The sequence below is a fragment of the Mauremys mutica genome, chromosome 2 (genome assembly GCF_020497125.1).
Source record: "Mauremys mutica isolate MM-2020 ecotype Southern chromosome 2, ASM2049712v1, whole genome shotgun sequence".
Classification (NCBI taxonomy): domain Eukaryota; kingdom Metazoa; phylum Chordata; order Testudines; family Geoemydidae; genus Mauremys; species Mauremys mutica.
Genome location: NC_059073.1, coordinates 101015008 through 101087096, shown reverse-complemented (window position 1 = coordinate 101087096; position 72089 = coordinate 101015008). Strand labels below are relative to the sequence as shown.

Genomic DNA, 72089 nt, shown 5'->3' with positions numbered 1-72089 from the left:
ATTTCTTAACTAAAAAAAGTCAAGAAAAAAAAAGATCAGAAATGTAGAAATAAAATATTTTGATGGTTTCAAAATGTAAATGCTGTTTTTTTCCAGTTTGACATCACTTTTTTTTTAAAATGTAAGCAAATTAATTAGACTGTAAAAAGTCACAAAAAAGAAAAAAAAACATTTAAAATTATCTAAATGAAATATTTTGATTGACCCAAACATTAAAAAAAATGTTTTTTGGCTTGTGAATATTTTCAAGATTTCAACTTTTTGTCCTAAATTTGAGATAGGGGGAAAATTAGAATTCTCCAATATTTGCAGGACAGGAAATATGTTTCCCTCCCAGCTCTACTTAGCAGAAGGTAAGAACCAAGCAGCATGCACTCCCCCAGAATTGCTGTTGGAGCCTAACAGAAATGCAAGCGAGTGTGAAGCCATGTCCCTGACACAGCAGGATTGCTGCAGGTGCAACATCAAATGCCACCACATCCTGTTATCATTATTGGCAGTCGTGGGACTGATTTTTGTCCTTTTCTATGAGCACTGTGGCAGTACAAAAGAGTGTAAATGAGGCAAAGCACTCCTCTGCCTAAGGAATATCCATTTTGTAAAGGGATTTCCCCCACCAGTGTAGGTCTGATGAATCAGACCCAGAAGTAGCTTCCTGTATTGGAACATGCCAGAGGACAGTTCTCAACTATTCTGCCATTCTGGGCTGTGGACTAAGGATTTATATGACCTGTCCCTTTAAAGTATTGGAAACTAAGCATGAAAAGTAGGTCTACATTTCACCTACAGCAGGGGTTGAGGGAATCTCAATATTCTAAATATCTAAATCTAAAGTCAATCAGTTAAGCTTGGGACTCTCAAGGAAACACTCTGCTGACCCACCACAAAATCCTTAGAATGGCCTAGTGCATAGTGGTGTGATTACTATAAAAAGGAGTTAGTTATATTGGAAAGACAAGTGGGTGAAAAATAGTTTTTCAGATCCACCTCAAAGTACCAGTGCTGGCTAGCTATACTATGGATCTTGGGATCTGATTGCCTTTTGATGTATTCCAGTTCATCTCATCTCTCAGATAATGCATCCTTCAATCAAGTGGGATTTATTTTTTTTACAGAGGTTCAATGAACTACAGTACCTTTTGTTAAATACACATGTGCTCTGCATTACATTTCTTATTTTATCTGTACTCCATTCTTTTATCTCACATTTTATTCATCAGCCACCATACATTGTTGTTATAATTACACCTCTACCCCAATATAACATGAATTCGGATATAACACGGTAAAGCTGCACACTCGGGTGAATAAAAGCAAGTTCGATATAACGCGGTTTCACCTATAATGCGGTAAGATTTTTTGGCTCCTGAGGACAGCGTTATATCGAGGTAGAGATATATTTATATTTTGTATTGCAGTAATGCTTAGGAGCCCAAATCATGGACCAGGACCCCATTGTATTAGGTGCTATACAAACAAGTATAGAATGTGATGAGTTCTTAATGGCATATTCCAGCTTAACTGGTCTTTTCTGACTTTTTGCCACGCTAAGAGTATCTAAAAACAAACACATAAACAATATTCCCCTCCTGATTATAATGCTCACTTCACTCACATTTTCCAGTTTGAATTTATTTAGCATGTAATTTGATCTGAATTTAAATTGAACTACATTTCTCCAGGACACACATTTATTGATTTCAGTTTGGTGTGAGACGGTACTATGTGTCTCAATTCAGAGAGATAACGCAAAACTTCCATTATTAATATTCATGGAGTAGAATTATGCAGTGAAATAGTAAACTAATTGCCAATTTCCACCTTCTTTAGCCAGTTATGAAAATGTTTCTAATACACTTTAAACCTGGGAAAATTACTGAAAGATTTTGCTTCTTTAGTTACTGAAATGTATTGACAGCTTATTTAATTATTAGGCAGGGCAACAGCCAAAGACCATCATGGAGAGAAGAAATCAAAATTCCAGGCTGCGGTATCCCTGTGGCTGTCTCAGGTGAAATGTTATCAAATAAAATATACATTATTGTCAAACAGGTAGCAAACTCCCTCAGTCTGTTAATTTAATTGGGAGGAGAAGGGAAACCTGACCTGTACTTTTCAACAACCTCCAGTCTCTGTGCATGTTCTTAATATTTTGTCAGATTTTGCTAATTGATACACTGTAACAGGCTGGAAGGTTTGCCTGAAATATCCTCCTGGCAGCTGGTGGAGAATGTGACATGGGTATTGGCAGTGGCGTTTTAGAAGAATAGAATCATTCAGAGTCTGGGTTGAACAATCCTGAGGTAGGAAGTCTAAGGGAAGCCAAATCCGGGGCAAAGATTGGAGCTGAACATTGTTACGTTATTGTTGATATCTTTGTCGATAGAGCAAAGCTGTAAAGTTGTTGATACAGCAAAGCTCCAGGAAGTGGGTAATTTTTTGATGCCACATAGTGTGTGGACTTGGAGTTAAAGCAGCTTAGGAAAGGTACTTACTCACATACAGTATTTAGGTATCGCAGGAGAGCAACAATAAGGATAATGGCCTGGGTGTAATCTCTTATCTGTAGAATAGTTCTCTCTCTCTCAAGGGGGGCAATGTTCCTGTGTTTTAATCTTCAACTGGAATTTCTACATGAGCAATTGTACATGTACAAATAGCAACCAGGATAACCCACATTTATAAGTCTCTGTATTTGGCCAAGCTGAATTTTGGCATTCAATACTTATTAAGAAATTTATAAAAGAATACACTAACACTATATAGTAATCAAATGTGTTTGATTCCATTATTTACTGCTACTATAAGTAACTCCTACTTCACATTTTCTGAATTATTCAGTATACATCAAAATCCAAACTTCATCTCCATGAGATATTACAGCACCAGCAACTGATCCTGGTAATTATTTTTTAAACTCATGGGTTATTTTTTACATAGAGAACAGTTTTTGGAAGATGAAAATACATATCACGTATATGTAATAACAAATGATATACTGAAATATTTGGGCCCAAGCAGTTGGCCAATATTTAGGTTAGAAGGAGAAAATGATGACGTGAGTCAAGTATTTCTTTGGGTAGTATTGTTTATTTACAAATATATATATATATATATATGCACAAAGTCCTGTTTCTTCAAACATAGTATGTATAAAACAGAAGGCAGTTTCCTTGCTCAAAATCTCCAAACCTGCCTTTTGATCCAACTCTCTGCTCAAAAGAAGCTCTCTCTTGGTTTCCTCCCAGGGCCACAATATCAATGCTCCTCTGGCTTTCTTCTGCCTTTTCTGGCTGCTTTCTGCTTCTGACACACAGAGACATTCATGGCTGCAATCAAATGGATGTCCCAGCTCCTATATTTGCAATTAAATCTTTGGGGAGCCCCTTTTATTCTCCCTGTTTTCTCTTGCTCAGGCCTTCCATGTGGGCAGTGTTTTGGATGGTGGCTTCTATTGTTTTAGCTATTTTACTCCAAAAAGGGGCTTAATTGTGTCTTCCGTTTACCCAAAACGAAGGGTGTCTGAAGATGGGCAAAAAACAGTTATCGTCCTGCAAGAAATTTTGAGGTTTGAGGGGATAAAATTATTCCAGTTTGAGATGAAAAGTAAAAACATTGACATTTTTCATGGAGTGGAAACACCCGAAAGTTCCATTTTGGCAGGAGCTGAAATGGAACTTTTTGGCTTGCCGTCTGACTGTGTGGAAGGGTCTTGTCACAGGGTACGTCTACACTACAAGACTATTTCGAATCTACTTAATTCGAATTTGTGGAATCGACCTTATGAAGTCGAATTTGTGTATCCACACTAAATACACTAATTCGACTGTCTGAGTCCACAGTAACAGGGCCAGCGTCGACTTTGGAAGCGGTGCACTGTGGGAAGCTATCCCACAGTTCCCGCAGTCCCCGCTGCCCATTGGAATGCTGGGTAGAGCCCCCAATGCCTGCTGGGGGAAAAAATGTGTCGAGGGTGGTTTTGGGTAACTATCATCATTCAACCGTCACTCCCGCCCTCTCTCCTTGAAAGCGCCGGCGGGAAATTTCCTAACATGTCTTTGTGGCTTTGTTCACTTAGTTTTAATTTCCTATCAGAAAAGTTTTCAAATAAGCTTAAGGACCTGATCTATTAAATCATCACAGCTTTGAGCTTTGTTTTCAGTTAATGTCTTCCTAGTTTTCAGTTTGCTGTTCTAGCAGACTTTGTTGGAAAGGGCCAACAAGGATGAGATTTGATTCAGTTGTATTGGTTCTGGACTGATAATAGCTCATGGAACAAGAAGAAATTATGAGTGAACAGAAGCAGTGGAGTGTATTAGGGAGGTAAACTCTCCATTAAAGATCTAAATTCACATATATTTCATACTCTGTAGGTCTTTCTGCTATACACAAGATTTATACGATAGGGCAGGAAAGGGTCCCAGCTTCTCAATGGAATTTGGCACTCACTTTTAGCCCTGACAGGTTCTTAGACAGTTGGTTTTAAAATTGTGACATTCTAGATGTAGAAAAGATATTTTACGCACACTATAAGAATATATGATTCCTCATGAGAGTTGCACAGTTAAATTTATGGTAACCAATGCACACATCTATATAACTCATCCCAAACTTGTTTAATTAAAATCTTTATCTCATTTCACCTCCATATTCTCTATATGTAAGTGTGTATATGTAATTAGCTTAACTGTTCATTTTCTTCTTTTTAAGTGCTAAGGATTTGTAAGTGATGTGATAGTAAGTGCAATGTCACCTAACAACTTGTACTGTTTTTAAAGCAATTCTTTTTCTATTTTTATATATAAAATAAGTGTGGATTAAATACAGTTTCTTACAAATGCTAAAAATGAACATTTTGAATCAACATTTTAACATGAAAACAGGCATGATCAGGAGTTAGATGCTCAACTTTCACTGACTTTCAGTGTGAGCTGGGTTAACTAACTGCCTTTGAAAATCCTCTCTGTCATATCTCTATAGTAATATAAAATATAACACACCTAAAAACTGCTAAAAGAACATTGAGTTACAAAGTCAAGCATTGAAAAGTTAGAAAAAATAAACAGGATTAAGCTGCTTGTGCAGTCTTAACTTTGCCCTGTAGCGCATACACATTATGATACAGTCTTTAATTACATGATCACATGCTATTTTTTTCCCCACAGGATCCTGACCTCACTCAAGTGTTCTATAATAGTCATAGACCCTTTTGCCCCTCTGCCACCCATCCCTGACCCCTTCTTCTCCTGTCCCTGTCCTTTTTCTTCCCATCCCAGTCCTGCTTCCTCATCCCAGTCCAATTTTCTTCATTTTACCAGTCTCCGTCTCCCACCCTTTGAGCTCCTCATACCAGAATCAGTTTCTCTCCCTGTGCTCCCCACCCCAGCCTCCTCATCCCAGTCTCCTGAGATATTATTTATCTATAATATTAGATAAATTATTTTGATGGGACAACACCAACTTAAAAATCTAGTATGTATTAAACAAAGTCGTTTGAAGTACTATGCCTGGCCTGGAATCCCCTTGCCAATTTTTTGTGTTTTTACAAAGATTCATCCTAGCTTTTTAAATGCTTTTGTTTTTTTCTGTTTCTGTGTGAAAGACCCATAGAAACAGAGGAAACTGAGTATGGCTATGTCTACATGACAGCATGTGTAGAGTACAGGCACTCAAGGCCGACGAGAGGGTGGGGGAAGCCAGTACAAAATACCTGGGTCCGGCGATCCAGAAGGGGGCCTGGGGTCCGGATTCATCAGCCCTGTTTAGCCGGTCTGCCCTTGCTGGGGGGCCTGAAAAATGTTTTTTCACGGGGGCCCGAACCCGCTCTCGGCGGCCCTGAAAGCACTGCATGTGTACCTACATGGCACAGTGAAAGAGAGGGTGTATAGACACTTGTCAATGTTATGTGCAGCACAGGGGAAAGGCTGTGGCAGTGGGAGGCAATGGGAAAAGGCAGAGAGCTGCCAGAGCTTTTCCCTGCTGCCGGAGACTTTCTCCTCTTCCTTCCCGCTGTCGGAGACTTTCTCCTCTGCCTCCACACTGCCAGAGTCTTTCACTGCAGTGGGGAAAGACTGTGGCAGCAGGGAGTCAGCAAGACACTACTCTGATAAAAATAACAGTGTAGATGTGGGAGGCACTGCTTGGGCATGTAGAGAGCCATGTAAGGTATGTATGCTGGGGGTTCAAATGCATAGGCTACTTACTTAAACTGTGACTCACCATCTATGCTGTTATTTAATCCCATGCTAGCTGAGAGTGCAGTCTCTATATGCTACACCCCGCCATCAGTGTAGACGTAGTTTATGTGGGTAGGAAAAACTGAAACAGACTATACAAAGTGCTGTCAAGTGCATACATTTAAAAAGAAAAGATATATTTTTCCTCTCATCTCTTTGGTCTTCTTCGAACAATATCAGATAAAAAAATCATACAGAAAGTGTGATTTTTAAATTGATAGTATCCTTTTAAGTGGCATCACTACTGGTACTCTTATATTTATGGTTGTGGCAATCTCTTTTCTTTATTCTTTTCTTTATGCAGCAGCTTCCTGACTGCCTGCTGTGAGTCTGCAAGTAGTTTGTCCTGATAAATGTTACATCTACAATATTTCTGCAGAAGAAGTATATTTTATGATTTTTTTTCCATGTCATTAGAGTTCAGTATAAAAATTTGCCAAACCAGATCTGACCATTAGTCATCATACCCAGGATCCTGCCTGCAGGAGTGACAGACGCTAGGGGCTTCAGAAGAAGGTAACCTCCCTGCTGCCTATGGTGTATTGAAGCAAAGGTGCAATCCTATATGTGGGGAAGGGGGAAAATCCCTTTCCAGTGCATTTATGAATCATTTCACACCCTGGAGTCTGAAATGGCTTTATAGTTTCTATAACTACAAACATTATTATTAATGATAAAATTATTCAATCCCTTTAAAAAAGAAACCAAAACCAGCTACAATATGTGCAGTGGGGATGAGGGTCATTAATGACTAGAAGTCTTCATTTAATCAAGTTAACAAAATTCTCCAGCTGCTGAGTATCAAGCGGAGGGGGGAAAATTCTCAATCAATCTATGTGCCTATATACAAATTACTTTGCTGCATTCCATTAAATTAGAGCCTTGGTATTTCTTCAGCACATTAACCTATACCTGTAGCTGTACTTAGTATGTAAGTGAACTCAGTAGTTCTCACCATTTGCCCTTTTGCATGACATTTATTGGTCTAATTTTCTTACTCAGCTATAATGATCAAAAAATTTATGTTGCTCCGAAACAGCATTTGGCTTGTTCTGAGAACACCAAGCTTTTCACATATTGGAGTGCATGACAGTTGCTGGGTATGATTAATGCATGAATGGAAGGGATATGTGTGTGTGTATGCAATAATATGGATTCTGTCAATATTGCTGCATTTTCTAATGAGCAGTGCATAATATTAAGCACTGCTGGATTCAGTTCTGCTTGTCACTGATGAATACCAATCTGCTCTCTCTCTACTTAGATGATGATGAAAATGTATTGTATGTGGTCAGCCTTAGCACTTAGCGGGTGTCCATCGCCTGTAATGAGTAGCCATCATTTCACTTCTATATAACCAGATTTATTTGCTATGCTCACAAGCCCTCAGAAATAGATTGGCCCTCTTTATTAATGTATACTGCCCTATATGACTAAACCTTAAGCTTATATACCAATATTGTCTTGTCTACTTTTCTCCATTTAGTCAAGGTTGTGGGGTTGTCTTGCAGTCATTGCATCTTTGAAAAGAAATATGGTATTCAATCATCATACTTGATTATTCATTGCTGCTTTAAAAAGGGAACTGTGACCCCGCCCCCCAACTTAATGTTGATCCATTCTCCATGCACAGTAATTATTCAGTGAGGTGGTTATCTTGGGGGCCTTGCTTCAATGAAGAGCTATTTTAATTTGGAAGGAATAACCTTCCCCTAAATAATATGTGGGAAGGGATTAGGAGGAGTCAAATATATTCCCATCATGCCAGACCAACCAGGATAAATAGTAGCAATGCTGTCTCTAGTTGAATGCTAGCAAGAACTGCCCTAGTAATAGTATAAGTAAATGCTTATTAATCATGGTAAAAGAATTAATCATTAATGGTTTCAGTCATACTAAGTTACTGGTTTTAAAATATATTTACATTTCTTTGAAAAATATAGAGCTGTCTGAATTTCATAATGTAAAAGAAATATCAGATGTTCTTATGTCCTTTTTCTAAGATTCTGATCTTTCTATGTCAAGTTGAATCAATAGAAAATTGGCTTTAATAATGTTAATTCAGTTAGCAACTCAAAATTTGTTTGCAGATTAGTGGTTATTGCTCTTTTGATAACTTTTATATGTGACAAAGAATTACATACAGTTTGTACGTTTCCTCCAAGATTCCTTGTAGTTCTCACTATAGTAAAGGCTTCAGAATAGCTTAATATAACCTGTTGCTTTCCCATACTTATAATTTTATAAAATCTTATGGGTGAACATTTTTCACAAGGGCTGGTAAAAAATTTTAACATTTGAAATTTTGATGGAAAATTTTCATTGAAATTTTTAATTTCTGTGAAAAAGGGGTACAAAGTATGTTATGAAACTATTTGCAAAAATCTTGCCTCATCTTCCAGCCAGCTATATACATGGTTGAAAAAATTCAAAATTATGAAATTTAAATTGGAAATTTGAAAACAACGGGGGTCAACATTTTTTCCAAAACAATTATTGATTTTAGAGCTATTGTTTGAGCCACTTCTATTTGCCATGTTTCAGCTCTGCAAGATGGTGATTTTTATACTTTTATTTCATGAAAGTTTCAGCAAAATTACCCATCATCTTTGATTTATATAGGAATAGGAAAACACTACACTTTTCTTTATAATACAGATTGAAAATCTGTTTGTAAAATGGACCTTTGTTCTGTGGGAAGTTTTACCTTTTCCAAATTAGAGTAAATTCAGAATCAGAATGGAAAGTTGAAATATGAAAAACTTTCACTGAATGAAAATTGTGAAAGGTTTTGAATCAGGAATGTTGAAAAAAATGTTCAACATTGTTGACTGAAACAAAATGAACATTTTGAATCAACATTTTAACATGAAATGCTGTTTCATTTCAGGTTTTTTTCTGAAAAATCCAAATGAAATCACATTTTATGTAGAAAATAAATTAAAATTTTTCATTTCATTTTAAAGTGTCAGTTTGAAACAAACAAGAAGAACAGGTTTCTCAGGCAGGCCTAGGGACAGCTGTTAATGCAAATTGCACAGGACAGACTGAAATCTGGAATTTTCAGAAGTGCTCACTATTGGCCTAAGTCTGCTCTGATTGAAGTGCTTTTGAATTCTTGTGCCCTGCCCCAAAAAGTTTAATTGAAACACACACAGAAAATCCCTCAAAATCATTGCAAAAATCCTACCTTATTACTGAAGACAAGAGAAAATCACAGGGGGAAAAATCAAGGGAAAAATTCTTTATATTTTTTCTTACTTTGTAAATAATCTGAACATTCTAAGATTTCTTTCTGTGCTTCTAATTGTGCCCCACTAGAGCAGAAATAGCTGCAACAAAGCAAAGGCCACAACTTGATACGTAATGCCTTGATGAGTGGTACAAAAGTTTACAGTGGCATGATGTTTCTCACCCTTAATGGGAGTGCAGTGGTGAAACCCTGTGCAATTATCTAAAGTTTAACACAGAGACTAGCCTGCTCTTAAATATCTGCATGATATAGGCCTTTAGGGCCCTAGTTTTGCAAGGGATATGTTCACCCAGAGCAGCTTTCTGGAATGGGTGCACTACTGTATACAACTGCTTCTTCACATTGTAGTCAATTTTTCCCCAAGGCCGCATGATTATGAAATTTCTCTGAATACTCCAGGTGTCCTTGCAAATCGTCACACAAACTGTAACTCATTTCTTCTGTGAATAGCTGCATCCACCGTTGCATTGGGAAATGAATGCACAAATATTATGCTAAGTCCTTAGGCCAGCGCAAAACTTATTGCTTTTCATATGGATAGGAAAACGGCAAGTGAGCCCAACAATTTAAGTGTCTTTCAGTGTCGTTAGTGCAAGGGAATAGAAGAGTGCCTGTTAAAAAATTCTGGTCTGAAATAGATTGCTGAGACAGTACTGTACACAGTGGTGGTGTTATGCTAATCTTCAGTTTACTGTTTTCTGACAGTTGCAAAATTAATTCTGATATACCGTAAGTTAATAAATAATGTATGTGCTGTTAATAGATCCAAAATCTGAAGTTCCTGTTGTAGAACTCTATTGTGCCAAATCATCAGAGAAGTGCTATATTAAAAAAAATGATGCTAAGTTAAAGTGCTTTGTGGTGTTTACTCAACGCGTCCTTGGGCAAGACATTTCAGGAGTTTGGGTCTTGGTGAAGCCCATAGTTTCATAATTTCCATTTTAATTCCACTTTTTCAATTTTCCATAACTTTTTCAAGCAACTTGCTTTTGAACTGAAATTTTTCTGCTTTACAGATTGCAGAGACACTACCTGAATGTCACGATATACTAAATCACAGTCCTCCTTAAACAGAAGGCATTTAGGAATCAATTTGGAAAGGTTCTTAAGCATGTGACTAGCTTTACTTTGGAACAATGGGATGACTCCTGTAATTAAAGTGTGGCATGTGTTTAAGTACCTTGCTGAACCCTGGTAAAGAAAACAGCTATAGCTACAGATGAAAACAGTCCTCTCTACAGCTTGAGTTCCAGCTCTGTCTTTTATTTATTATGGATCACACTATGTCCATACCCATGCAGCACATTTAGTCTCTGATGGTGTGTCTACACTAGAACTTGAATATGTACATTCCAGCTCAAGGAAATATACCCACGCTATCTCTCATCAAGCTAGTACACTAAAAGTAGAAGTGTAGCCATGGTGGTGCAAGCATAGAACAGGTTAGCTGCCCCAAGTATATACCTATGGTTTTGGTTGGGATTGTACTCAGGGCAGCTGACCTCTCTCACCACTGGCACCACTGTGGCTATGCTTCTATTTTTAGCACACTAGCTCCATCATGTTACCTGGTGTCTCCTTGAGCTGAAATTTACAACTTCTAGCTCCAGTGTGTTGACATACCCTGAGTAATATAATTGCAAATAAATGTATCATTACACTGAATAGCTGCAGGCAGGGAGTTAACGTCTTGGAAAAACTCCCTTTCCCAACATTGTTTTGCAGGTATTTTGTGGAGTGGAGTCAGATGCAAAAAGTTAGGAGGTGGGGAGGAAATAATATTAAGAAGTATGTCCTCTCCACCCAGAAGAACTGGACACCTTAAGCAGCAATACATGAGGAACTGGATGAAGAAGGATGAAGTTGGAATTTTCAAAGGAGACTAAAGGACATAGGCACCCAACTGGCATTTAATTTCAATGGGATATTGGCACCTAACTCCTAAAATCCCAGCCTAAAGTCAAATTACTAATATACAATTCATACAATGGCTGGAGGACTAAAATACCATCCTGTTTTAATCTCAATATTTCCTAGATATAGAGAAAAATACTTAGATCCAGCATGTACATGAAAAGGTAACAAATGTGACTTAATGATATGCACCAAGTGACTGTTTTTTAGCTCAAGTTTGCTGCATAAATCATGGATCTTGGCTTCTTTCCTCTAGCCAATCTCCAGTTCACTTTGTTATTCCTCCTGTACTCCCAAGAGACTTTATTTTCAAAATAGATTTTATCCGTGATGCCATGTGAAATGTGCTTAAGAAATCTAAACAAAATAATGTCAACTGCATCCCTTTGTCACTCCGCTCTATTATCCTCAAAAAAGTCAAATAGATTTGTTAAAGCAGAACTGCCATTCCTGAATCCTTGCTGAGCTCATTTAATGAAATTTGCTCCCACAGAATAACTTCCCTAGCATAGAAGTAAAACTACATTATGGTCCACTTAGTTTTATCTCATCCAGCTATCCATCTCCATTTTATAAACAAAGAGAATGTTATGTGCTCTCTAGTCATGCTCTCTAAATTAAACTATTAGCAACAGTCAATCAAATGTCATTTTATTTCTTTTTTGAACAATAGGGAAAAAAGTTTGTTCACTAGTTCTGGGGATAGGATTTCTTTCCACTTTAGAGCACCCTGTTCATTAATTATCTGTCAAGTGTCAAATCCTTGCTCTCTGATCTTTTGGTAAAAATAACCATCTGGAAGGAAAATGCAAAATAGAACACAATCCTCTAGTTCTTACTCAAATTCCCAGTGAAGTCAATGGCAGTTGTGCTTCAGCAAGGATTTCAGGATGCTATTAAAAATATATACAGGTCAGAAAAAAACACATTTATAAAGACCACAGCTAAACTCTGGCAAACTGCTTGATATGTTTCCATTCACCTCAATATATTGTCCTTTTTAGGGTCCCAAACAAGGTTGAAGCTCAGATATGCCAAACAGGATGATTGACCAATGAGTTACCTCCTCCTCTGCTCATACTGGTAGGAAGTCTGGCAGTACTGTATATAGATTACTTTGCACCTAATGCCTCTGCAGAGGAGGAAGGTAGGATTGGCTTGTAAGTCATAGGGTCCATAGGCATGTTGGGCTCAAAAGAGTGGGTTATTTGCTTTGTTTACATTTTAATTCTGGTCCAGCTAATCAGCAGTTATGGGAAAGGGGCTATTTAAAAGTTATTGAGATTTTCATGTGATTTTTTTTAAATGTTCTATTTTCTGCAGAAAAGGACCTGAGGATTACAGTGGATGAGAAACTGGATATGAGTCAACAGTGTGCCCTTGTTGCCAAGAAGGCTAACGGCATATTGGGCTGCATTAGTAGGAGCATTGCCAGCAGATGGAGGGAAGTGATTATTCCCCTTTATCTGGCACTGGTGATGCCACATCTGGAGTATTGCATCCAGTTTTGGGCCCCGCACTACAGAAAAGATGTGGACAAATTGGAGAGAGTCCAGTGGAGGGCAACGAAAATGATTAAGGGGGCTGTGGGCATATGACTTATGAGGAAAGGCTGAGGGAACTGGGCTTGTTTAGTCTGCAGAAGAGAAGAGTGAGGGGGGATTTGATAGCAGCCCTCAACTACCTGAAGCGGGGGTTCCAAAGAGGATGGAGCTAGGCTATTCTCAGTGGTGGCAGATGACAGAACAAGGAGTAATGGTCTCAGGTTGCAGTGGGGGAGGTCTAAATTGGATATTAGGGAACACTATTTCACTAGGAGGGTGGCAAAGCACTGGAATGGGTTACCTAGGGAAGTGATGGAATCTTCATCCTTAGAGGTTTTTAAGGCCTGGCTTGACAAAGCCCTGGCTGGGATGATTTAGTTGGCATTGGTCCTGCTTTGAGCAGGGGCTTGGACTAGATGACCTCCTGAGGTCCCTTCCAACCCTAATCTTCTATGATTCTTCTATGAGTCTATTGTTTTAAACAGATACCAATATGGACTGGAGCTGTTTGACAAATGTCAAAACTCAACATTTCAATGATGTTTTTCATTGTAATTTTGAATTTTAATGAAAATGAAGGGTCATAATGTTCACAAACATTTTGTGCTGTTTTTTCGGAGTAGCTCTAGCATAAATCTATGCATGTGTTTAGGTTTTGAAATGAAATATTAGTTATTTGTACAGCTCCATAGGTGTGTATGACACTTATTATTGATGCTGGTCTCAGAAGGGAGGCTGAGCTGTGGAAATTGAGCTAATCTTCATTTTTTATTTCTTCATACACTGAGCTTTGTTCTTCTGAGATTAGAAACACCATCCATGAAAAAAGTTTATTATTATTAATTCATGGGTGAGATCCTCAGCTGATGTAAATCAACCTAGCTCAATTTAATGTGAGTGGAGTTATGCTGATTACACCAGCTCAGATTGTATCCCAATAATAATAAATATACTACATGTACATGGCTCTCTTCTCATTTATACCGTTTAACGCCATTATTTTCAATGGCCTTATTCCTAATTTACACCAGTGTAGTGAGTGCAGAATCAGATCCCAATCATCTCGTTTTACTCCTAGATTTGTGGCCTGTTCAGAACAGGCTCAGGGCGCATTGGTGAGGCACTGCGCTGCTTGTAATGCACGTTGTTCCTCGTGTAAACAGAGGATTTATCTTTTCAACCCCTAGGGCTGTTATCCTGGCACTTTTTACAAGCATGAAACTTGCTTACAAATTTAGGTTCATAGACTGCCCTCCATTCACAGGGGAATTCCTGTTGATGTCCATGAAAGCTGAAAGCACAGAGTGGGAACAGAATGTAGCTCATATAAAAGAAAAGTGCAGGGAAGAGGGAAGGAACAATTCTCAATCTGGCACATGAAAGGCATATTTTCTTTCACTTTATCTACCAGGACTGAAACTGAGAGTTGTGTTTTCCCTGGAACAGGTAATGAGATCACTAACACCGAAAGCAGTGCAGAGAGAGCCACAACACAGCTTAGTGAAAATAACATACCTTTGTAAGAAACAAAACAACTCAGTCCTTTGGATTTGATCCTGAATTCTCGTGCACCAGAAACTCCCATTAACTTCAATGGGAGTTTTGGATGCCAAGAAATATGGGACCAGGTTCCGATAGCACTAGTACAGTAGATCTGCAAAAGGGCCTATGGATCTTTTAACTCCAATTCAGCTCTATTTTAAGGACGTTAAGTGGTACCTAAAAGTATGTGCAGAACTACTTCCACCACAAAGTGAATATCTGTTAAAGAAATAAACTAATTAAAAACAAAAATATTGAGAGTTTACAATAAGTCAGCATGATTTTTCATATTGCTCATCTTTGTACTTTTGGGTGTTGAGAGTCCTAAGTATGCTAGTGTTACTCATCCTCTAGCATAGAATCCTGTGGCACCTTATAGACTAACAGATGTTTTGCAGCATGAGCTTTCGTGGGTGAATACGAAAGCTCATCCGACGAAGTGGGTATTCACCCACGAAAGCTCATGCTGCAAAACGTCTGTTAATCTATAAGGTGCCACAGGATTCTTTGCTGCTTTTACAGATCCAGACTAAAACAGCTACCCCTCTGATACTTGACATCCTCTAGCATGTAGTTGTTGATGAGGAGAACAACAATAAAATAAAAAATACAGTTCACTGTAATGAAGTTATTCGGCAAAGGATCTACTGTTAAAGGGCCATTTTCTTTTATCTGCAGCTCTAACTCGTTTTAACTACAGAACTCTGCTGCTTAAAGAAATACACTTAAGTAGTAAATACTTTGTAATAATTCCCTGCGGTGGATTCTCTGTGGGGGGAATGAATTGTGCTTCATGGTTCATCCATATAACTTCCAAAAAAGGAAAAGTGTCTGATAGCTGGGTGTCTGGACTTGATGACCTAAGAGGTTCCTTCCAGTCCTATGTAAAAATGTCTATATGAAGAGAATATACTCAGGGTCAAATGCTACCGCAGTGCACAGACTAGGTAGCTGGACTGTGTGTAAGGGCCCAGCACCGAGATAACTTGGATTCTTCCCTCATCAGGCAGTCTGTTGAAGTCTCAGGATTCCTCCACATGGATAATGATAATGATTATAAGATCCATGTGGTTGGTGGATCCAGCTACCAGCACCCGTGGCCCACATAGAGAAGTGGCTTGTCTGTTGGGGTGAGGGTACATAGGAACTGGGGTCTGAAGCTCACAGGAGTCCTTGACATCTGCAGCAGTTCTGGGAATTCTGAAGCAGAACTACAACAGGTCTAATGCATCCATATGAGTTTAACTGAAGTGTGTAAAGGTTACATATATATGCATCAGCTGAAGCATTATGGTGCTTAATAAGTGAAGATACTTGTTAAACCTGGAGTTGTGTGGGTGTGTGATCCTTTGGGGGAAATGTTTTATGACTTTAAAGAAGCTCAGTACTAAACCTGCAATGCTACCTTCTCTCTCCATTACAGTGGGAAATACTTTTCAGATTCTAAATGCTCCTCCTCTCCCCACCCCACTTTTTTGTTTTAAATGTCATGCTCTATTGCCAGGAAAACAAGAGATCCAGTGCCCACAGACTCACTCTTCTGATCCACTGACAGAAGTAAGCTCACAACTCCTATTTCCACTGCTGACCACATTTATGTTACCATCTCTCATGATGGTGGTACTGAAACAAAGTAGTAAACAAAGTAATGCCAGTCAGTAGTAGAGCTAGTTGAATTTTTTTCAATTAAACTTTTTTTCCTGTTGAAAAATACCATTTCATTGAAAATGCTTTGTGGAAATGTATCTGTTTCAGTGAAGAGCCAATAGGCTGGTAGTTAGGGTAGTCACCTGTTATGTGGAAGAACCAGGTTCAAGTGCCTATTCTGAATCAGTGACTTAACCATTGGATATAAAGTTAGTGTCTCTCTCTCTCTGGACCAACCTGTATATTAAGATTCCAGAATTGTTACACTGACGCCTATTTGTGTGAAGCAATGGAAGCTACTACACTCTTGGTTGAGGGCTCTTTTTGTTCAGAATATCACCAGGCTGAATCATCAATGGATTTCATGTTCTGTTACCATACTGTGATGGGTTTGGTCACAGACACCCCCTTGGGACTGTCACCTAATGTGCTGAAACTACCTCTGAGCCCATTTTCCCTGCCAGCTTGGGAGTCCAGAACCCTATCTTGTTGAGCCAGACACACTACTACACCGCAACACAACGCCCCCAAAGCTTCAGACTTAACTGAAAATGGCTTAGCAAATGCTCCTGTCTCTAGCACCCAGCTCCCAATGGGATCCAAACACCAGATAAATCTGTTTTACTCTGTATAACACTTATATAGGGTAAACTCATAAATTGTCTGCCCTCTATAACACTGATAGAGAGATATGCAGAGCTGTTTGCTCCCTCAGCTATTACTTACTTACTCTGGGTTAGTTCATAAGCACAAGCGATTTTATTAGGTATAAAAAGTAGGATCTAAGTGGTTCCAAGTAATAACAGAAAGAACAAAGTAAGTTACTGAGCAAAATAAAACAAAACACGTAAGTCTAAGCCTAATAAAGTAGGAACTGAATACAGGGAAATCTCACCCTCAGAGGTGTCCCAATAAGCTTCTTTCACAGGCTAGACTTCTTCCTAGTCTGGGCCCAATCCTTTTCAGACCAACGGTGTGGCTTATGGCCTGGTTGCAGCAATCACTCACACCCCCATAGTCACAATCCTTTGTTCCAGTTTCTTTCAGGCATCTCTTTAGGGTGGAGAGGCCATCTCTTGAGCCAGCTGAGGACACAATGAAGAGGCTTCAAGGGCTTTTTATATTCTCTCTCTTGTGGGCAGAAACCCCTTTGTTCTTTCGTGCAAAGTCACAGCAACAAGATGGAGTTTGTAGCACCTGGGCAAATCACATGTCCATGAATGATTCAGCTTTTTGCAGGCCAACGCCATTGTTTACATGTTAGTTTGAACATTCCCAGGAAAGCTCAGATGTGGATTGGCGTCTCCCAAAGTCCATTGTCAGTTAAGTGTTTCTTGATTGGGCACTTACTGAGAATAGTCCTTTCTCAAGAAGCTGACCAAATGTTTCATTGAGGCTACTTAGAATCAAACACTTTGAGATACAAGTACATAGCCAATATTCATAACTTTAAATACAAAAATGATACACACATACAGACAGCATAATCATCACCAGCAAATTACAACTTTCTATAGACACCTTACTTGACTTGACCTCCTTTGTACAAGATTTGATGCAACTGTAGGACCTTGGTTGCAACAATGATCTAAACAGTCACAGTTCATGTCAATAATGTCACACGTAAAGTCCTTAGTCATTTTGGCTTCACAAATTATACCCATATGACAGCAAGGCATATATCTATGTCATGCCAAGAATCTGACCAAAACCATTGTGATATCAGAGTGTGACAGGGTGTACCAGATACTCCAGAAGGTCCTGAGGTCCTACCATGCCCTGCCCCAGAAAAAAAAAGCAGTAGAGTGGGGTCCTCCAACCAGCCTAGAGAGTCTATAGGGACAACCAATCAGAGCCAACAGGCTCATATAAAAGGAGTTGCAGGACCTGGCCAGCTCAGTTGCTGTCTGGAGCCAGAGGACACTGTTCCTGGCTGGCTGAGGAAGCTGCATTAGTAGGAGCATTGCCAGCAGATTGAGGAAAGTGATTATTCCCCTCTATTTGGCACTGGTGAGACCACATCTGGAGTATTGCGTTCAGTTTTGGGCCCCCTACTACAGAAAGGATGTGGACAAATTGGAGAGAGTCCAGCGGAGGGCAATGAAAATTATGAGGGGGCTGTGGGGCACGTGACTTACGAGGAGAGGCTGAGGGAACTGGGCTTGTTTAGTCTGCAGAAAAGAAGAGGGGGGATTTGATAGCTGCTTTCAACTACCTGAAGCGGGGGTTCCAAAGAGGATGCCAGAGACTGTTATAATCTCTCCAAATAAAGGGGCCTGTGAGAAAGAACCATGAGAGGACAGGGCAGAGACTGTTACAGACTCTCTAGGCAAGGAGGCCTGGGAGAGACCCTGCTTAAACAGGGGACAGTCTGAGGACCCCAGAAGCTGATGGGACAGAGTGGGAAGCAGTCCAGGGAATGCAACAATAGATGCTAGTGAAGGAAGTATCGGGTGGATGCTAGTCATAGGGTTCCTGGGTTGAGACCCAGAGTAATGTGTGGGCCTGGCCCCCCTCCCCCGACTACAGGCAGAGTGGCTAAGGGCCGAGGAGGCAACAGATTTTGTTTGGAGCCTGAGAAGGGGGCAAGTGCTTAAACAGGCCCAGAGATGGGCCTGAGGACCTCAAGGCAGGGCCAACTGTTCGTTGGACTGTGTTACCCAAGAAGGACTCTGTTACCCAAGACTGAGTGTGACTCTGCTGGAGGTCTGAAAACCCATCTGAAAAGAGAATCTGCTGGCAGAGAGCACCGTGGAAGCATAGAAGGCAGGCATGCACCCAGCAGGAGGCACTCGAAAGAGGCGGTGGCTACACCCTTACACAGAGCTAATCAATCACTACCCTTGCTCTATAGCTAATTTGTATGCAACAATTATATTGGTTGTATGAGAGAGATTGGACAGATGGTGCATTATTTGGTCGAACCACAACACCCATGTGTCCAAGTTCCAGAATAATCAACAGAAATCTCCCAGCACAACATTGTCAGACACAAATCAACACAATCAGCCACACAACAATGCAGCCAGCATGTGCCATAACCCCAAACACACCCAGCCCCTCATTACAGCATGTGTCCTTCATTCACCATCCATACAAGTCTCCTCAACTCTTCCAGCACAACACACACAAATTAACACAGCAACACAACCAGCACACACGATAACCCCAAATATCACTCTGAAGCAGGGGTTGGCAACCTTTGGCACGCAGCTCGCCAGGGTAAACACCCTGGCAGGCCAGTTTGTTTACCTGCCATGTCTGCAGGTTCAGCCGATCGTGGCTCCCACTGGCTGCAGCCAATGGGGGCTGCGGGAAGCAGCGGCCAGCACATCCATCATCCCGCGCCGCTTCCTGCAGCCCCCATTGGCCTGGGACGGCAAACCGCGGCCAGTGGGAGCTGCGATTGGCCGAACCTGGGGACGCAGCAGATAAACAAACTGGCCCAGCTCGCCAGGATGCTTACCCTGGCGAGCCGCATGCCAAAGATTGCCGACCCCTGCTCTGAAGCATAGAATGTCTGTTGGATCTATGTAAAGTGATGGAAACAGCTACAAGCATGGCTGAGAGTTTAGAATATCACCAAGTTTTGTTTAGAATATCACCAAGTCCTATCATTACTAGGATCTGTCGTCTGTTCCTGTCCAGTTTTTAAGTTCTCAGCTATTTTGACTTTCTGAATTACACCCATGCAACAGCATGGGCTTTCAGCTGCTAGTTAATATTTAATTATTTATACACAGTAGATTAGCTCCACCAGGAGGGCTTGAGAGAGAGTCCAATGGATTGAAGAGCTGAATGCTTGATTCCAATGGTTACTGTTCCTGTCAGCAATGAATTTGGTTCAGTGTCCTAAATGCAGAAAGATAACGATTAATAAAGAAAAAAATGTGTGTTGACCTCTGCTTGCCATAGTCAGTCTTTATATAGGCCAACAACCCACTGAATTTTATAGGAGTTTTGTGGGACTAAGGAATGGGTGTTTTGCCTTATGATAGGCTCAGTCCTTTAGTTTCCTTCTTCTAAAAGGACATTCCATACACCATAATGGAGTTATGGCCTGTAAAACATTCGAAACTTCACAAAGTTCACTTCCGTAAGAATATTTCAAATCTCCTATGAAAGTTTCCAGCAGGAACATTTAATATCAGTGAGAATTTTATTCTCTGTACGCTCATGAATCACTATTCTTTTAATATAACATAGCAAATAGGAGCCAGTGAATGAATAGCGAGTCAGTTCATTAACACTAAAGCTTTAAGCCTTGCTCTTTTTCTAGACATGAGCATGATCCAGAAAACTTCAGAACTCTTCTGTTCACCCTTTCCTTTTTTCTTTCACACATATCTCTTCAAACTTGGCTTACAGAAAGGATTGAAACAGAAGCAGAAGTACCTGCTTATAGCTGCTCTGATGTTATTTTTTGGCTGAATCTCCAGCAGCCTGTACTGGAAAGAATATTCTCCCTGTGTAAGATCTGAAAGCAAATATTGCAAGCTGAGGAAGTTTGGATATTTCAGTTAAACATCACAATTTTTGCCTTTTTTTTCTGCACAGAACTTTGCCAATCATGAATAAGAACATAAATATTACTAAGGGACTATGACATTTTGTTCAATGGGACAGATTATTGGCCTCATGGCTGCTGCCCTGTTGCAGGGCCGCCCAGAGGGGGGGGGCAAAGGGTGCAATTTGCCCCGGGCCCCGGGCTCCGCAGGGGCCCCCAAGAGAACAGCGGAGGCTCCCGCCTCCGCCCCTCTCCTGGAGCCTCAGTGCATCAAGCGCCGTGTCTCCGGCGGGGCCCCTGAGCCCCGCCCCGCTCAGAGCCGCGTGGTCAGGGGGCGGGGCTGGGAGCTCCGGGCGGAGCTCAGCTCCCTCCGCTCGGCGTGGAGCTCCCAGCCCCGCCCCCTCACCACGCTGCTCTGAGCGGGACGGAGCTCAGGGGCCCCGCCGGCCACACACTGCGGCTGTTCCGGCGAGGCGCTGAGACTCCGGGTGAGGAGGGAGCCGGGGGTAAGAGGCTGGGGCCAGGGCGGGGGGGAAGCGGGACCCGCCGCTGAAGCGCAGCCCAGTCTTCGGTGGCGGGGGCCCCTTCCGTTCCGGGACCCGCCGCCGAAGTGCCCCGAAGACCCGCGGTGGGGACCACCCCCACAGCCGAATTACCGCCGAAGACCGGGCTGTACTTCAGCGGCGGGTCCCGCTTCGGCGGTAATTCAGCGGCGGGGGGCTCCCACCGCGGGTCTTCGGGGCACTTCGGCAGCGGGTCCCGGAACAGAAGGGCCCCCCGCCGCCGAAGACCCCGGGCCCCCGGAATCCTCTGGGCGGCCCTGCCCTGTTGTGCCACTCTGGTGATGTAAAAGGTCCATAAATCTGGCTTAATCATCCTCCTAAAGATTTCCTCAACACAGAGGGGAATTCCAAGGTGGCATGGAGTCTGAACAGAGGTTTTTCTGTGGACTTCTCTGACCACTGGGACACCTCCAGGACCAAGGAGCCACTCATATGACCTAAAGTCATCTTTGCCAAGGGAAGCTCATCCAGGTTCCAGCCCAAAATCTTTACTACGATTTTATCATGCCAAATCTTACTTATAAATAATAGGAACATAGTTTATTTCAAATTGGATCTATCTGACAAAACCAAGCAGAATAATAAAGAAGCATGACTGAACACAGCAAGAAAAAATGACCCAGTGGTTTTTAAAGTATTCAGTATTTCCCATCGTATTAAATGGCCTTTTTAATATTAAAAATGTATAAAGATTGAGACTTATTGTGCCCTGGGTGATTCTTCACAAATAGACTACAATACTGAAGTCCAAGTGGTGCACAAAATATTTCTGTTCATGTATAAAACCTCTTTCTGGCTCCTCACACCCCAGGAGGCAGAGGGAAATGAAGGGGCAGCCAGGCACAACAGACCATGCCAACAGTACCAGGGTTAAAGCCCCTATTACTGCTATCAGCTATGGTCACTCTGGCTGGTGCAACAATCTTCATAGTCTATGGGCATTTGATAATGACGATGATTGATGATATATAGGCAATAGCCATACTGTAGAAATATAGATTTTTCCCAGTAGTTTGTGATCACATCAACAGTTGTTAAGATGCTTTGAAAGGAGGCTGTGGGCAAAATTCTGCTTTGACCTTATGGAGTTGTGCAAGACAAGGGAGGGGAATGATGCTGGCTATCTGTCCCACCAGAGAGTGCTTGCAGGGTATAAGGCTCATGAGCTTCCATATTAGCTCATGTTTTTGAGTGCAATGTGGGTGACAGCGAACTGGATGATTAGACGTAGCTCAGAGCCAGTAGGGACCTCATCCAGCAAAGCACTTAAGCAGAAGTAAAATTTTAAGCAAGTCATCCCTATTTAACTGCACATGGGCTAGTGTTTAGTTTTAAGCTTATAATCAAGGCCAATGGGACTTTAAATATTTAATGTTAAGCATGTGCTTAAGTTCTTTGCTGAACTGGGGCCTAGATCATGTTCTTTGCATCCATTATGTTAGGGCTGGGCATTCTTCCCAGTGTGCTCTAACATACAGAAGAAGCTTTACCCTACTGCTTCTGTGGGGGCAAACAGGCTCCCTCTTACAGTCTATCTCCCAACACTTACCACCCCCACCCCGGCCAGCACATTGGCAGCACAGATAACAGGATCTAGTTCTAAATTAATTTCATAAGGTTGCTGATTAAAGGATACATAGGCCACTGATTTAGTGGGTGTTGATCCTGCCTTGAGCAGGGGGTTGGACTAGATGACCTCCTGAGGTTTCTTCCAACCCTAATATTCTATGATTCTATGTAAGTCAAAAATGACCTTGTTTCAGCCTCAAAGTAATTTTGAATGCAGTTGTGTGTACCTTTGATCACTTTTCAAAAAAAGCAGCATAACTTGCTTTGCTATTGTTTAACGTCACTTTTCACAGTGAGAAAAAAAAATTAAGAACTACAGCTCTGGGATATTTTAAATGACATTTAAGGGTATCCACGGTAACTCATTAGGATGTGAATGAATCTTTAAAATGAGGAGAAGATGGAACCTGTCAGAATGGGACAGCTGGAGGTGAAATGTAGCTGGCAATGACTGTCTTTTGCATAAAGATGAGTACATAATGGGAAAAAGTTTCCACAAATATTTGTTCCTATTTCAAAATGAATTTTGATTTGGCTATATTTATGATGATTCCATATTTACATTCCCATGAACATCTGATTCCTGGAGGATATTTTTAGTCCCAAATGTTTGTTGGAACTGAATTTTAAATTTTTCTTTGATTTTGAAATTTGAAGTTCATGCTGTTGAGCATTCAACCAGGAATAACCATGTTGTGTGTTTAATAGCCATCAGCTTGGATTGTGAGTGCTCACAATACACAGTTCATGAATGTTCTGTAGAACTATTTGTTGAAAAATGTAGGCATAATTTTGAATAACCAATGTATCAGGTTGTTTTTGTTGGTTTCCAGTCAGTTTCCAGACAATTTTTTTCAATAAAAGAGAAGCAAAAAATATAATTTGTTATTTATTGCAAATTGTTTGTTGAGCTCTTGTTTTGGCCTTGCACAGCTCTGCAAGTCCGATTTAAAGGAGGAAACTGGAAACGTGGGAATCCCAACATCCTGCACAGCAATGCTGAAGTGATAGTCATCAAAGAGATGGCCCGGAGGTAAGATCTCAAAAGCAGGTAAGAAACAGATAAGCGGGAAGGTAACAGATAAACAGATTACATAAAACACACTGTTCTTGGGATATATTTTTATTGTTATTACATAAGTAACTGGTCCAATAAAAGATCATACCTTACCCTCATTGCCTCTCTAATATCCTGGGACAACACCACTGCATGCTCTCATAATACTCAACTATTGAATCTTCATTGGAGAAAGTCTGTGTTTTGGCATCAATGCTGAGGAAGCTGATTGTCTCTGTGCTGAGACATTGGGCTATCAAGAGTTCTTTACAGCACTAATGCCACAGTACCCATGAGCTGAGGCAGCAGTGCTGAGGCAGCTCTTCAAGTGCTGATACCTCTTGGAGGGATCCCAGTGCTTTTTCAAACCCCAGGTCCACCTGCACATGCTCTCAACTTTCCTCTTCCCTCTCTCTAAACACTTTCTGTTTTGCATTACCTTGTTGCAGAGTTATATATATATATATAAAAGAGAGAGAGAGAAGGTATAAAAGGGGATCAGTAGCTTAAATGTATCCACCTTTGACTCGATCTACATTTAAACAGAGGCATAAAAGGAATCAAAGAATTCTACCGTCTTGGAAAGTGACAATCAAAAAGAAGAATGCTGGCTTCTTGACGGTCATTACAAAACCCCTCTACAGAATGCCTTCTCACAGATGGCTTGGACACCTCTGAGATATGTCTATGACACAAAATAAGTCTCCACAGACTAGCACTGAAATCTTTGCCATCACAGTCACTGAGCATAACAAAGCAATAATGACACCAGTTCAATAGTGTTGTGACTGCAAAGTCATGAAAGAAGTGCTGCTGCATGCTTTCAGTTCTATTTGACGGGGGAAGGATAGCTCAGTGGTTTGAGCATTTGCTTGTTAAACCCCGTGTTGTGAGCTCAATCCTTAAGGGAGCCATTTAGGGATCTGGGGCAAAAATTTGTCTGGGGATTAGTCCTGCTTTGAGCAGGGGGTTGGATTAGATGATCTCCTGAGGTCCCTTCCAACCCTGATATACTATCCTTCAGAGTAAGGTCCCAATCCAGCAAAGCATTAGGCACTTGCTTCATTTTAAGCACATGGGTGGTTCCACTGAACTCAGTGAGACTACTCACATGCTTAAAGTTCACTGCATGAGTGCAAAATGTCAGGGCCTTACATCTCATTTTGTTTCAGTATATCTCTTCCTAAAATATAGCAATTGTCCAATTTAAATATGGTTGACATGCAAAATACTGTCTGTTTTATCTAAACCGAACACAGTATACCAGCTGCAGTCTAACTAGTTTCAAATACAGAGGTAAAACAATCTCTCTACTCCCACTCAAGATTCCCTTGTTTATGCACCCCAGGATCACATTACATCTTTTAATTCTTATACATAAAAGGATCCAAAGGTTATGCAGTAAAAAGTAGAAAACCAGATTTTAAAATCCTGAAAAAGTGATAAAGAAAAAAATGTCCAAAGACACTTTTCATTTTTGCATGTACTTCATACTTGCTTGAAGTGAATAGGAAGTTTATAAAAAAAAAAAAGAGAGAGAAAAAATCCCAAATATCCAACCATTCAGGACAGAAATGTGACTTCCTATTCTATCTCCAATTGCTTTTCCTGTCAGCAAGCCACTCTCTGTAGATCATGCAGATCAGAATATGATCATATATGCTTTCTGGGCTCCTGGGCATGGGTCCAAATACACCCGTGGGCTCTTCAGGGTTTCCTGTGCTTGACCTTCCTTAGGTGATACTCATATGCCCCATTGGGCTTCCTGAGTTTGACTTCCCTTTGACGGGCCTCATATTCCCCATCTGCTCTTCCAGGCTCCTTGGGTTTGAGTCCTTGACTGGTGGGTGGGGAAAAGTGGTAGTATTTCCCATGTGCACTCACTCACAGTGTGAAAACAGAGTTGTTGCTCACAGTAGATTGTGCAGATTTCATAATATAATCCTCTCCTTTCTTAAGGCTTTGATGAGCAGTGATCTGGCATCTGTTCCACATGTTTATATTTCTATAGGTCATTTTCAGAGATGTCAGATTCTTGCACACTAGTTAATACTAAATGTCAACATTGTTTTCACTGGGTATCTAACTTAGCACCCATTGAGATGAATAGGGCAGGGCACAGTTCTCAGAGCTACTGTTTAAGGTCTGCAGATAGATGTCACTGCATTAGTTATTAGGTTTGTGGGTTTGAGGCTATCGTGGCAAGCCAGAGGGTTTTTTTTCTTTTGTTTGTTTTTTTTAATTAATGAAAGCTTAGATTCTGGAGAATAAGAAGGCAGTATGAAAAGGGTCTGTGCTGGTCCACAACAGCTGAATCTGAGCCCTCAGTGCTTTCCAAAGGGAAAAGATTGGGGGCGGGGCCTGTGGATGGAGCAGCGCACAGAGATGCTTGGCAGCCTCTCCACATAGGAGCTGGATGGGGGACATGCCGCTGCTTCTGGGAGCTGCTTGAAGTAAGCACTGCCCGGAGCCTGCATCCCTGTCCCCCTCCCGGTCCCCAACCCCTTCCCGGGCCCCAACCCTGGGCCCCAGCCTAGACCCCCTCCTGCCCTCTGAAACCCTCAGTCCCAACCCGGATCCCCCTCCTGTACCCCAAACTCCTCATCCCCAGCCCACCCCAGAGTCTGCACCCCCAGCCAAAGTTTTCATACCCCTGCACTCCACCTCTGCCCCGAGCCCCCTCCTGAATCCCAAATCCCTCATCCACAGCCCCACATCAGAGCCCTTACCCTCTCCTGCACTCCAGCCCCCTGAGTCATCTCAGTGAAAATGAGTGAGTGAGGGTGGGGAAAGCAAGCAATAGAGGGAGGGGGGGTTGAGTGAGTGGGGGGGCAGGGCCTCAGAGGAGGGGCATGGCAGGGGGTGGGGCATGCGTGTTTGGTTTTGTAGAAAGCTGGCAACCCTATGACCAGACCAGTGTCAGTACAGGTGATGTCAGAGAACTGGACCAGGAAGCTGCACACTGGAGCAGAACCTGGTGTTGCAAACATCACTTGACTGTTGCAGACAGGTGGAGGACAGCCAGCCCTGATATGCCTTGTCTGACTACTGAGTCTAATTGGAACTTGTGATATTTTGGGGTTCAATCCAGACCAGTAAAGGTTGTGTCAGTGCCTGCCCTGCAGCTCTGGGTGACCTAAATGCTATGATGTGGTGACTCAAAGTCCTGACACCAACAGCCAGTAAATAAGCATGCAGGTCAAACTGTGACTTCCACCACCCAATTACTTTTTACAAAGTGACCCCAAAACTCCCCCAGTCCTGAATTTTCCCCAAACCATCTCTCTGTAGTGTCCAGCCCTCTCACTGAACACTTAATGAAGTTATTGCCTGTTGCTCCTTTAAGGAGACAATATCCTGCAACTCATTTGACAAACACTCTTATTTCAATCACAGCACTATACTGGTAGTAAAAGTAAAATAAGCGTATTTAACAAAATAGCATAGGTTTATGTGATACCAAGTATAAGGAATAAAGATTGACAAGGTTACAAGCAAACAAAAGTAAAAAATACATTTCTAAGAATAAAACTTAATTTTAGCAAATTACCATCTTTGCCTAAACAGATTTGTAACCAAAACTTAATTCCCAGAGAGTTCAATCTCCTGGGTTGAACGAAACAATCCTCTTTGATTTCAAGAGCTCTGATCCCTTTAATACCCCAAATGATGGTTTCCAAAATGGCTTTCTGTTTCTGCTTATATCACCAAAGTTTACTGGCTCTGTTACAAGAGGGAGGAAGGCTTCCTGCTGTTCTTCCCTTCTAGTTGACTTCCCTTCCCTCTGCTGATTTGCATGTACATAGGGCTTCCATGTTTTGATTCTATAATGCATAAGTTACATTGGAGATGGGGAGGTAGCTATCTTTCCTCCTGTCTGGGAGAAAACCTGTTTTTCCCTGTGGTCACAGATTTTAAAGCATAATATCTGTGAGTATCCATAATTACTGATACAGTATTAATGCATACATTTCATAATGCTATCAATCGCCCATGTGTCACAGGCTTGATACACTTTTATAATGCAGTAATATTGTATACAATCAGTTGATTCAATTGCTTATCATTTGAGGTTCAGATCCCCTATCTTTACAGCCCAGTAAACCTTTGAAATGTATTCTTCTGAAGTCTCTCTCCAGATAGAGGTGCTCTCTCCAGCTATGGTGTAGATGGCATGCTGTCTTCTCCTCTGCTTGTTAACTTGAGAGCTTTAGTTACCTTATATGTAAATAGATCTTTATTGTCTCTACCTGACAGCCAGACTGGTCAGACAAGCAAATACACATTTCTTTGTTGAAGGCAGACTGTTTATGTATTGCTTGCCAAACACATTTTAATAACATCATTCTAGTGCATATTTATAACTCTTTGTAAACTCCATACATACATCACACAAGAATATTAATGCTCAGTGAATTATTAGTTTTCCAATGACATATTACATACCACCTTTTGGGTATATATCATGATAACAGTTTGTTAGGTGTAGTGAGTGTATGAGGCCTGACAAGAATTGCTGATGCAGACCAGTGAACCACCAATAGGCCTGTGTCACAGACCTGTCTCAGGTGTCCTGGGGTCTCAGATGGGTAGGACTGTTGTGGGACTAAGAGTGCTGGACCTTAATAAACTGTACAGTTAATATATTGGAACTGAAGCATTGGACACACTGATTGGGTTTACCTCACTTTGTTGTATGTATTTATATACATGGTAATTGCATTTCCTTTCTTTCATTTTTCCCCCCAAGTAAAAAGTATTTGTGGTTCCACATTCCCAAAGAGTCTGAGTGCTTGAGAGTGGGGAAGAGTCACCTGCAAATGTGGCCAGAGAAGTCGTAATTTAATTCTCCAGCGCCAGAAATAGGAATGTGGCTCTGAGGGCCATAATTTCTTTTATTTAGGAAAAGGACTCCAAAACAGATTGAACCAAGCTCTTTTTGCTGTAATTGATGGCTGGCAGATGGGTTACAGTTATGTACAATGGGACAAAGGTTTTCAGAAATGACTAGTGCTTTTCTATGCCTCAGTTTTTGGGTACCCAACCTGAGACAACTGAAAGGAGCATGATTTCTGGAAAGTACTGAATAGCTGACTCTGAAAAACATGCCCCTTTAAAGTTTTTTCAGGTTAAGCACCCAAAAACCAAAGCAACAAACCTTATACATATTAGTATTGAATATACCTGAGAACAGTGAACCTTCTACTCCATTCATTTACAATTCAGGTCAGAGTTACAAGTTTCTGAAATGCTGAACATAAAACTGACAAACTGAAGTGTTAAGAATGTGACCTGGCACCTGTGACCTCTATTTATATTTCTATAGGTCATTTTCAGAGAGGTCAGATTCTTACAGGCTAACAAAGGTTCCACAGTTTTAAAAAAATAAATAAATAAGTACAACACTGTCTTCAGGCAGGGCGCGGGATAAAAAAAGATGTGGAGTTTCACTCTAAAGTTCTTATTTTCTTTCTAACATAAATTCTTTGGCACAGCTGCTGGATAGTGGTGCTGTTGTAGACACACTGTAAGGGATGGTAACATTAGCAGGCTCAGTATCGGATTTGACTGAATGAGCTGGAGAAGGCTGGCAATAAGAATGACGGCTGTGTCATCTTTCTACTGTATTTCAAGATCCAATTTTAAGATTCTGTCTTAAAAAATAAATAGCCCCCCAACACATACAGGTTTTAGTTAAAAAATAATATAATATCACATAGCAAAATCCCATTGCTAACAAGCTAAGCAAACTAACAAAATTATAACAAAACCCAACCCACTCATTCATCATGGCTCTGATCTCAAAATACAACCTACCATTTATATAATTAGGGCCCTACCAACTATACAGCCATGAAAAACGCATCATGGACTGTGAAATCTGGTCTCCCGGTGTGAAATCTGGTCTTCTGTGTGCTTTTACCCTATACTATATAGATTTCATAGGGGAGGCCGAGGTTTCTCAAATTGGGGGTCCTGACCCAAAATTATTGGGGGGGGGGTTGTGGTATTGCCACCCTAGTTATTTCTGCACTGCCTTCAGAGCTGGATGGTCGGAGAGTGGCGGCTATTGACCGAGGGCCCAGCACTGCAGGCAGCAGCACAGTGGCAGTGGCGCTGGAACATTTTAATAGTGAGGGTGCTGAAAGCCAGCCCCTTTACTTCGGTCCATGCCTCCCCCCGTGAACTGAGGGTGGGAGCGGGGCTGTGTCCAGGAGGGGGGGACCCAGATAGGGGTAAGGGGGCTGAGGCCACAGCTGGGGGTGGGCGTGGGGCCAGGAGCAGAGCCCCAGGCAAGGGCTGGCAGCAGGGACCACATGTGCGGGGCCAGAAGCAGAGCCCCAGCCATAGGACTGGGCGCGAGGCCCTGGGAGTGGCCCCTGGGAGCAGCGGGATGGGTGCAGGGCCCTGGGAACAGAGGCCTGAGAGTGGGACGGTGGGGCCTGGGGCCAGCAGATGGATTGGCAGCCAGGACCCGAGCCCCAGGTGAGGGGTTGGAGAGTGGATTGCAGGCAGAGGCCCGGGAGCAGGGCATAGGCGTGGGAAGCATCTCCAGGATTTATGTGCTGAGCCAGCGGCTGGGGATCGGCCTGGAGCCGGCCCCTGGGACCCAAGCTGGGGATTGGAGCCCTGGGTGCAGGGCCAGCAGCCCCACATAAAACCTGGGGTGCTGCAGCACTCCCTGCATCCCTATTTCCCGCACCTATGATCATGCCATCCTTACTTCTGCTCTGGCTGTCCGGAGAGTGGTGGCTGCTGTCTGAGGGCCCAGCTCTGCACGCAGTAGCACAGAAGTAAAGGTGGCAATATCATACCATGCCAGCCTTACTTCTGCACTGCTGCTGGTGGCGGAAGCTCTGCCTTCAGAGCTGGGCTCCTGGCCAGCCGCCACCGCTCTCCAGCTACCTAGGTCTGAAGGCAGCACTGCCACCAGTAGCGTGCAGAAGTAAGGGTAGCAGTACTGCAACCCCTCTGCAATACCTTGCACCACCGCCCCCCCACCACACACACACAACTCCTTTTTGGTCAGGACCCCTACAATTACAAAAGTATGAAATGTTAGCGTTAAATAGCTGAAATCATGAAATTATGATTTTTAAAATCCTATGACCGTGAAATTGACCAAAATGGACCATGAATTTGGTAGGGCCCTATATATAATGCATCTTCAAAGGATTTTACAAACATTGGCCCTGATCCTGGAGGGGGGGGAACCCCTTACAACTTGCTTAGCTTTACGCATGTGAATAGTCACACTGGGGTAACTCACTGATGATATAATTATATATGTCAGTAAATTACTCCAATCGAGACTGAATTCAATGGGACAATGCACATGCCTAAGCTTTTGCAGGATCAGGACCTTTAACTGAAGTATTTAGTTATGTTATCAGAGAGTTATATTTCAGTTGTGAGGTTATATCTGTGAAAAAAAAATGTTTTTGAAGTGAGATAAAGTATTGGAAGTTGGTGATAATTGAAAGTGTGGAGGTATAACTTATATTTAAGATGTGAACATGGACAATATTGGGCATTGGGTATAAATTATAGGAAGCAGTACTTATGTTGTTATGGCAGGCATCACCAGGTGGCACTGTTACACATAGTCTTCCAGTCTTTTTCTTAGGCTTGGTCTACACTACGATTTTAAGTCAATTTATCAGCGTTACCTCGATTTAAGCCTGGACCCGTCCACAGGACGAAGCCCTTTTTTTCTGACTCAAAGGGCTCTTTAAATCGATTTCTTTACTCCACCTCCAATGAGGGGATTAGTGCTGAAATCGGGTTTGCTGGGTCAAATTTGGGGTAGTGTGGACAGAATTTGACGGTATTGGCCTCCGGGAGCTATCCCGGAGTGCTCCATTGTGACCGCTCTGAACAGCACTCTCAACTCTGATGCACTGGCCAGGTAGACAGGAAAAGGCCTGCGAACTTTTGAATTTCATTTCCTGTTTGGCCAGCATGGCGAGCTGATCAGCACAGGTGACCATGCAGAGCTCATGCAGAGCTCATCAGCATGATGTGCACATTGCTGCGGCACATTGCATGGCCCATACTTTGTGAGAAGTATATGCCCATGTCTATGTCCTCATCAATCTCGTCACTGTGCTGCCATCACCTCCTCGCCTGGTTTTGCTTTAGCAGCTTCTGGTTCTGCCCTGAAAAAAGTGCGAAACAATTGTCTGCTATTGCTCTGATGGAGGGAGGGGTGACTGACGACATGACTTACAGGGAATTAAAATCAGCAAAAGGGGTGGCTTTGCATCAAGGAGAAACACAAACAACTGTCAGACAGAATGCCCCCCTCAAGGATTGAACTCAAAACCCTGAGGTTAGCAGGCCGTTGATTTCACAAAACAAATCAGGTCAATTTCTTGTTTTGATCAACTCCATCTATCTTTTACATCTTAGGCTGGCAGCAGACAGTGCAGTATGACTGCTAGCCATCGTCATCTCCTGGGTGCTTGGCAGAAAACGGGAATGACCTGGCTGAGTCACTCCTATGTCTGCCCAGGCGCCCCTGACCGACCTCACTGAGGTCGGCTAAAAGAGCACCCAGGAGTATGACAACGATGGCTACCAATCGTAATGCACCATCTGCTGCCAAAAGGCAATGAGCTGCTGCTGTGTAGCAATGCAGTCCCACGTCTGTCAGCACCCAGGAGATGTACGGTGATGGTGAGCTGAGCGGGCTCCATGCTTGCCATGGTAAGGCGTCTGCTCAGGTAACCGAGGAAAAAAGGTGTGAAACCATTGTCTGTCGTTGCTTTCACGGAGGGAGGGAGAGAGAGGGGGGCCTGACGACAGGTACCCAGAACCACCCGTGACATTGTTTTTGCCCCATCAGGTATTGGGATCTCAACCCAGAATTCCAATGGGTGGCGGAGACTGCGGGAACTGTGGGATAGCTACCCACATCTACCCACAGTTCAACGCTCCATAAGTCGACGCTAGCCTCGGTACTGTGGACGCAGTCCACCGATTTAAAGCACTTAGAGCATTTTGTGTGGGGACACGCACAATTGACTGTATAAAAACAATTTCTAAAAAACCGACTTCTATACATTTGACCTAATTTTGTAGAGTAGACATACCTTTAGTGTGCAAGCAAATATTCAGTCATTATAAAACATACTGTCTTGCTGTGAGTTTTTGTTTATATGCGTTTCTGTTTAGAGGCAGTTCTGTGAAAAGGAAACAGTAGCAGGAGATTTTGCTTTCTGCATTGGTCGCAGATTAGAGTCAGTTCTTGAGACAGAGTAGCTGTTTGGGATTGCTTTTGGGTATTGGGCAGAGATTCCTAAAATAAGGAATTTCCTCTGTTCCAGGATTGGGGTTTATGTATAAATAGAAGAATTTGGAATATACCAGGAGTCTGTGTCACTGATTTCTCTTCCAATGGAAAGCTGATCTGCAAGGCCTTGGACAGCTGTTCCTCGGCCGAGGGATGATGCTGGTATGTGAATCGGATATTTGTGTTTGAAGGCGCAACAGTACCTTACATTTTAAAAATGCTTTTCAAATTTAAATTTAACTAACTAATTTTCATAAACACTCCTGTAAAGATAAGGAAATACTATCCTATTTTGGCAGATGAGGAAACTGAGGCCAAATGGTTGATATTTGCCCAAGGCTTCATAAGAAGTCAATATTAGACCCAGGATTAGAACACAAGAATTCTTTATTCCCAATCTTTGCTCCCAGTTCCATGTTGCAATCAAAGAGTATACAATATCTGATTCAATGGTAGGCAAGACCTACCTTGTCTACCCAGGATCCACCACAGAAAAGAATTCAAGACTATCATTAAACTCCAGACAGGCCTTTTGGCTAATGAACTTAGCTATATTAATGACTTGGCTGAGCTAGCTCTCATAACAACCCTAAAACCAAAATAAGCTCACTGTAACTGATCATGTTTTCAGTCAGAAAAAAGAAAACAAAAACCTCCACACAACTACACTAAAAAGTATTTATCCTGTATTTTCTTTTTCTCTAATTAGGGTGCATCTTTTGAGGGAAAATGTGCATGACTGTTTGTTTAATGTACTATTTTAAATAAAATCAAAACCCTACTTTCTTTTCCTGTTAAAATCTGGAATTCCTTAAAATATAAATAATACATCACAGGAAAATTATGAATGAGGACATACACACATTTTCTCAAGCTTTCCTCTGGGTTACCATGATACACATCAAGCTGTTGCAGTATAATGTGTCACTGTAATAGTTTTAGTATATTAAATCCCCTCACAGCTGATCCTCAGCACTAACGCCTATGCTGTAGCAGAATATGGTGGTATCTCTTTGAAGTAATAAATAGTACATTATAGTTGCAATTTGTTTAAGATATAAGTTACAGTAAGTGAGGGAGTAGCATAATAGTTAACTTCTGTAATAAGAATTCATTCAATATCACAATAAAACATATTTCATAGCTATGCTATCATTAGAGTGTTTCACATTTGTGGAATTTGAATGAGGAAATGTACAAGAACAACTGAAAACACATTTTATAGCATTTGAACAAAAGAATTATCATAGGGAGGTTAACTAAAGGTAGGCTTGACAGAATTTTGATTTTTGTATATAATTTTGACATATAATATCTATGTTTATTTTTAAGTATTTTTTTATTTTAAATCAATTTAAGCTTCATAGTTGCATAAGATTATGGGTGTTAAAACATAAAAATATAAAAGCTTAACTTTTCACAGCTGCAGGAAATTATGGGAGGCATCACATATGAGAGTAGACATTGAGATTCAAAAAGTTAGAGCTTTATAACCATCAAACCATAAATTGTTGACACTGCATATCAAAATATAGAGTTAGTATTCTTAAATCAAACTCTAAGAAGTTCTCAAGCAGCATTTTTTTTATATTGCCTATTTGTAAATTTCTATTATCATCCAACATTTTTAATCAGTTTGTGTGTGTACAGAGAAGCTGACCTTTGCTAACATTTATCAATAAAAATTTAATCCTCCCAAGCTTAACTAAAGGCAACTGTATGTTATCCTGTTGAGTGACCTCTGTAACAGTTTCACTACCCTGCAATGAGCTCATGTGTGTGTGTGTGTGTTTGTGGAGGGGCGGGGGAGGAGTTGCAAGGACAGTGACATGACACTGATCCCCAATTTAGGAAGTAATCAATATAGACAGTAAGGTCCTTGAGACAGAGACTGTCTTTTGGTTGTGTGTTTGTACAGTGTACAAGGAAGTCCTAGTCTATGACTGAGGTCCGAGGCACTAACACTATATACATACTAGCTGCCCACCAGAAGTAGGCCAACATGTGGTGGGTAGGGGTGATTTAGGAGGGCATCCCTGGAAGAATTTCAGTGGCATGAACCTTCCCACACTTTCCTACAACATTGGATAATTCCTTAAGGACACAATCTGGCCTTTGCTATGGGTTTCTGATATTTGCTAATGCTGTATATTTTCAGCTTCCTAGTTTCATTGCCCCTACCCACAAGAGAGACTATCCATTAGTATACAAAATAATTGTATACTAAATCTGAAATTAAAAGTCCCTTTGTGATAACAATCTATATGTTTGGAATTCCTGGCACATTGCTTAGCTGTGATTTTTAAGGCAGAATTAATTTCTGGATGCAAACCATCACAAGACACCCATAAAAACTCCCTACATGTGGTTAAATCAAAATATTGTAGCTGAATACTTATTTTCCATTCATTTCTGATAGGAGAATTTTGCCATTGATATATAACTGTACATTTTGCCCTACTGGGGAGCATTAGACAGTCATCAGTTACTAATTAGTGATTTATGTAAAGTTTTCTGATATTTTATTTTCCTATGCTGAAAGCTGAGTAGTGGGAACTTAGGAAAATGTCAAGCTGTAACTAAAAATACTTTGGAAAAAAATTGTATTTTTAAATGTTGCTTTAACAAGAGGGTTCATCTTCAAAGCTTTCCTTCGCTCTGCCTAGTTTCAGCCATAACCACTAGCAGCAGCACTGAGATGTGCAAATATTTTGCAGCCAGTAATCACTGATGCTAACTTTGACTGCAACATTCATCATCATGGCAGTGTTGGCTATGTAAAGCAGTAAGGCTCTGAAAGCCTCCCAGATCGCACTGGGGGGGAAAGGGGAGGGGAGAACTTAATTTAAGGGTTAGAGCTCTGCCCTGTTTTTCTTTTTCCCTCCCCGAATTCCCGAGCTGCTGCTGCTGCTCTTTCTAACGCAAAAAGCCCCCCCTCCTGATACCCACAGGAACGCATCCCATCGCCAAGTTGACGCTAGGTGGCAGTCTGCAACCGCAGTTGGCATGCGGGGCAGCCTATTTCCAGAGACAGCTGCACGGGGTGTGTGTGAGTGTCCATGGGATGCCGGGGCGCAGGAATAAGCACTGTAATAAATGAGGAGCTAGTGTCTAAGCGAAGAGTGGGCTTTTAAGGGACAGAGACAGGAACCCGGGGGGCTCGCCCTGCTTCAGGCTGCGCCCAGCGCTGAACCTGGAGCGCGCTCTCCGCAATGGGATAGGCACTAGGAATGGATTTCACGCTGGCGGCTCCCCCGCCCCTCCTTGCATTTACCACTGAACCGGGGCGTGGGCTCTAAAAGCAAATAAGGAATCATGGGGATGCCCCCTCTGTCTCTGGGGCGGGCCTTTAAACGCGTCCAGCTGGTTCCTCCTGGGGGAGAGTTTATCCCGTTTTGGGTTTCCTCTGGGGTGGCTCTGGTGTAAACCCGTCTCGCTGCCGCTGCAGAGCGTTACCCGGCCGCTCTGACCCTTGCCAGGACACTCCAGCTGGGACGATCTATCCAGGGCAGGGCCGGGAGGTGTGAGCCTGCTGGGGGGGGGGGGTGTCTTGCCGGCGTGGTCTCCAGCCCCTACGCCTGGTGTGTGAGGCAGTGACGGGTGTCAGTGTGCGTGTGAAAGACAGGGAGGGAGGGAGGAGGGGGGGGGTTGTTGGCAATGGGCGGGAGAGAATGAGGCGAGTCCTGCTTCCTTTTCTTTCTGCCAGCACCATCTCAGCTCATTTTCTCTAAGCAATTCAACTTCACGGACAGCTACCTAGCCAGCCCTACGCTCCCATCATGGATCTACCAGGTAACCAACAATATCCCCGCGCTAGCTGGTCCACTTAAAATATGCATCGGCCAGGGGAGGAGGGGATGGGGTAGAGTCTGGGGAAAGGGGGATACATCACGGAGATTTAAATTTGGGTTGAAGAGGGAGGGTAACTGAGATGCAACTTCTCAGAAAGAATCTAAATGCGAGTTGGTTTCCTAGAATAGGGAGGGGGGATTTCTTAGTCTTTCTTTCCCCTCCCAAGAGTTTAATGAACCGGTAAGTTTCAAAGGGGCACCCTACAGATCACAGCTCAGCTGGCCTGTGGAACAGATTAAAAGTATAAATTGGTGCCCGTGTCTAAAGTCTCCGTAATTCAAAAGAAAGTGTTTGCCGCAAACTGGGTTTGGAAAGAGAGCTCCGCAATGACGGGAATATGCCAGCGCTCGGCTTTGCAGTAGGAAAGGGTTTATTTGATTTTCTGTATGAATGCTTATGAAATCGCGTGGGTCACATTAGCGAAGCAGCCGCAAGCGCGCAGAGCTCATTGTCTGTGAAGCTCTTCGGGCGATTCGCGCTTGGCGAGACCAGGAGAGAACCGGCGTCGATCGCACCTTAACAGCTGTGACAAAAAAGTCAGGCTGCGGGCGCTTCGGTGGTGATTTAAACACCCGCCTTCCGCAAGGGGGATTACAGGCTAGTCGGGGATCTGTCAATAGCGTTTAGCTGGCTTGATTTGGAGGCTAAAAGTGTGGGGAGTGAGAAAAAAAATACAACTACCGCGCGCTTTTCCTTCCCAGCTCAAACTGCCCGGGGGGGGGGGGGGTATGGCAGTACCTCCCCCCGGGGGGGGCAGGGGGGTGCCGGGAGAGGAGACATCTGGCACGGCACTTGGGCATCTCCTGGACCTGTTGTGCCCAGTACTTAGTGACGCCCTGCCAGGGAGGGAGGCGGGTGCGCGCTTGCCGGGCGGCGCTGGGCTCGCCAGGGGCTAGTGCGGGGTGTGTGTGGCTGGGCTCGGTGGCTGATCGCTCTCTTTGCCGTTGCCAGGCTGTGTGCCGCCCGCCCTGTGAGGACGCCTCATTGCCCTGCCCGGAGGAGGAGGACTCGGATCTAGTCCCAAGCCAGCTGCCCCGGAGAGCGCAGGGGAGGAACTAGGCGCAGCCTCCCCTCCCTACCCGCTTGCGCCCTGATGCCGGCGCCGAGGGGGAGCGGCTGCTGGCCCCTGCCGAAGATGCTGGGGCTAGGGCGGCGGGGGGCGCTGCCGGAGCCCGCGGGCTGCTGCTCCTGCCTGGCGGCGGCGCTGGCCCTGCTGCTGCTGCTGCTGCCCGCCGGCTGCCCGGTGCGTGCGCAGAACGACACGGAGCCCATCGTGCTGGAGGGCAAGTGCCTGGTGGTTTGCGACTCCAGCCCGTCGGCGGACGGGGCCATCACCTCCTCCTTGGGGATCTCGGTGCGCTCGGGCAGCGCCAAGGTGGCCTTCTCGGCCACCAGGAGCACCAACCACGAGCCGTCGGAGATGAGCAACCGCACCATGACCATCTACTTCGACCAGGTCAGCCAGCTCCTGCTCTAGCCTGCCCTCTCCCCTGGGGCTGCTGCACCTCCACCCCCCATCGCTAGCCCCCCAGGCCCTCCCCACTTACTGACCCCCCCCCCCACACACACACCTGCTGTGGTCCCCTCGCCCGCATCCCAGCCACTGCACGGAGTTTGCAGAAAGCATCGCCTCGGCTGAGCAACTTCATCCTCCCGAGGAAGCGTTTGCATTTTCATTATTAATGGTATATAATGTAGGCTTCTGCTTCGCATTTCTATGGCGCCTTCCAGGCAAGATCCCAAAACTCCCAGCAAATCTTTTCTGATGGGAGTTAAAGGGGGCAAGGGCGTGCAGACCTCAGGACAGCAGGGCATTCAGTATACCAACCCCAGTGCTCGCGGGGAGTCAGTGAACCTGCCGATTCCGAGTGTATTTGGCAATGTTACCGCGTCTCTCTTGGGTGAAGGGTGTTTCCTATCCCGTGTTGTCAAAGTAGTCAAACGATGCGTAGCGAAGGAGTAGGTTCATTTTGCACGATTTATATCCAGTGCAGAATGGTGATACTGTCTTAGGAGGCACCCTGAGCTCATCCTCTTTTCATCGTATCTTTCCTGTGTGGATCTCTGCTACCATTTCGTAGGATTACCCGACTTTGAATGCTGTCCCTGGAATTGTTGTGTTGTTCTGATTAACGAATGCATTGATTTTTGGTCTGCAACGTTATTTATTCTGTTGCATATGGATCTAGAACTCGTTAGTATCTTAAACAAAAACCATCCAACCAACCAAACAAAAAAACCTCTACCCCTCTAAATCTTAATCAGTTACAGCTTAACTAAGGAGTCTCAACCATGCCCTTTGATATCAGAGAGAGAGAGAGAGAGAGAGATTTCTGCACATCATTTATTGTACGGTATATGTTTGGCTCTCATCAGTTTGTTCATGTAACTTCATCTCCATGTTTCCACAGTAATGAAGCAACTTTCTTTTTCCTCATGGTGTTCATTTTTTCTTTAGTTCATTAGGGCGAATGGTGGAGGTTAGGGTTTTTGATATTTTTAGGGGTGTTGCTTTTTAATTTTATCCATAATTTCAGTTCAGAAAAAAAAGGTAAAACAAGGATTGCAGCCTGTAAATCTAATAGTCTGACAGAAAATATTGAGAAGAGAGAGAACTGGTGTTTGATATGCCTACTGGCCAGACCCTTCTTCCTTCTTCCCTTCATCATCTCAATCCCTCAAATACTAAACTGGGACTGGGATCACTGGTCATCTGAGCAGGAGGTTGAGAAATAAAGGGAAATGGGAAGAAAGGAAAAAAGGGCTTAATAGGACTCTGAACGCTCCCCCCCCCTTTAATGACTCTCATGTTAACAAGCACAGGGAATGGTAATCCATAGAATATTGTGAGAGAGTGGACAGAGCCAGCGTGGGGATGAAGAATAAGAAAGACATTCGGAAACCTCTTTTGAAACATTCAGCCAGGTTCCCAGTTGTGTTTTGCTTTGGGTTGTCTCATCTGCCCCGTTTTATTGTTTTTTAAATGGGTTTTCTCAACTGAATTTGGAAAGATTGAATTTTACTACTTGCCTAGTTATAGATAACGAAACGTGGGCACATTCACTATATAGTGTGGGTTTTATCCATGTCCAGTTAAAACACCCAAACAGTTTGTAAGTAGATTTCTGAGAGAGGAGACTGGGCAGAAGAACTGGGGGCCTGATCTTGATCCCATTGACGTCAATGCAAGTTTCATCATTAATGTCAGTGGAAGCAGGAGTGGGCCTCTCTTGCAATGGCCGAGTAGATGTTGGTATTTTGTGAATGTGATTTCCTCTTAATTGTAAATATGGCAAATTGGGAATGTTCTGGGGAAAAAAAAGATAACAAACCCTGAACAGTTTCTTCCCATAGATCTCTCCTGCCCCTTTCCACTTGGTAGAGTGGTTTGGCTAATTAACTTGGCATAGAAGGTCACCTTACCTCATTCTAATTGTATGAGTGCACTCCCATGCAACAGTCTTCACTATTCCTTACTCCAGTTTCTGAGATGGCCAGAGCTTCTTCCTGTGGATATAATGCATCCCACTTATTTATTCAAGTCAGTTATAATTGGTACCAACCCTCCAGAGGAAAAGAAAGAGAGGAGTGAATTGACAGAAATGATATATAATTCCTCCATCCCTCCACTCAGCTGCAACATGTTTAAGTCCTATTTTGTTATGTATTTGTTTAACACATTAAACTTAGGGCATAATTAGTTCCAAAAGTGACATATAAAAATCCATTGCACATTTACTTGACAGTTACTGTTCTTTTCTCTTTTTCTGTCAGTAATAATATGCCTTCCCCTCCTTTACTTTACTGGGGCTGTGGTGTTTTCACTCAGTCTAACAGGTTTGGGTTCATCACTGTGTTAATAAACCACTTTATGAACTACAATACTTTTTAAATGTCTTGGAAATCGACTCCTTCCCCCTGCAGTACGGTTTAATTGTATTGCAATTACCATTTCCAATAAGCTTTATATAGGTCATGGAGCTGATGCAGAATTTTTCTGGCACTTAATTGATTTGTCTTTGTTTGCTTTCCAGGTATTAGTTAATATTGGCAACCATTTTGATCTTGCGTCCAGTATATTTGTAGCACCAAGAAAAGGGATTTATAGTTTCAGTTTCCACGTGGTCAAGGTCTATAACAGACAAACTATCCAGGTGGGTAGTAATTTAAACACTCCATTAAAGATCCTTCATTCCTGTACTCTCTTTGCTTTTAAAATGTGGACCTATAAGCACTAGTTAGTATATAAAAACACAATACGTGAAGAATTTATACATGTATACATGAATTTATACATTTATACATTAAAGTGAACATTTTGTCTGCTCTATAAAATGATGGAATGAAATAAGAATAATCATTGATTACTTTTAGATTAGCTCAAACCTGCTGCTTTTGAGTGTGAAAGGTTAATGAAGTGCATAAAGAAAAAAATACTTAATACTGTCTCTTTGCATTTTAGGTAAGTTTAATGCAAAATGGCTACCCAGTGATTTCAGCTTTTGCAGGGGATCAGGATGTCACCAGAGAAGCAGCCAGCAATGGAGTCTTGCTTCACATGGAGAGAGAAGACAAAGTGCATCTCAAACTGGAAAGGGGTAACCTCATGGGAGGGTGGAAATACTCAACCTTTTCTGGCTTCTTAGTCTTTCCACTATAAAGGAAGACCAAATAGGAGCCAGATTTGTGAGCTAGAACAAGGATTGAGTCGTTAATGACACCCTGAACTTGGCAGAACATGATAATATTTCCAACCACGCAGTCAGACTGTCATGGTAGAAGAACAATAACCTTCTAAACTCCAATATTTGCTTTGAATATTGACAATTCCTTGGGAAACCTGCGCCTCTAATTAGTTTTAGACGACAGTGATCTTTAGGAGAAATGAAATTATCCACCTGAGCAATTTGTACCTGTGATTGTAAAGTCAATTTCGGATTTTATTGTTGGGATCATTGACTTTTTTTCTTTCTTTCTTTCTGTTGTTGTTGTTGTCCTGATGAGACAAATAACTTGGACCACACAATCACTTGTCAAAGGCTCACTCCAGAGCCAGAAGAATCCACCACCTGATGAAGTGTTCTTTCAATGATTTTTTTCTTTGTGTTGTATAGCTTTAAGAAAAAAAAAAGAAAAAAAATGGCTTCAGTCTCAGTCCTGTATTTTCTGGGGGAGGGGGAATTCTGGACATTATTGTGTCAAGAAGTGCTTTATCCAGTGAAGCAAACTTTGCACGATTGGAACTTATTTTGTTTTGTGTTTATATTTTTCATCAACAACTTATTTTTGTTTTCTGATTTTTGTGCTAAAAATTGTATGCTAGAATGATCAATAAGACAAAACAAAGCACATATATACTTTGTAGCTCCAAGTAAAATTAACCAATGAACAATTCTATCTGCACTTTTCAAATGATCTTTACAGATGCATTTAGAGAAGGAGCTATGTGATCCTTGAGTTATAACCTCAAATCCTTAAAGAAACTGACATTTCTGAATTATCCTGACATTTCTAGAAGAAACAGTAGAGGCTTTGAATATCTTATCTGACCATACCCTAAAATATATAATTTCTTTGCATTACTGAGTGTATTTTGGTGCTTTTATCTGATATGTAGTTATTATATGTGTTCATTAATGCTTGAATACAGTTCATGGGAACACTGAAAGATGATGGACCAAACTCCTTCCTCTCCAAGTTAAATAAAAGAAGATCCCTGTTTTCCCCCGCCAGGATCAGGTATATCACCAGTTACCACTAGTATTTTTGAAAGCATATGGTAGTAGGATGTCAGAGACCTGAGGCTGTGAAACTGGTTGAAGGTTTATATATCATCAGTGAATGCACCACAAATTATACAATTTTTTAATTTATTTATTGTCTGTATATGCTTCTCCTCTTAGCATACAGGGTCCAAAGAAATCTGGGTGCAGACTCCACCCAGTACTGTATGCCAGGAAAAGTCATTGATTCCAAATGATAAAAGACGAAACCTCGAGTTGAATTCAAATTCATCCTTTTTCCGTCAATGTAACCAAAATGCTGAATAACTTAAGATTCAGAATAAATGGGTTTGATGTCCATCTTGCTTTTTTCACTTCTATATATAAGGGTCAGAGTATTAAATTGTGCACTTAGGAAATACTGCAGTTCTTGCTCATTAGGCTCATTGGAGGGATTTTGTTTTATTTTATTTTATTTGTCTTGCTATTAAGTCTGTAAGTAATTTGAGTATTTAATTTTTATATTTTGTCAGGTTCCCCCCCGAAACATAATGCAAAGACATTTGCAGAATGTTCATGGCGGACATAGTGCATTTCAAAATTATGATGGCCATATTGTTTTCATTGTAAATTTATCATTAAAGAACATTTCCCATTTAAAAAAAAACATATTCTTTAAAAAAGAAACAAACCTTATCTGTGTTTGCTCTAATACCTCAGATTATTAAAACTGAAACAATTTTAAAAATCTACTGTATTTTCACCATTTATGCTGTTTGTTTATTTTTGGCACTTCACTTAGCTTGGATAAGGAAAAAAAGATTGGTCAGTTTAGTTTTTGTTTTTAGTCAGTTACACTTTCTGATTCTTATGCATTGGTGGACTGCTGCAATTATTTGGTTACAAACTCTTCAGAGGTATGTTTAAATCAAGAGGGGAAACTATTTCAATTAGAATAAAAAGAAATCATGAAAACAATTTTATAAAAATTAGATAGTCCAAACCCACTTGTTTCTTTTATCTAATTTGTGGGTATAAAAGACCTGACAGACTCCTTTGAACAAGTAGACACTGAAGTGGGAGCAAGTTTCTGAGTTTAGAGTTTCTGAGATAAACAGGATTTGGAAACAAATCTGAGAGGTTACCATAATCAAGTATGCAGTCGTATTGACCTCAGTGTGGTTATTCATGTGAGTAGGGTGAACCTGATCAAGCCCTGATTCTTGCCTCAGCCAAGAGATTTCAGTCAAGAGGAGGACCCCTTCCCAAAACTAGAAATATTCTGGCAAGTTACTTAGGTCACTGTGAGTGCAGAATATGCAGTAGAATCTCCTTTTTCCTTTCAAGTGCATCACCTCTATCTTACCCATTTATTTAAAAATAATGGATAGATCATGCTTTCAATCTGTCTTTGAGGTGGGGCAAGGCCTCTGATTTATTGTTCATTTCCCTACTGTTTCATTCCAAGTTTTGTGTCGTGGTACTAAGGGAGGGAGTTAGAAAACTTATATAAAATGCTAAATTAAAGACAAACTGAATAGCACATTCTTATTCTGCACTAGCTATACTGAGAATAGGTTTTTCTTCCCAGAGAAGTCTCTGCAACTGTTAGCTTTCTACCCACTCCATTTTACTAAAGTAGTTTCTAAGACTGTAGAGAGCCCAGTCTGGCTTTCATTGAAGTCATTGGGTGCATCAATGATAAATGTAATATCTCAATATCTGTATCAGAGAGATGAGACATACATTGTGGAACTCAACAGAAAAAAAACAGAGAGAGAGCCTAATACAGTAGTTATGGACAGTAAATTCAATTTAATAGTGATTGATGAAAGTAACTTTATTTCATTGGATGCAATTTAAGGTTGGCCTAAATGACATTGTAAATTTCATGTTGGTAAGCAGTGTGAGAGTTAGTAAGTGTAAACATACTTCTTAAGGGAGCAGAAGAATGGGATCATAACAGGAATAACGACCAACAGGAGAATCTAAGAAAGGTGAGACAGGGCAGGCCGCCTGCAGCTCTAGATTTTTTTTTTTACAGTGATGCCCTTTGGATGGTGGAAGCCAGAAGCTGCATTAGAAAAAGAGAAATATTGTTAGTGTACCTTGTTCAGTTCCTGTAGCACTGTGTCAAGTACAAGCAGAGTTTGAACTTGACCCTTTTAGGTGCTCTGTGCCCTCATCTTCTATTGAAAGCAGTGGAAGTTAAGCATTTCTCAGAAGTGGTCAGCACCTTGCAGCATTGACCTGGTTATGCAGAAACCATCCTCCCAACCAACCAATAAAAAAAAAAACAAAAAAAAAACACATCATGAGTTACATTATGTTTGTCCGTTTTATCTTTTCTGCTTTTACACAGGAACATCCAGTTTCTATTGGAGAAGCTTCTGTTTACACTTGGCAAAGTATATGATAGACTTAAAAAATCCAGCATTGTTAATGAGCTAGTTATATCATTTTCATGAGCAATGATTTGTCAGGATAAAGTCTATGGAAATAATATTTACTATAAATATGTTAAAAATACAGTGCATGTCCATGGGACAATTTGCATTTCTAGGCAGTGGGACCACTTGCAGACCTAGCATAAAGTAGCGTGACTCCCATTGGCTCTAGTGTTGTATTTGGCCTAATAAGTAAAGGTCTTTGTTTAATGAATGAGTCTGATTGCTAAATACATAATTTTTATAGACCAGATTCTTACTTTGGTTATGCAGTTTCATGAATCAGAATGATTGAAATATTGCTTTATAATCATTGACTATCTGTTAAAAAGATCCTGGTACATTGTTATAAACTCCTGGGGTTAAGGTGGGTGAGGTAATATCTTTTATTGGACCAACTTCTGTTGGTGAGAGATACAAGTACATCACAACCACAGTTATACACAGAAAGGCTGGTTGGACTTAACACAGGGAATCCTTTGATTTAATGCTTTTATAATCAAGTATCAGCAAAATGAAAGTCTGCTTTCTTAGCAAAATAAATAAATTACTTTCTGATTGAAAAGACCAGTCTTGCTTTCCTTACTCATATGAGTAATTCTGTTGATATAAATGGGACTATTTGCATGAATGAGGTGGGCAATATTGGGCCTAAATTGGGGAAGTGTAGACTTTTGTCAGAGTCTGATCCTGCTTGCTTTTAAAATCAATGGCAATAATCCTTTTTGACTTCAGTGGGAACCCTACCCGCTGCAGGCAACAATCTGCAATTTAAAAGTGTTACAGTATTGATCATAATCCTGCCGATGCAACCCTAGTACTAGAGAAACTCCTTTAACTCATTGTGTTATAAATCCATCTTCAAAATGAGCACCTTTCTGGTTTTATACAACTTTATAAACAATATAGCTGCTTTTTTTTCCTGTTAGACCTTATTGGTGCCACTCAAAATGAAATTGTTATGTTTATATCATGCCTTGCCATGAAACTATGTGGCATATGTGGAGTTCACATAACATTTCATACTTCTACCCCTGATAAAATAAATTAAATTAATTCAGTGAATCCCAAGCACTCTTCAGCAATAAAATAATAAAGATGACAAACTCATGCGTCTACATTAACCCTAAATGTATTCTCTTTCATTATGCTGATTTTCTTCTAAGTTCAAATATGTAAGAAATTGTAATTGGCTCATAATTAAAATTTACATTACATATTTTAATTTTCTGACAAACCTACAGATCAAATGCTGCAAATAATGTAAATAGTAGCCTAGTGAGATATTGCAATATAATTCATAGGAATTCCAAATACAATAAATAGAAAAATCTGCATCAATAGAAAAGTTAAGCACTAACTAACAGGAAATGCCAAAATTAAGGTAGCAACATTGATGATAGTGATTGCTGCCACTTCCACTATAATAATGATCAATGTAATCTTTAAATATGGGAATGTTAAAGAAGTTGCATTGAAATATCTTGTGATGTGTTCTTTATTGAAAGGATCTCATTCCGTGTGCCTATTACAATGACTTTGCAGAAATAGAACCTCTCATATATATAACTGCTATCACTACATTAGGCATAATGGAGTTGACTGTCATTACTTCTAATGGATCCTTTTGGCTCTGTGTGTGTGTGTGCACAGTGTTTGTGTATATATATATAGATAGATAGAGAGAGAGATGGGGTTGTACAAATAGATAGCATTTTCTTATGTACATTGTCCTTTATTTCACCTAAGTATTACCTAAAAATATTTTCTCCCATTTTAGAAATAGGTACTGTAACGCGATAGATGCTATATATTAATATCTATAACTGAACATACACTGAGAAATATAATTGCAAAGAATTTTATAAATATAAGTTCAGAGAACTGCCACTGTTTAAGTAGTGTTTAAGATGAAATGAAGCACAGAGTTAATAATAAAAAGCTTCTGTGGTTTCAAGAAGCTCCAGTTCTGTTAAAGCTCTTGTGATGTATGAACTCCTCTGTGCTGAGTAATGCATCCCGAGAACTGCTGTAAAACACGAGACAGTGGAGCTATCACAAATTGGCAATTCTTTGTGTCCTTAATCGATTGGCATTGGTTGGAAAGTAGGTGGTACACATCAATGTTAAATCTGTAAGGGAAAATTCATCCCTCTTGTTTAGCGGCTGCAGTATTCCCCTGCTATCTTCCTTTTCCCCCCCTGTACATTTTTCTACATAGCTATGCACTTTGTATGTCACATGTCCAAAACAAGACTATGGAATCCTACTGTGCATTCATGGGGGTCAGGATCAGAGGGATCACCCTCTTCTCTCACCCCTTCTCTCCCCATCCCCCTCCATACATACACTCTTGATTTTTATCTTCACTAGGAAAAGGGTCAACACTGCAGCATTCATTTCTAAGTAAAAGCAGTAAGTGTAGGATTTGGTGCATGACAAACTATATAAGAGAGAATCTTTCTACTCCCTAGAAAATAATTTATCCTTAAGTGCAAAGCTTTATTAGATTTCTTGGGAGATTTTTTTTTCTAACGGTGGTTTCTAACACATCTGCCTGGGAACCACCAGCAAGAAACAGTTTCTCTGTCCCTTCTCCTCTCACCTGACCTTACTGGAGATTCTTGTGTTATCATTCATCATCATAATCTTGCTCGGTATAATAACTGTACCCTTTATCTTGACTATCTAGTCAAAATGAGCTTCCATAATAACTTTATTTTTATATAAAAACATAGATTTTCCTTCCTCTTTCCAAAGGTTTCCACTATTTCCTAGCTCTATAACACAGCAATACATTAACACCATTCTCTTACCAAGAACTTCTCATCATTGAGACCTATATCCTCTCGCTGTATCGTTTGGAGGGAAATTCCTAATTTTGGATTCATTTTAATGCAGACTTTATAAAATATCTTATTTTTGTGATGGAGCATTTTTAACAATGTTTTCCAGTGAAACATTTAAACTCTCACTCATAATGTTTTGAAATCTTGTCCATTCAAATGATCATAGCTTCAGAGTCCTATCTATTAGACACATGAGCCTGCAGTTCTGCACCCAAAGTACCCATTGAACTGAGCCCTAACTAATAAGGGACAGAAAACAAAGCCAATTAAAATAGAATGTACATGAATCAGTGAGTTCTGATAAATATTTTGATCCTGTTAAATCTATTTCCCAGAGGGGAGAATTTGCATATTACAGCCCTTGATCCTCTTAGTCCTTTTAAAACATTCTATGGCCAGAGGTACTAGAAAACTTTCTACATCCTCATAGAGCCTTTTTAGGTAATATAAACCTTGGAATGCAAGTGTTAGGAGGCAGGAAAAGAAAAGGAGAATGCAAAAGACAGTTCTTTGAGTAGATGCAGCTATGTGTTCCATTTAGGTGTGCTCATGAAGCTGGAGAACTTTGCCTAGCAGTACCCCTTGGGGCCGTGCTTGCACCCTGTGGCCCTAGCCTCTCCCCAGGCTATATAAAAGTGTCACCAGCCCAACCCCCCTCAGTTCCTTCTTGCCACCTGCAGCTAGAGACGGTGCCTGGCATGGGCAGCATGTGACTTCCACATCTGGGGAGGCTGGGTGTGAGCACCAGAAGCCTCCTCCCCTGAGGCCCTGCCCACGCTCCACCCCAGGCCCGACCTGGGGCTCAGGGGAGGGGATGGAGACGTGCAAGTGGGGGGTTGGGGGCTCCTCAGGGGAAGAGGTGGAGTGGGGACAGGAAGAGGAAGATCACTGGGGGGGCCACAGAGGAAGAGGACGAGTGGAAGTGGGACCTCAGGGCAGAGTGCAGGCGAGACTACGGCCCAGGTGCCCTTTTGGCGGTGGCGCTCCAAAGACAGTGGGCTGGCATGCTTCCTGAGAGATTTGCACCGCATCCTGTTCGGAGTGGCTTAGCCTCCCCTGGCCTCTTATACCCGTTGCCCATGGAGCTTGGTGTGGTGTTTTCATCTCACATTTTCACTCGTTTTCTGAGTCTTTTTTTTCTTTTTGTTTTCCTCTAGATAATAGTTAGTTAGTAGTACCTGTGATAGACCCAGGCCAGTTGGGTACAGCAGAATAGCAGAAGGCAGATATACTGGCCACTGGATTAACAGTTTTCTGTTCCCTGACTGATCAGAGCAGGGGCTGCTCCAGGCTAATGAGAACACCTGATTCTAATTAACCTGCAAAGAGTCAGGTGAGGCCATTAAGCTAATGTGACCACCTGACTCTAATTAAGGCCCCGCTGATACTATAAAAAGGGCTCACTCCAGTCAGGCAGAAGAGAACCAGGGAGCCAGAGGAGAGGAAGTGCGGCTGAAGGGGTGATTAATGAAGACACCCTCAAACCATCGTTAAGGGAGCCCTAAGGTAAGGGTGAAGAAGGGAGAAGCAGGAGAACTGTGGGGAAGTGGCCCAGGGAAATGTAGCAACTCTGGCAGTGAAAGGTTGGCTGCCAAAAGCTGCTACCATTAGGGTCCTTGGGCCAGAACTTGGAGTAGAGGGTGGGCCCGGGTTCCCCACAACCCACCACTACAGGAACATCTCCTGGGAAGGGAAGTCAGGCCCCTGTCAGGACAGGAGGCTAAACTGTTCTGAAATAAGCCCCCAGGGACAACAGAGACTGTGGGAGTTCTCACCAACCTCCTTGCTGGCCTAAGATGAAAAGGGCTCAGTAGACTGTAACCCTGGCCCTAGAGAGAGAAGGGCTACGTGGAGGGTCACAGTGAGCCACTGAGGCTAGCATAAACTGCCTAGAAGCACAGGACCCACGGGGGCAAGGTCAGAGATCTGCCACATACCTTAAGTTTAGTTTAGTGTTAGAATATTTGGCTTCTCTGTGTGATGTTCACACCAGAGTTCAAGCATTGTTCACTGTGTGGGGTGCCACCCCCAAATAGTGATCCCCACATGTGGTGCTTGTTGTGACTTGGTGAGTGACACATTCTGTAAGTAATTCAAGTAACTCAATCTGTACATAATTCAAGAAGAAGACTCAGTTGGCAAGAGATTTTTCAGCTGAAGCAGCACCTTCTGGAGCAGGCCATGAGGCCTACTTCTGCACAAAAGCCTTTATCTGATTGGCAGTCACCTTTGAATACCGCTCCACATTCAGACCCTACTGATTCCCCCAAGAGGAAGAAGAGTAATTTTCCCTCCTCTGGTGTGGCAAGGAAGAGGTCCCATAAGATTAATCAGGACTACTCCCATGCTCGAGGAGACTCTCCCTCATCTTATAAGATGAATGCTGACCAGCACCATATCCTTCCGACATCCAGGATGGAGCAGGTCTCTCTAACTGATCCCCAGTATGGTGCTGAGATCAGCGAGAGTCTGTACCATCAACTCCAGTTCTGGCCATGGGGCATCTGTTGAGTTTGGTACTGATCATGTTGGTATCAGTGCCTATGGTCTCCATGCAGGTAGCACATCAGGTAGTTTTAGATCTGATTTGTCTCTCTGTGCCTGACTCTAGTTCAGGAGTTTTCCAGTGCCATAGTTTCTACCACTTCATCTTCTGTCATGTCCTTGGAACCTTCTGGCTGTATCACAGAGTTGCCATTTTCCTCAGTATCCCAGCTTGCACTGCTAACATCACAGGGTATGGAGTTGAGTCTGATGACATCCTTGACACTGAAGGCCAACTTGGTGCAGATGCACCCCTCAGCTTCATCATTGCAATGGTAGCAGATCCCATCATTGATCTTGGCACAGTCCTTGGTCTTGGTGCTAGAGCCTTCTATGGTACTGCGTGGAAGTGTGTCTCACATGGAACTGCTTGTGACAATTCCCTAGTCACCATCTGCACCAATACCATCCCGACCAGATGAGTTGGATGAGTCCGAATGTTCGTTCACACTGGCAGAGCTGGTTCCCCAGTTGTCACCAAAGAATCTCTGGGACTCATCAAGATCCAGGCTGGGGTCATCCTCCCCTTTGCCTTTTCATGATAGGCACCAGAGAGCATCTTCAGATCAACATTGGAACCAAAATCAGCATTGTTCCTACAGTCAGGACATGGGCTCTTGTCCCAGTGTCTACTGGATCTTGTGGTTCAAGAACAGGATCCATTATTGGCACAGCAAACTGCTTCTTTTTACTCTCTGGATGACTCTTGTGTGCTGGGCTTCTCCTGGCCAATGCCTGAGGACTTTAAGGCATATGAGGACATCCTTACGCATATGGCCACTACATTAGGCATCCAGGCTGAATTTCTGAAGGAGAATATGCATAAACTGCTGGATATTCTCCAACCATCAGCCCTCCATCTTCTCTTCATCAGAGTCTCTAATTTTGATGTTTGATGCGAAAGAACTGAGAGGGACAGGAGTGGTGCAGCCATTATATAGCCAGCAGAGGGGCTAGGGCTGCAGGGTTTTCAAACAACTGAGTGATCATTCATCATGAACAGTGGTGAGGTAAAGAGGCTAGAATGTAGGAACAGCAAATGGGTTCCTCAAAAAGCAGGAAGATCACGTGTCTGTTCTTTGCACCTGTATCAGCCCCTGAATATATACATTATGGCTGTATATGTATCCAGAGCTCTAAGATAGAGCCCTGACACTATGTTAGTTGCCACAATAAAATGGAAATGGAATCAAGCATGTACACATGATTAGCAACTGTGCTGAATATTTGGTAAAGGATAGTGGATTCAATACAAGTACCTGTCAGGTAAGTGAAACAGTGTTGTTTCCATCAAATGTGGGAATACATAGTAACAACCTGAACTCCCCTGGGCAAAGCCCTGCTACTTACACAGTTAAAGATCAGGCTGCAGCCCACATATCTAGGACCACTAGTTTTAATATGCAATAAGAGAAAACAATGGAAAATCATCTAGTCGGTTTGGGTTGTGGGTTTTTTCTTTTCCCCTCAGTCAGGAAGGAACTCAGTTATTTTAAAATAAGGGGTCCAGATACACTCTGCAGCAAGATCTAATGCTTTTTTTGTGTATAAAGAAGCCTGCTTGTCTCCCTCCACGTCCAGACCCAGACAGGCATGATGGCCAGGAGTAGGGGCTTTACCTGTATGATGCAGCTTTTTAGATCCTCCTAGAGGTCTGTGGTAAAAGCCTCCTAATCTCTAGGGTGATTTCTTTCTGACTGGCTGGTCTCCCATTCTCCCATCTCCTGGAGAGTGCAGTCAATCAAAGCTTGCTGTGCTCAGTGAGGGGGCAGTCTCCTACCTGACTGAATGTAGCAGCCAGCATTAGCGTCCCCTTTCCAATCCCTCCTGTTGTGTAAAGAAAGGGCTGGGAGTAGATACGGCTTTAGGGAGGTTTAGATTGCTGCTTTTGCAGGCCCTAGGGTATCAGGGTACTGGTTATGCACTCCTCCAGCTTTGAGTGGGGCCATGAGAGGGACTTATCTACAAATATTCTGCCCAGGAGGTAGAATGCTGCCAGAAGTCTCCTCAAGCCTCCAAGTAAGATAGAGCTGAGGAGATTCCCCTAAAGGTATGGTGAGGAAGACAGAGGGTAAAATGCTAGGGTGAAGGGTGGAGATACATAGAATGAAACACTGGGAAATTAGGACAGCATGAAATGGGGGCACAGCGTGAAAGGGGTGAAGTGACAGAAGCAAACAGGAGTTCAGGGAGTGAATGAAATGCTGGCAAGGTGAGAAAGAGACCATTATGTGGTGAGGCTGGGACAGAGAACACAACACAGGAGTGGGGCTAAAGGGACAGAGAATGAAATGTTTGAGGAAAGAAAGAGGGGATTTAAGAATGAGTGGCTTTGGGGCAAGAGATGGAATGAAGCTGAGAGGGGAAAACAAAGGTAAATATGGAAACAGTGGGGCTGGTGAGGGAAGGTGCCAAAGACAGGAGTGGGGAGCTATTAAGAAATTAGTCAGGCTGGATGAGGGAGGAGAGAGGGGTAAAATGTGAAACCAGCCAGTGTGTGTGGGGGGGGGAGGGGGATGGGTAGAGATTGATCTGGAGGGTGAGGGGGAAGAGTGTTGGAAGTGGTGAGTATATTTGCAGAGGAGAGGGTTTTTGTGTGTGGGGGGGAATAGAGTGAGGAATAGGGAATGACTTTTTGTAGCAAGCAAGAGATGAGACAGCATTTGGAGGCTGTCTCAAAGTTTCAGAATGAGGGAAGAGGAAGAAATTAATTCATAAAGAACTTTGGAAGAGCTGTTCTGTGGGACTTGTTCATTTGTTTTTGTCTTTAGAATGCACCAGATTCCACTAAATAGTAGGAATTTACAAACACTTAGTTGTAACCCCCTCCCTTCCTTCTGCTCCTTTCCAGAGCCTTATTCCTTCTCTTCTACAAACACTCCTCCTACATCAGCTCACTTCAGTGTCTGCAAATTATTCATCATCCCTGCCAAGTGTTGAGTACATGGAGAGCTTGAGTATCATCAACTCCTGTACAAAGTCCTTGGGAACTGCAAGGCTTCCATCACCTTGTAGGACAGGCCCCTGTTCTGTGGCCTGGTCAAAAGATATTGCCTGGGTTGTTTTGCACCTGCAGGTATGACCCTTGTCGCTTGTATCCCTGAAAGTGTTTCCTATCCTCTTTTTGAGAGCTCCATTTTGCCTGTGTACACAGGTTCGGTATGTGAATAAATGAACAATAAGACTAGTTGCAGTTCTTGGAATTTCAAAATGATGATGAAGAATGGGGAGGCATCTGGGAAGAAAAGATAATCAACAGATGTATTGAATGGCTGTTGCAGTTGTCATTTTTAGCATTGGCAGAAATATTTCAAATTTAGAAATTTTGACTAAAAAGTAGATTTAAAAAAAGAAAATTTCATGCATGTTTTCTCCACTTTTCAACTAGCTGTCATGACCAGTAATTATAACATGTGATTTAAGTGATCAACCATATACCTTATACAGAGATTTACAAATATTGTACATTCAAAGTGTTCATTATGATCTGTTCACAACCATCTTGCCCCAAATGGTTGTAAAAGCTACTTGTTGCACTGTTATGAATAATGCACATACTTCTAAAAATCATGATCTGTTCATGGACAGGTCAGAACCAGAAAAGGGGCCAAATTCACTAAGAAAATTGGTCATATAAGGAATATTTCAACCAGCTCTACTGTATCATCTTCTCCCGTTCAGCACTAACTTTTGGTCTACTCCCAGGGTCAGCTCCAGGCACCAGCTGATCAAGCAGGAGCTTGGGGGGGGGGGCAAGGGGAAGGTACGGCACGTCGGGCTCTTTGGCAGCAATTCGGCAGCGGGTCCCTCTTGGAGGGAAGGACCTGAAGCGGTGCGGTGGAACTGCCACAGATCACGATCACAGCTTTTTTTTTCCCACCGCTTGGGGCGGCAAAAACCCTGGAGCTGGCCCTGTCTACCCCTCATATTTTATTTCTACTATCCCATTGCAGGCAATTTTTTTCCAGAGCAAAGAAATCACCTCTTGTGTCCCGGAGAGGGAGTCTGAAAAATGTTGGGAATAATTAGACCATCTGGTGCTGTAAATCCAACTGAAAGATGTGCTCAGTGGATCATGGCCTAATCTATTCTACAACTACAGCATTGGAGTTACTTCAGCACAAAAGAATTACAAGGGAAAGTGATATCATGGAACCATCACATATCCCTGGTCATCAGTAGGCACAAGGCATACAAAAAATTGGCAGTTATCCAAGAGGCAGTATCATATCATGATAATCAGCTCTTTTCAGTTGCTCTATTATTTAGATTTTTTTTATCTAGGAATAAGTGGATTCTATCAGCTAGTGTGATATCATTTTTTCTTTTGCAGTTCACATGGATTCATTTACAGTTTATAACGGATTGAACTACAGTATCTGAAGGCTTTGCTTAAACCAATGATTGATTAGTACTTGGGCCTACCTGTTTGATTTTGAGACCAATCTTGCTCTCTTTTAAGTTAACTGGATGCAGGATCAGGTGCTGTGTAGCAGTGAATACACATCCATGCATACTCTTGAAATAATAGGAATGAAATACTACTTCTATTAATAGATTCATAGTTTTTAAGATCACAATGGACCATTAGATCATCTCATCTGACCCCCTGTACAACACAGACCATGGAATTTCACCTAGTTACCCCTGTGTTGAGCCTAGTAGCTTGTGTTTGACTAAAGCATAACTTCCAGAAATGCCTATTATAGTGATCTTTTCAATAGATGGCACTGCTGGGACTAAAACTGTTGCTTGACTAAGATGCAGATTAGTTTTTGAAAAGGACTGCTGGGATTTAGAGAGAGAATATGGCTTTATGGGGTGGGGGTGGGGATTATTGTCTTTAAACAGGGGGCTCTGGGTTGTGTGTAATTTGGAAATTGTGGGAAGGACTGTTTGTGTTACCTCTGAGGGTGTTGAAAAGTGGGTCAAGTACCACAGGTACAAATAGTTTGCTCAGGAGAGTGACTTAGATGATGCAGGTATGAACAAGCTATAGCTACAACAATTGAATATTAAAGACACAAAGGTAATTGTGCAATAAATAAAAGTCTGACTGTGTCTGACTGAATCCACCTCAGTTTATTCTCTTTAACTATATCTACTCCATGGGCTGGACTAGGTTATAAGTGCAAAACCTCCTTGGGGACGTGTTTGTAAATTTTCAGTAATTTAATTTAATCAGAATCCTTGGGATATTGTTATCACAAAGAACTTCTCTCAATATGACACCATGATGAACTCTGCTACTGGGGACTTGTGATTTCATGATCCATTCCTTAAGTTAGGAGAAGGAGCATGTCTCCCCGAGGATCTAACACACAAGTCAGGAAGCTCTGTGCCCTGAAAAGAGCTAGCATGGGTTCATGTCCCTATGTGTATTTTCTACAAGCAGAGTTATTCCTTAGTATACACTCTGAAACAGAAAGCTCTTCAACAGAATACTTTCTCTGATGGCAGAGTATTATTAGTTAGGTGACTGTCACAGAGACGCACGCCAGGTTACAGAATAAACAGAAATAATCTGCCACATCCTGAGGGTTTGAGATAGAATGAGAATCTCTCCTGGGTTAGAACTGTATTGTACATGTGTATGTAACAGACTACAAAGGATAGTTTATTATGGAAATTGAAATATATAGATAGAGGGATAGCACTGTCCCTGTATGGTGGGCTGGGCAGAAATTTCACATCAGCATTCAGTTCAGTCCCAGTTACTGTATTCTAACTGATAGAAATGCTATAATTAATAATGACTTTTAGGACCTGACCATTATCTGTACACCTATGTTGTACACCTTGTTGGTACAGAAATTAATGCAGGCAATGGGGACAGAACTCAGATATTCTTCTCCTGAAGTACAATCTCCTTTTCCTTTCAGATAAAAAAGAATATTGTGTTGTTTGTTAGTAGTTCAGGGTCTATAAAAATGAGTAGTTTATATGCCATCAAGTAGAGCACAGTAGCACTCATTAAATAGTAGAAAAATTAATTTTCTAATATTTTTGCAAATAAGTTCTCTATGAATCTTAGGCCTGGTCCACACTAGGACTTTAATTCGAATTTAGCAGCGTTAATTCAAATTAACCGTGCACCCGTCCACACCAGGAAGCCATTTAATTCGACCTAGAGGGCTCTTTAGTTCGAATTCGGTACTCCACCCCGACGAGGGGAGTAGCGCTAAATTCGACATGGCTATGTCGAATTAGGCTAGGTGTGGATGCAAATCGAACTTACTAGCTCCGGGAGCTATCCCACAGTGCACCACTCTGTTGACGCTCTGGACAGCAGTCTGAGCTCGGATGTTCTGATCAGCCATACAGGAAAAGCCCCGGGAAAATTTGAATTCCTTTTCCTGTCTGGCCAGGTTGAATCTCATTTCCTGTGTGGACGTCGTGGCGAGCTCAGCAGCACTGGCAGCAATGCAGAGCTCTCCAGCAGAGGAGTCCATGCAATCTCAGAGTAGAAAGAGGGCCCCAGCATGGACAGACCGGGAAGTCTTGGATCTGATCGCTGTGTGGGGCGATGAGTCTGTGCTTTCGGAGCTGCGCTCCAAAAAACAGAATGCAAAGACCTACGAGAAGGTCTCCAAAGCCATGGCACTCAGAGGATACAGCCGGGATGCAACGCAGTGCCGCGTGAAAATCAAGGACCTGAGACAAGGCTACCAAAAAATCAAAGCGGCAAACGGACGCTCCGGAGCCCAGCCCCAGACATGCCGCTTCTACGAGGCACTGCATGCCATTCTCGGTGGGTCTGCCACCACTGCCCCACCAGTGACCGTGGACTCTGAGGATGGGATAGTGTCGAGGGGCAGTTTCTCGGCGATGTTCGCCGATGGGGAAGATGAGGAAGGGTTTGTGGAGGACGAGGCAGGCGACAGCGGTTACAATACTGCTTTCCCCGACAGCCAGGATCTCTTCATCACCCTCACAGAGATCCCCTACCAACCCTCCCCGGCCGTTAACCCGGACTCCGAATCAGGGGAAGGATCAGTCGGTAAGTGCTATAAACATGTAAACATTTATTTCTTAACAAAACAGGAATAAAAACTATATAAAAAGAAGGTCAATGCATATAGGTATAGAACAAAAATCCTTTTGGGACAGTTCAACGAAGCTCTCTGAGAGGTACTCGAAAAGCCTCCTTAGGAGGTTCCTGGGGAGAGGTGCCTTGTTGGGTGCTCCGTGGAAGCACACTCTTCCGCGCCAGGCCATCAGGAGGTATAATGGTAGCATCGCCTCGACCAGCATGGCAGCATAGGGCCCTGGTCTGTGCAGGGATTCACACAGCATTCGCTCTCTGTTTGTCCTGGAGACCCGCCTCAGGGTGATCTCGCTCGGCGACTGCTGCATCTAATTAGGGGAATTACTTTAATGTTACTATTGTGAATGCTTGACTTTTCCTTTGCATAACAATGACCGTCGTTTAACAGCCACGTGTTGTAGGCTGCAGAGGAAAAGCATACAGGGATCTTTCCCGAGGACAGCCGCGAGGGGCTGGAACAGGGTCAGACTTTATGCTTTCCAGATTGCCTGCAGCAGGAGGGCCCTGCTATCCATTAACTGTTAAGCAGCCTAAAGTTTCTGGCTTACCAGGCCTGGCTGCTACATGGATTCTGCTGTCCTGCCCCGCTTGTCCGATCTCCAGTGCAAGACCCCAGGCAATGAAAGTGAATGCCGAAAATTCGAACTTGTCCTGAGAGCACATGAGATTAGGTGCCCTGTATGGTCTTGTTCACAGAAACTGAGTAGACTGTGTTCAGTGTTCGCAAACATGTATCTTTGGAAGGAAATCACTTCCTTTTTCCCATCACACAGCTGCGGCTCTTTCCCGAACTGCCCTGGCATCCCCCTCACAGAGGCTGGCGCAGATTAGGCGGCGAAAGAAAAAGACTCGGGACGAGATGTTCTCTGAACTGATGGCCAGCTCCAGAGCCGAGGCGGCCCAGCAGAGCCAGTGGAGGGAGACCCTCTCTCAGCAGCAGCGCTCACACAGCGAACGGGAGGACAGGTGGTGGCAGGAAGACCAGCAGGCGACTCAAACGCTGCTTGGACTAATGAGGGAGCAAACGGACACGCTCCGGCGCCTTGTGGATGTTCTGCAGGACCGCAGGCAGGAGCAGAGAGCCCCCCTGAACTGTATCTGCAACCGCCCTCCCCCGCCACAAAGTCCTGTCCCCCCTCACCCAAAATCACAAGAAGGAGGGGCGCTAGGGGCCGTGAAAACTGTCACTCCACCCCAGCAGAGCGCTCATGTACCAAACAGCTCTCATTCCCTAAAGTATGAGAATTGCTTGCCTTCCTGGCTCACCCGATCCCAAATCCCAGTTTCATCCCCCAACTGTGTAGTTGAGTATTAAAAATAGTTTGCTGTTCATTACTGTTTCCGTCATGTTTCTTTGCAGAAGACTTTGTGTGAAGGGTGGGGGAGGGGTTTGTTAATTGCATAGGACAGCCACCATTAACAGGGTACAGACATGGGGGCAGGATCAACAGCAGGTCACACACAGAGTGCAGTCACTAGGCACCCGGGTCACTCTGCGAGGTGTCTGCTGCCCCAGGTCAGTCTGAGAGGTGTATGTTGCCCCAGGGTCCGAGCGTCTGGCATCCACAAATGGCAAGGCAGGCTGCCCTTACCATGCCCTTCCACCCTAGCCATGAACCTCTCCGATGCCCTGAGCCCCAGCCAGAGCCATCATCCACCCACACCTACTCACCCTTCCCACACACCCCTCATCCCTTCCTGCAAACCCACCCCTTCCTGCACACCCTCCGGTAACCGTCCTCCCCCCAGAGACCGCTGTAGGAGCAGGAGCCTGTCAGTCCTCGATTGTAGAAGTGGTCTGTACATCACTGCACACCGTACCCACCACAGTCTGCGTCCCTGTTGGAACCCTTGAACGAGAATTCGTTAGTAAAGAAAACTTTGTTAATTAAAAATGTTCCAATAACTTTATTTTTAAACGTCTGTTGGAAGGGGGAAAACCTGGTGAACGGGGTATGTAATTGCTGAAAAAAGTCAATAGTAACTGAAACAGGGGCAGGTTCAGCTTCTCTGTAAAGAGACTGGACAGTCATAGGTTACCCTGCTCTCTGAGGAACCTAGCTTTCAAAGCCTCCTGGATGCACAGCGCTTCCCGCTGGGCTCTTCTAATCGCACGGGTGTCTGGCTGAGCGTAATCAGCAGCCAGGCGATTTGCCTCAACCTCCCATCCCGCCATAAAGGTCTCCCCCTTGCTCTCACAGAGATTGTGGAGCACACAGCAAGCTGCAATAACAATGGGGATATTGGTTTCGCTGAGATCCGAGCGAGTGAGTAAGCTCCTCCATCTCCCCTTGAGACGTCCGAAAGCACACTCCACCACCATTCTGCACTTGCTCAGCCGGTAGTTGAAGAGCTCCTTGTCACTGTCCAGGGCGCCTGTATAGGGCTTCATGAGCCAGGGCATTAGCGGGTAGGCTGGGTCCCCGAGGATCACTGTAGGCCTCTCCACATCCCCAACACTTACTTTGTGGTCCGGGAAGAAACTACCTTCCTGCAGGCGTCTAAACAGACCAGAGTTCCTGAACACACGCGCGTCATGAACCTTGCCCGGCCACCCGACGTAGATGTTGGTAAAACATCCCTTATGGTCCACCAGTGCTTGCAGCACCATTGAAAAGTAGCCCTTTCGGTTAATATACTGGCTGGCCTCGTGGGCCGGTCCCAGGATAGGGATGTGAGTGCCATCTATAGCCCCACCACAGTTTGGGAATCCCATTGCGGCGAAGCCATCTATGACGACCTGGACGTTTCCCAGGGTCACCATCTTTGAGAGCAGTAGGTCAACGATTGCGTGGGCTACTTGCATCACAGCAACCCCCACGGTAGATTTGCCCACGGCAAAGTGGTTCGCTACTGACCGGTAGCTGTCTGGCGTTGCAAGTTTCCAGAGGGCTATGGCCACTCGCTTCTGCACACTCAGGGCTGCTCGCATCCGGGTGTCCTGGCGCATCAGGGCAGGGGCCAGCAAGTGACACAGTTCAAGGAAAGTGCCCTTACGCATCCTGAAGTTTCGCAGCCACTGTGATTCATCCCAGACCTGCAGCACTATGCGGTCCCACCAGTCCGTGCTTGTTTCCCGGGCCCAGAATCGCTGTCCCATAGCATGAACGTGACCCATTGCCACCATAATCTCCACGGCGCGGCGTACCGTGCTTTGTGAGAGGTCTGTGCCACTCTGACACTTCACGTCCTCACCGCGCTGCCGGAGCCTCCTCGCCCGATTTCTCAGCAGCTGACTGTGGAAGAGGTGTTCGATAAGGTGCGAGGAGTTGACAACGGCCATAAGTGCAGCGATGATCGCAGCGGGCTCCATGCTCGCAGTGCTGTGGCGTCCGCGCTGTCACTGACCAGAAAAGTGCGCAAACAGAGTTCCCGCCAGCGCTTTCAAGGAGAGAGGGCGGGAGTGACGGTTGAATGATGACAGTTACCCCAAACCACCCTCAACACATTTTTCCCCCAGCATGCATTGGGGGGAAATCCCAGGATTCCAATGGGCAGCGGGGAGTGCGGGAACTGTGGGATAGCTGCCCAGAATGCACCGCTTCCAATGTCGACGCTTGCCCCGTTAGTGTGGACTCACAAAGTCGAATTAGTGTCCTTGGTGTGGATACACAAATTCGAATTCATCAGGTCGAATCCACAAATTCGACCTAAGTTAAATCGAACTACTCCTGTAGTGTAGACATACCCTTAGAAAGCTGAACATATAGTTCATGATAACAGTTAATAGAACATAGGAGTTTTTTCATGAAAGTATGTGCCTTTCTTTCCACTGAAAAAAATTGAAATGCAAACAGCTCTATTAGTGAGTATTGTTACAACCACCACTGTTCGTAAAAATGTTTGGAACCCCAAAAGTTGAAAATATGTCAGCAAAACACATTATTCAACAAAATATTTGAACCAAGATATCAATGGATAGAAGGATGTCACTCTTTACCTAGTTTGTATGGAAGGGAGAAAGTTCACATCACTATGCAATTCAGTCCCAGTTACTGTATTCTAACTCTCATAGTAATGCTGATAATTAATAATAAATCCATGGACTCTTGGGACCTCATAGTTTTCACTATGCTGCACTGCACATTGACTCAGAATTTCATGGAGGCAATGGGGATAGTCCTAGTCCATGACTGGGGCTCGTGGGCACTGCCATAATACATATACATAATAATAATTATATATTTAACTATTATTCAGTAAAAAATATTTATTATTCTTCCATTTAAAATGTTCCGGCCATTCAATCAGGCAGCAGAAACAATACTGTGTGACTTTGGAAACTGACCGCACAACAGAAATAATGAACAGTAAAGCGATAAAGTGAAGAGCTCACAAACTATCCATGGTCTGAGATTTATTTATCCAAATTGTTCCATAAATACATTTTGCAGAAGTGGGTTTGTGAATGTTTCAGACAAAATAAGGTGCTACATTTGTAAGGAATATTACTGTACTGAATATTGGTGCTGACCAGCTCTACGATACAAACAGCTTAGCCAGGTCTTTACAACGTTCATTCTTTCTAGTGGCCTAGATTCTGAGCTGTTCTAAGCTAGTATAGTTCAGTTTCAATTGATTTACTCTAGTACAGAATCTGCTGCAATGTATATAGACCAAGACTTAAATTTTTTAAACTAAACTTCCCAATGACCCTGTGGGTAAGAAATACTGCATGCATTTCACAATTAGTAAATCGAGGTACAGAAAGTTTGTATGATTTGTCCAGGGTCACAGAGTAGCAGCATGTAATAGAACCCAGGAGTCCTGCCCAAGGAGGGCTTGTCCACATGGGGAACTAGCCCAGAATAGCTATTGCTTTGGAAGTGGATTAAGTTAACACTTGACTGCATTCCTTCCTCATGTGACAATCAGTATTTATCTAACTAAAAAGAATTCCTGAATGTTGTAATATAATGTCATTTCTAAGCTCAATATAGGGAGACTGATCCTCCATTGTTTTGCACCGTGTGTAGTCACATAAGCAGTCAGAATGGTAGCACTTTACACTTGTACATCACTATTCCTGGTCCAATCAATGGAGGCTTGGTCTTCTCCTTATAAAGCATACACCATCTTTATTACTTATTATTATTTAATTTTATTAAGACACAAGAGATTTCATTGTTTGAAGTTGAGAAGTGTCACTTCAGTAAAAGACTCTTTTGGAGATTGAAAAAATAGCCTCCTAATCCTGTTTGCAAAATCAGGGGTGGGGGGTGGGAATCTATGTAGCTCAAATTATTTCCTTCAGCTGGAATAGGGTTTTTGTTCTTCTAGGTATTTACAGTTATCTCGGATCTGTGGGACAGGAGCGATCTGCCTGCTGCTGCAGCAGCAAATCTGAAATTTTATTAAAAGTGGGACAAGTCCTACAGTCTCACCTGTGGAAAAACCTAGTGGTCTTCAAGCTGCCGAATTTTTAATTGCACCATACAGTCAGTGGGTAAGAGTTACCGACTGGCAAACTTGGTGGGAAGTATGGACCTCTTAATTAATGACCGAGCTGAGGTTTGCAGGAATAATCTTTTGAGGAGCAGATAACTGTTTGGCAGTACAGATTCTCTGCAGCACTCCCTAAATATAGGTCCCCTATGGCAGCTCTGCGCCCTCAGAAACCATTTTGTCATGATCTTCCTGCCCCAAGCCCCTTCCTAGGCTTGTATTTGCAACATGGAGCAGGAGTCTGTGTAATTTAATGCTGACAGTGTCAGCATTATTTTACTTGTAAAATTCCTGTGGATTTCCAAGGGTGATGATTATCATTAATTATGATTCCATGCTATTATTTATTTATATAGCAATAAACACATAGGTGCTTTATAGACACGGGCCCCACCCTGAAGAGCTTACAATTTGAACAGGGGGAAAAATGAAAGTTATAAGAAGGGATGCAACATAAAAGCAATTGATCAAGCAAATAGTCTGGCAATGTTTTTTGTTTATGCTGTTTAAAATCTTTTCATTCTTCATAAGCTCGTCCCACTGGGAAGAGAAATGCCATGAAAGATGTTAAAGGTTGGTGAGATTGGTAAAGCATTATAATGCAAGTGTAAGGGGAGATAATGTTGCATAAGGTACTCCAGGTGTCCCATCCTTCTTCCAGACCCTAGGAGTTCCAGTCCAGTTGATTTTGGGGCAGAGGTGCTTTTGCAGGATTGCGGTGCGCGGGGATAGAATATAGCATACCATGGAACTGGGCTGACATGGGGAGAGGGACACGGGGAGTATTGCAGAGGCACTGGAACTCTGAGAAGATGCAACGGCCCACTACACATGCCCACAGATCTGCAGGATGTCCCAGTGTATCCTGGGATGTGGATTCTCTGGGTTTTTCATCTTTCCAAGGGCTAACCCCTAGTGTCTGTTGGAATGATCTGACTCCTTCAGTTGAACATGGGATGGAAGCAAGTGAGGGATGATATTACAAGGTTGCTGTTTCCCTTCTCCACAAGGCCTGTCTCATTTGTACAAAACTTAGGTGTGCAATATGGACAAGAATTACATAGATCGCTACACTAAAACAAAGCCATTGATATTTGTTTCCATGTCAATTTCAAATGCATTCTAATATAAGAAAAACAACATATTTACCCCTTCTATTTGGGAGAGCCTTGGAATAGCTCTGGGTCGAGAGGAGCCAGTTGAGGTGGTTCAGGCATTTGATAAGGATGCACCCTGGAAGGCTTCCATTGGAACTGTACCAGGCACATCCCATTGTGTGGAGGCCCTCAGGCTGACCCAGGACACGCTGGAAGGATTATGTCTCCCAAATGGCCTGGGAATGCTAGGGAATCCCCCATGAGGAGCTGGAATCTGTTGCAGCAGAAAAGGAGGTCTGGTCCTCCCTACTCTCCATGCTGCCGCCACGGCCCTGACCAGGAAAAGTGGCATAAAGGAAGAAGAAGACATATTTACTTCCTGATGCTTGATTTGGTATATTCACAGGGCACAATTGTATTGTGGTAGAGTGCCTTTTACTGCCAACTGACCATATACTTTTCCAGGCTTTTCAATCAATTTAATTTTATAAAATGATTTGAAGATGTCATGGATGGCCTAAATGTGTAATGTGGGAGCAAGAAGTTGTGCTAGGTGATGAAGCATTGCAGCTAGATAACAGAGTATAATTCAAAGGTAGGGAAAATGAGATGCTGCTTAATCTCAATGTTTTCACTGGTGTAACATCTTAAATGAACAAACTACAACTGTCTTGAATTGTTCGTTTTCAAGTAGTATCTACAGCAGGTGAATTTGATTGTATCTCTTACAACTAAACAACCATTTAGAACTAAAACATAGCATTGAATCTGCTTCAGTGAAACATTAATCTGCCTCATCAAAGATAATTTTTATGCCTGAGATGCTTATTTGTGGTGTTGGTTCCTGTAGTTAGCTCTGGAATTTAGGAAAATATGTGAGATTTTAAGCCCATAGTAAATACTGCAGAAGGCAATTGAAGCATAATTTACAGAAAGAGTTGGAAGAAAACATACAGAACAGCTAGGTGATAATATATGACTATTTATATGAACAAACTTGAGTTTTGTGACATATAGTAAAATGAATACATCACAGAGCTTACTCCCCTTCATTATATAATATATAAGCCTCTCAAAGTCTGTTATGCAAACACTTGGTGGTAGACTAGATGCTAGTACAAGCAGCCTAATTTTAGAAATGATTCACACAGATGTTTAGGGAGAAAATACATAAATGGTATCTTGTAAAAACTAATAGTTAACCATAGTGGTAAAAAATGCTCCTGGACAAAGTGGTTAAAAGAAAATGTTCCTTTTTCTGTCTGGCTGCCTACAATAATTTCTAAGTATCACATATGAATGATGGACACTTTATGAATCTATTATTATTATTATTATTATTACATTAACCCCTGGGAGTGCTAGTAATGGACCCCACTGTGTAAAGTACATGGCAATGGTTCTCGGGCAGTTCTGCTTATCTGCTTATCTATAATAGGGATTCTTGTTAGTCTTTGCAGGTATTAGTGAAAAAGTAAAAATACAGTTATGGAGCAACTATTGCTTCTATTTTACTTTTTTTTTCCCTTGAGGAAGCAAGAAAATTAAGAGGAAAATGCTAAGGATAACATTTTAATTTCTGCGTTCCTAAAATATGAAGCCTTTGTGACTAGAAGGACACCACTGAGCCCAGCTCAGTGTCTTTCAATATAAAAAATGCATAGGCATTTGACATTGTATAGGAAAAATTAACTTTGGGGCATATTGGTTTTGCATATGTGCACTTGTTATTACTTTATTTTCTTGTATTATAGTGGAGGTGTCAAAACAAATTCACATTAAAATCAAAGCCATATTATTAGAGTTGGGTATATGCATCAAAATGTAGTTTTACAACAGTTATGTTTTACAACATCCTAGAATCTGCTTGTATTTTCCTGAAGGCTGCTTGTGCTTCAGAAGGCCATTAAAATGCTCTACACTCAAATCAAGAAGTTTTAATAATACAATAAAGTGTTGTCAGCAGCTATAGTTTTTTTTCCACTTGACTGATATACACTATGTAGCACATTGCCCTGATATAAATTTTATGTACAGCACAGGCATCCTAATGCAAAATACCCAGGTTTGTTACTAAAAATAACTGCACAGTCTCCAGACTGATTACATGCATTTATTATGATAGTATTCAAATACTTATCCTGAGCACCAGCAGGCAAAGAGTTAAATCCAGACTCAGCTACCCTCCAGGTGTAGGGTAGTTAATGAAGCTGAAGACTCAGTTGGGAAGTCAGAAGGAAGCTGGGGAACACTATAAAAATGGTTCCCTGGTAGCCAGCAGGAGAAGAGAGATTGCTGATAAAGCCTTGGAAGAAAGCTGTTTAGGGAAGTGTTATTGTAATAATATCAAGTAGTCCTCTTCACCATGCTGTGATTATGATTAGATGACATTGAAGGCATAAGTGTTGTTGAGGTAAGACTTACAAATTTTTAATGGTAGATTTTAACTTGAGTGCTGTTTTTGCTGTCTAATTTACTATCAGGATAATTCAAACCTTAATAAGAGAAGAGCAGGTATACATAATAATATTCCAGTTTGGCATTTCTGCCTGTTTTTGTCTTCTAGTATGGCTAACCTAAGTGCACTAAAATAGCTAGCTAGGCTCCAAAAAATCATAAGATTTTTTTAATTTTTCTTTTAATCTTCCTTCTAGTTTTTGAAACTTTAGGGTTAATATTTTTAAGCTTTTTTTCTCTCTGGAGCTATGAGGGCTAGAAACTGACTCTAACAATAATAATGAAAGAAAGCTGGGCTTTCTTACCTACATATGTGACTCTGGGGCCTCAAGAAAAATATCAAATATCACAAGACTCTTAATTAAAATCTTTTTCACAAGTGTTAATTTGTCAAGTCTAACTCTAAGCCCTCCTCTTTTTGGAGGTAGGAATAGCTAGCACATATTTGAAATACAGATTGTTCCGTCTACATGAAAGTGTAATATATATTTAGTTAAAACATGCTAGCACACACTATAAACACACTTTTTATCTTATTCCACACAAGGTCCAGATGGTTCTGTGGAACCCTAGGAGATGACTGCGGCAACATAATCCAAATGTAGGGGCAGCCTATTGCTTCCCATGTCTGCAGAGTTTTCCCATAGTTCTCATAAACCCGCCATACATCAGATACATACATGTCTGGTTACCTTTAGGTATAAGGGAGTATTATCAGGGCTTATGGCCCTGGGTGTAACTTTTTCCCCTACTCTGGCAGTAAGCCTTGGTTTTTTTCAGAAAGTATAGTATCAGTCCCATGGATGTTTAGAGCAGAAAAGGAATAATAAAGGAAATAAATGTCCAAGAAAGGCATTAAAGGCTATTACTGATATTCTATCATTGGTAGTGGGAGAAACTAATAGTAATCTGGATCGATACAGAAATAAAAGGTGGGCTGATTATTTTTGGGGCTTGCTATAGACTAATGGATCAGATTCCACCGGAAGTAATTTTCAGTATTCATGATTACCATGCAGTATATGCAATTTTGATATAACAGCCCTAATATACAGAACCTTCTGCAGACAGAGTCCATCATATGCTAAGAAAAGCTTAAAGGTGACTTTTAATAAGAATCAACCATTCAGTGAATTAGAGAGTAGGGGAGGCTATTTCAGAATAATGGGGCATCACACAATGAAAGAATGACTCCCAATTGCAGACAGCCAAGAGAAATGAGGTGCAGCCTGCAGGATAAGGATGAGCAAATAAAATAATAGGTACCTATGGTCAGAAGTGAGGTGGAGTGAATCTATGGATGTTTTTGGAAACCAAGGGATGGTAGGTGGCGAGTATGATGGAAGCTGGGACTGATATGGTCTATTTCCCTGAAGTGAGAATAATTTGACAACATTGTATACTGCATGCAATCAGCGATTTGGGGGGCGGGCAATAAATGTGAATGAAGGGAATATGGGAATCTTCTACTAGGAATGAAAAGGAAACCAGTAGAGAGGAAGGATTGCAGCTATAGATAAGACAGTGACGATAGCCCATCTGTAATTGTGCATCAGATGATCCTCTTTTTTTTTTTTAAGTAGAAAAGTGGTTTTTTGCATGAGCACCTGTTATGGGGAGTCATCCTGGTGTCATCACAGGGATGATGGAAAACCATTTTATACAGTGTTATTAAAAACCATTTAAATTACAAGCTGTAACTTTAGGTTTTAAGGGGTTTTCTGATTCTGCTTGCGGGGTAGGCAGCTCTTCAGGTAAGTGTGCAAACTGGGTCTTCATCTTCCAGTCTGCAAAGAGCCAGTCTAAGGCTGGGCAAAGTGGGTTCAGTTGTGCCTTCCTGCTTTTTGAGAGGACTGCTTTGTCTCTGTTCTTGGTTCTTGTATGGTAGCGTTCTGGATTCTATGTGATTAAGTAGTGTTACACTCCAGTAAGAATATTATGTTTATCTAACTTCACTGTGCATGCTGTGAATATAAGTTTGCCTCTTCCTTATACACAGGGGGAGGGATAGCTCAGTGGTTTGAGCATTGGCCTGCTAAACCCAGCATTATGAGTTCAATCCTTGAGGAGGCCACTTAGGGATCTGGGGCAAAAATTGGTCCTGCTAGTGAAGGCAGGGGGCTGGACTCAATGACCTTTCAAGGTCCCTTCCAGTTCTAGGAGATTGGTATATCTCCAATTATTACCATTACCTTTATTACCAGCCAAACAGGTGCAGTCCTTTGCTCAAGTTCGAGTAGCCCTGCTGCCATGACCATGGCATGCAGGGATACAGAGTAGTCCTAGTGAGAATCTGCTTCCACGCAGAAGGGAGTGTGGCCAGATCTGCCACTCCCTCCGCTGGCCTGCTACTAGTCTACCCCAGACTGCTCCTGGGGTTACCATGGCAGCATCAGAGAGTTGGCGGAACTACCTCTGCAAGAAGTGTAGCCCCCCCACCAGAACAGTGACTATTCCCCGGGAAGTGGGGGCCATGCCTGCCTGTGTCAACCTTGTGCCCTCTTTGTTGATAAAATGGGGTCAGTTCTGAATAGGATCCATCACGTCTTTCTCCAATTTTGGCTTTGAACATATAAGCAACTGATGTTTCTAACATAAAATCAAATATTTACAGCTAAGTGTGTTTGCCCAAAAAGGCCAGAAATCCCAGCTCGGATAAGCTGTGCCCAACAGTGCCATCATCAATGAACCTATAGAGGAAAGTTGTGTAAGAATAGTCATGAAACCTGCTTTTTTGCGTATTCTCATGTGCAGAATTTAGTGTCCATTTTGTTCTGTGTGCTGATCCAGCCTGTAACAGACGGGGCACACACAGTGCTCTCCCATGGGCACTTTATTTTTATTCCTGTTTTCTTAAGCTAAAATAAATTTACTTCAGACTGAAGGTACCTATTTGCTGTTGGTAGATAAGATGATAAATTTTAGGCCATTCGCTATCCCTTAAGAGATTCAAGTTGACCCTGTTACAGAAATGTCTAACTAGTGCACTTCTCTTGGGCTTCCTAAGAATCCAGCTGCAAGTGTAGGATTTTGCAGTTGTAAGGAGACTACATGCACTGAGTATGACTCATCTGTTTATGAGAATTTTTGAGCATTTGGCCCTACATAGTCCTTAGTTCAAAGCACCTACCGTCTACCTCAAAACATAACTGAAGGTACATAGTTAACTCGGAAAACTGGTTACTATATTGCCTTTTCTCTAGACTGTTGTCTGGCCTCCATTTGGCTTTCTCCTCCACTGTGGTTTCACGTGGGATGGATTGTGACTTCTGTTTGGTCCTTCTAACAATATAGTTCTTATAGCTTCCCACCCTTCAATCTTCCTCTTGCTTAACAAGAGGTGCCACCATCTCTTTGGTCGCTTTAGAATCAAAGGAAGGTTTCTTATTCCTCTTGTTCCCCTTCTACCTTTAGAAACTGCCTATCTAGGTCTTCCCTATGTGTTTGGTGGTACAGCTAGACTGACAGCTCTTCACACAGACTGCAGGCAGAGACAGTTACTAGAAAATATTTATTTACAGGCTTTCAGAAGCTAGAATAAATTTTTATAATGCTAGTCATGCATTCTTTATTTTAAGAAAATACACTGGATGCAGGACTATCATTTACTATATATATTTTTCTAGCACCTAGGACAATGAGGCCCAACCACCTAACATGGAACAGAAGGAGTTCAAGCGACTATATTTAAATGTCCCAAAAATCCATGCTTCTTGGCACAATGTGTTAAGTGGGTTTCCTGGAGAGTGATTGAATGTAAATTTCAGAGCCCCTGCTATGCAAATAACCACCCTTTTGAAGCTACACAGTGAGAAGGCCATTGACTGGTGATTACTTCTTCCCAGAAGCGGGATATCAAAGGACTGAGCTGTATAAAGAAACAGCTGAACCGTCCAGTCGGAGTTCTTGTTCCTGATCCAAAAATTGACATGAACTTGCAACCACGAGGGTAAATTCAGTTGAGGGATTGGAAAGGCTGACACCTACTAGAGCCCAGTGTTGGAGTTGGGGGTGACCTCTGGTAAACTTTTAGCTTGTAGTAGGTCCTTTTATTGTTATGCTTTCTCTGTGATGGTTCTTACCTTAAGAATAAATGTGCTTGCTTTTAGAAAGAACTGTGAGAACTTTATAACTGCTGGCAACATACAGCTCATCACTCTCAAAGAAAGTAAAACACAGACATTGGCCTTTAGGCAAACTGGCTTGCTGAGGATATCAGTGGAAGGCAGGAAGCTGTGCAACCATGTCCCATTCCCTCTTGTCTTGTGGGGAAGGGGGCTAAAGGTCTTTTACCCCAGTGGCTCTCGACCATTCCAGACTGTACCCCTTTCAGGAGTCTGATTTGTCTTGCATACCCCCAAGTTATACCTCACTTAAACAACTTGCTTACAACATCACACATACAAATACAAGTGTCACAGCACACTTACTGAAAAATGACTTACTTTCTCATTTTTACCATATAATTATAAATCAATTGGAATATAAATATCGTACTTACATTTCAGTGTATAGTATATAGAGCAGTATAAACAAGTCACTATCTATATGAAATTTTAGTTTGTACTGACTTTGCTAGTGTTTTTTCTGTAGCCTGTTGTAAAGCTAGGCAAATATCTAGAGGAGTTGATATACCCCCTGGAAGACCTCTGCATACCCTCAGGGGGTACATGCAGACCCCTGGTTAAGAACCACTGCTACCCAGAGACAGGGCAGGAGAATGAGACCTGACTGAAAACTCCTGGAGTGGACCAGGGAGGTGGGGAATACAGGTGTAGTTAACCTGAAAGTGTGATACCACCTAGTGCAATGAGGCATTTCAGCGCTACCACAATATATATGCCTCAAATACTCTTCATAATTTTTTTCAAAAGTGCACTGAAATGGAAAATGGTTTTAAAATCTACAGCTAAAATAGTTAGGAATATATTAGAAAAGCAAGCTATAAATTCTTCACATTATGAACATTACAAAGTACTGCACATTTGAAACTTAACTCTAGAGGAAAAAAATAAAATCTTGCTAGACAAAGACATTTGTGCTTTAATGGAACACTCATGGTAAAAATATTTCATGTTATTTCCAGCAGTTTGATGTACTGGAGAGTTCCCCATCCTTTTAATTCTGTTCCCAAGCCAGTATCTGAGTGCTGCATATGTAACAAAATGTCCTCAGACATCAGATAGAATATATGAAGATAGTAAAAATATTACTACTATGTCAAGTATTTGGTCATCATCAGTCCAGCTGGAACATGAAGCTGAGTGTTCTGAAGGTAAATGTATAAACAAGGCAGAAGGTGAAATAGAAAGCACTATAGCTACAATGTGAATTGTCAATCAAAGTTATGCAGTTGAGATAGCATTTTCATATTTGGGATGGGGGGAGGCAGGAATGCATAAATCCCAGGTAAAGAGTAATAGATTATTTTCTTGATTCTTATGAAATATCCAGAATAAAAAATGCTGCATCCATGACTACCACTCCTGTACATATTTGA

General features: G+C 42.4%; 1 protein-coding gene across 1 annotated transcript; it reads left to right on the top strand.

Annotated features, from left to right (window-relative positions):
* Window positions 1-36509: 36509 nt before the first annotated feature.
* On the top strand, window positions 36510-43350 carry CBLN2 (cerebellin 2 precursor). The gene is made up of 5 exons (XM_045006232.1): window positions 36510-36648; window positions 36834-36919; window positions 37931-38435; window positions 41014-41133; window positions 41442-43350. The coding sequence occupies exons 3-5, from the start codon at window positions 38073-38075 to the stop codon at window positions 41637-41639; spliced, it is 681 nt and encodes a 226-aa protein (XP_044862167.1). The 5' UTR covers window positions 36510-36648; window positions 36834-36919; window positions 37931-38072; the 3' UTR covers window positions 41640-43350.
* Window positions 43351-72089: the final 28739 nt, after the last annotated feature.

Bases quoted from the DNA above. Each gene is read 5' to 3' on its own strand.
- CBLN2 (XM_045006232.1), top strand. From the start codon at position 38,073: ATGCCGGCGCCGAGGGGGAGCGGCTGCTGGCCCCTGCCGAAGATGCTG. The intron at 38,436-41,013 runs GTCAGCCAGCTC...TTTGCTTTCCAG, and splicing joins TGACCATCTACTTCGACCAG to GTATTAGTTAATATTGGCAA. The intron at 41,134-41,441 runs GTGGGTAGTAAT...TTTGCATTTTAG, and splicing joins ATAACAGACAAACTATCCAG to GTAAGTTTAATGCAAAATGG.